General features: G+C 56.6%; 2 protein-coding genes and 1 long non-coding RNA gene across 10 annotated transcripts in view; 2 read left to right on the top strand and 1 right to left on the bottom strand.

Annotated features, from left to right (window-relative positions):
* The window catches only part of PLEKHM1 (pleckstrin homology and RUN domain containing M1), a 172,605-nt gene extending 152,274 nt beyond the window's left edge, over positions 1-20,331 (top strand). For 2 of the 6 annotated variants that reach the window (XM_042917407.1, XM_042917408.1), the window contains exons 6-12: positions 1,420-1,690; positions 4,422-5,342; positions 7,643-7,788; positions 11,423-11,616; positions 16,730-16,793; positions 17,279-17,436; positions 17,744-18,174. In XM_042917407.1, the coding sequence (XP_042773341.1) occupies positions 1,420-1,690; positions 4,422-5,342; positions 7,643-7,788; positions 11,423-11,616; positions 16,730-16,793; positions 17,279-17,436; positions 17,744-18,125 (2,136 nt within the window). In that variant the 3' untranslated portion in view covers positions 18,126-18,174. Of the gene's footprint in view, positions 1-1,419; positions 1,691-4,421; positions 5,343-7,642; positions 7,789-11,422; positions 11,617-16,729; positions 16,794-17,249; positions 17,437-17,743; positions 18,175-18,286 lie in introns of those variants that run through there. The other 4 variants (XM_042917410.1, XM_042917409.1, XM_042917411.1 and 1 more) reach the window with 4 other exon arrangements.
* Positions 20,332-21,624: 1,293 nt separating this feature from the next.
* Positions 21,625-52,044, top strand: ARHGAP27 (Rho GTPase activating protein 27). Of its 3 annotated transcripts, none has more exons than XM_042917417.1 (18): positions 21,625-22,213; positions 23,125-23,261; positions 24,656-25,333; positions 43,930-44,334; positions 44,735-44,917; positions 45,167-45,247; positions 45,320-45,403; positions 45,753-45,820; positions 46,256-46,346; positions 46,812-46,916; positions 49,242-49,340; positions 50,246-50,330; positions 50,490-50,597; positions 50,671-50,769; positions 50,932-51,009; positions 51,123-51,257; positions 51,404-51,509; positions 51,631-52,044. In XM_042917417.1, exons 3-18 carry the CDS (start codon positions 24,674-24,676, stop codon positions 51,806-51,808), a joined length of 2,565 nt encoding a protein of 854 aa, XP_042773351.1. In that variant the 5' UTR covers positions 21,625-22,213; positions 23,125-23,261; positions 24,656-24,673; the 3' UTR covers positions 51,809-52,044. The 3 variants fall into 3 exon arrangements, with proteins under 3 accessions (XP_042773351.1, XP_042773350.1, XP_042773352.1); XM_042917416.1 differs by having other exon boundaries at positions 21,630-22,213; positions 50,246-50,351; XM_042917418.1 differs by lacking the exons at positions 21,625-22,213; positions 23,125-23,261; positions 24,656-25,333 and adding an exon at positions 39,585-40,272 and having other exon boundaries at positions 50,246-50,351.
* Positions 52,045-64,276: 12,232 nt separating this feature from the next.
* The window catches only part of LOC122206717, a 5,199-nt gene continuing 1,145 nt past the window's right edge, over positions 64,277-68,330 (bottom strand). Inside the window, exons 2-4 of the long non-coding RNA XR_006196561.1 lie at positions 66,189-66,320; positions 65,542-65,998; positions 64,277-64,477 (exon numbers count right to left, since the gene is read on the bottom strand). This is a non-coding gene — a long non-coding RNA (uncharacterized LOC122206717). The remainder of the gene's footprint in view (positions 64,478-65,541; positions 65,999-66,188; positions 66,321-68,330) is intronic.

The following is a 68,330-nucleotide window of genomic DNA, read 5'->3' as shown; positions in this document are numbered from 1 at the left end:
TAGACCCCTTCCTCACACCATACACAAGAATTAACTCAAAATCATTGGGAGACTTAGGGGAGCCTGGGTGGGGTGGCTCAGTCGGTGAAGCCTCCGACTTCGGTTCAGATCATGGTTCGTGAATTTGAGCCCCACGTCGGGCTCTGTGCTGACAGCTCAGAGCCCGGAGCCTGCTTCGGATTCTGTGTCTCCCTCTCTCTCTCTCTCTCTGCCCCCCCCCCCACTCGCTCGCTGTCTCTCTCAAAAATAAATAAACATTAAAAAAATTTTTTTAATAGGCAAAGAATTCGAATAGACATTTCTCCAAAGAAGATCTACTGATGTCCACTGAGCACATGAAAAGATGCTTGGTGTCATTGTCCTTAGACACTGGGGAAATTGCACACCTAAACCACAAGACGGTACTTCACACACGTGAGGATGGCTATAATCAAACAGATAATAAAAACGTCGGAAAGGATGTGGAGAAATTGGAATCCCCATATGTGGTGGGAATGTAAAATGGTGTAGTCACTTAGGGAAAGAGTTTGGAAATTCCTCAGAAAGTTAGGCATAGTTACCAATGGCCCATCAGTTGCACTCACAGACGTGTACCCAAGGGAACGGAAAACATACATCCACACAGAAATGGTTACGTGAATGTTCATGGCAGCATTATTCATAATTGCCCCAAAGCAGAAACAACCCAGATGCCCATCAGCTGATGAGCGGACAGACCAAATATGCTACATCCATACCTTGCAATACTAGTTAGTAATAAATACTGATGCCTGCTACAACATGGATGGACCTAGAAAACCTGATGTTCAGAGAGAAGGCAGACACAAAGACCACATTTATAAGATTCCTTTTATATTGGGGCACCTTGGTGGCTCAGTTTAGCGTTCAACTCTTGATTTTGGCTCCGGTCATGATCCCAGGTTCGTGAGATTGAGCCCCACGTCAGGCTCCACACTGAGTGTCGAGCCTGCTTAGGATTCTGTCTCTCTCTTTCTCTGCCTGTCTGTCCCCCTCCCCTGCTCATGCTGTCTCCCCCACACACACCCCGAAATAAATAAATATACATACAAATGAATAAAAAGACAAACCATAAATGAAGATTCTGTTTATGTAAACAGAATGGACAGATCTCTAGAAACAGAAAGTACATTAGTGGTGGCCTAGAACTGGAGCGGTTGAGGGGAAATGGGAACTGACCGCTCCCGAGCACGGGGTTTCTTTCTGGAGGAATGAAAATGTCCTGAACTTCGTGGTGCTGGTTGCACAACTCCGTGAATACACTGAAACTATTCAGTCGTGCGCTCTAAATGGGTTCCTTTGATGATCGGTGAATTGTGTCTTCATCAAGATGTCTGTAAAACAAAACAAACACACAAAAACCTTCAAACACCACCTATGTCTTCCCTCCCTTCCCACTAGAAGAGCAGGAGCTGGATTTCAGAGGATGACTTCTACCGGCCTCCCCAGGAGCCGCCCGCAGAGAGCCCTTCAGAACCCTCCGTGGCTTCTTCCGGAGGGACTCCGGAGTCCCAGTCTGGGGTCCTCCGGCATTTTTCTCAGGGGCCAAGGAAAAGCCACTCCACGGGGGCCTTAGACCAAGCCTGCGTGCCTTCCCCAGGAGGCCGGCCAAGCAGGGCAGCGGCGGCCCAGGAGCACCAGAACTTCAGGGTGGTGCACCGCAGGCAGATGGGTAGGTGACCGCAGGGTTCCAGTGACCTTGCCGCGGGGACAGTGCCTTTCGGAGAGCAGTGCCAGAGCCCTCTTTTCCATTACCGGTTGGGTAGTGTGTTCTCACGAGCAAAACCTCTTCCCAAAATGTAATCAGGAACACCCTTGCTGACTAATTCAGGGAAGCATTTCAGGAAAAGTGCTATATTTTCTCATAAGAGCTCCACAGTATCATGCCCCCAAACCTGTTTCATATATTGAAATACTGAAACTTTCCCCCCGAAGTCATGTGATTATGCACGACTCTGGGTTCTGCCTGTAGCTCAGAGCAAACCCTGCCTCCGGAAGGCATTTCAGTGCCCCTTCCCAAGACCTCTGTCTTCGATGGTTTGTTTAACAGCTCTGGTGGGGGTGTATCAGCTCTGCCATCTGTTAGCTGTCCTCTGTGCGCTGTTTACAATGAGGCCAGCTCGAGTTCCACACCCTGTGCAATTCTAAAAAGCATTCGGTAACCATAACCGAATTTCTCTACAACCCCCACAAACAGAAAAGTCTGCCCTGGAGCCGGTCTCTTTCTCACTTCATTTTCTGTTTGCCGTGACCCAGCAGACGATTCCGGCCAGGTGCCTAGCTTAGGAGAGCCCTGGTCTCCACACTGGCTTCTTTTAGATTTTTCTTGTAGTCCATATAACCATGCCAGAGAAAGTGTGCCTCATGCCTAGGCCGTCAGGTTCCCTGAAGGGTAGGAAGACCCTATACAATTATTTGAAATCTCCAAGGCTAGTTCAGGCTGCGGGAGAGAGAACTGTGTGTCCTTTGGACCCCCCAGTTGCTGACAGAGCCCTAGGAAACAGGGAGCATAGAGGGGTGTGTGGTGTCCAGGCACACGCTCATTCAGCGGGTATTTATTAAGTATCTGTGCTGTGCCAGGCTGTTCTGGGTGCTGGGGACACAGCAGGAAGCAAAGCAACGTCCCTGTCTTCACAGACTTCTTATATCCTAGTGCAAGAGGCAGGGAAGAAGGGAATTAACAAGTAAATGTATTGTATGGACTGGTGATAATAATTGCTATGGAGAACTTGGGGAGTGCCACGGGGGGGGAGCATACTATTTCATATGGGTGGCCAAGGAAGCCCTCACAGATAAGGTGACATTTGAGGAGATGTGCAGGGAGAGAGGCAGGAAGGCAAGGGCCGACCTGTGTGGCTCAAGCAGGGGAACAGATGCAAAGATCCTGCCATGGGCACGTGCCCAGGAAACCAAGGAGATGGGAAGGGGGTGGTTAGAGATGAGGGCGGAGTGACGGAGGGCCTCGCGGGCCACAGAAGGGACGTTAGCTTTCCCTCCGAGGGAGATGGCAGTCATTACAGGGTTTGGGGCAAAGGGACGTGATCTGACTTCCTTTAAATGGGGAGTCATCCTGTCTCGTATGTTGAAGGACCTCAGGGGAGAGAGACCAGTCAGGCTCTTGCCATAAGCCAGGCCAGGGGTGACAGCCGTCGGAGCCCGTGTGGTAGTGGTCGAGGTGGTGAGAAGCAGAGGGTTCCGGATGTGCCAGCAGGATTCGCTGATGGGCTGCGTGTGTATGTGTGTGACAGAAAGGAAAGGTTTTTAGCCCAAGCAGCTCGAAGGATGCAGTTTGCCATTTATGAGATGAGGGATGTTGGGAGGAAAGCTGGTTTGCAGTGGGAGGGGCAGGAATTGATTTTCGGGCATGTCAATTTTGAGATGCCTATTAGATATCAGCCGTACATGGCGCAGGCGGAGATCTGAACCTGAAGTTCAAGGGCGAGGTTCAGGCTGGAGATAAACGCTGGGGAGTTGTTGGCATAAAGCCCTGAGCGTAGGCACGATCAGGTAGGAGGCGGGTGTCAATGGAGAAGGGGACCCAGGACTGAGCTCTGGGGTGCTCCAATGTTGACATGTCAGGGAGAGGCGGAGGAGTGAGCCCGGGGGACAGAAGAGTGGCCCGTCGTGGCAGAGGAGTACCCAGAGTGGCACCTCAGCAGCCGTGTGAGGGAAGTGTCTCATGAGGGAAGGAGGGTCTCAGCTGTGTCCTGAGATACTGATGGGTCAGGCCAGATTGGCACCAAGGATTAGCCTTGGGATTTGGTGACAAGGAGGGCATGGGGCTTCCCAAGTGCCGTTTCAGTGGAAGGAGGGGACAAAAACCTGACTGGAGCAGATTCAAGATGGAACGGGAGCAGGGGAACCAGAGACAGTTGTGACACCTCCTCGAGGTTTTCTGTAAAGGGGACAGAGGAACAGGGTGGTAATTAGAGATGTGAGTGCCATCAAGAAAGCTATTTTTAAAGATGGCAGAAATAACAGTGTGTTTGTGTGCTGGTGGGAACGAGCCAGGAGGGAAGGGAGAAAGCAGTGACACGGTGGGGGGGGGGGGGGGGGGGGGCTGCTGGAGAGACGTCCCTGTCCTTGAGTGGGCGGTGGGGAGGGGTCCCCTGTGCAGACGGGGGAGTTGGCCTCAGACTGAGCCGGAAGTTCATCCCCGGTGACAAGGGGGAAGTCTGAGTGTGGGTACAGATGCCATAGTGAGGGCTCTGTGGAGGTAATTTTTTTTAGTCCTTTTTTTTTTTTCTCAGTAAAATTCAGGAACAAGGTCAACAGCTGAGGGTGCGGATGGGATGAAGGCACTCCTAAAGCGTTCTTGCGGCAGCCCCTGTCCCCACCCGCTGCAGGGCCTCGGGAGGTAGAGGCTTGGCCCTGCCGTCTAAAGTGCCTCTTTCTGCCCCCAGGACTGTCCAACCCATTCCGGGGTCTCATGAAGCTGGGCACCGTGGAGCGGCGGGGGGCGATGGGCATCTGGAAGGAACTCTTCTGCGAGCTCTCCCCTCTGGAGTTCCGCCTCTACCTGAACACCGAGGAACGCACCTGCGTGGAGAACTGCTCCCTGCTGCGCTGCGAGGCCGTGGGGCCAGCCCACGGCGACGGCCGCTTCGAGCTGGTCTTCTCTGGCAGGAAGCTGGCCCTGCGGGCCTCCTCCCAGGACGAAGCCGAGGACTGGCTGGACCGGGTGCGGGAGGCCCTACAGAAGTGCCGGCCCCAGCAGGAGGATGAGTGGGTGACCATCCAGTACCCGGAGCAGCCCGAGGACCCCCCAGACGCCCCCCAGGGTGGCCTCCCCTCCCACCCGGACCCACCCACTGAGCCCGAGACTCTCCAGGGCACGCAGTTCTGTTGGTCCTCTGCCCAAGTTCCCGAGCCAGACGCTATTAAAGAATCCCTTCTGTACCTGTACACGGACAGGACCTGGATGCCCTATATTTTTTCCCTATCCTTGGAGTCTCTGAAATGCTTCCGAGTGAGAAACAACGAGAAAATGTTAAGTGACAGCCACGGAGTTGAGACCATCCGAGATATCCTGCCAGACACGAGCCTCGGGGGCCCATCCTTCTTCAAAATCATCACGGCCAAGGCCGTCCTGAAGCTGCAGGCCGGGAATGCTGAGGAGGCCGCCCTGTGGAGGGATCTGGTACGCAAGGTCCTGGCGTCCTACTTGGAGACGGCCGAGGAGGCGGTGACACTGGGCGGGAGTCTGGACGAAAACTGTCAGGAGGTGCTGAAGTTCGCCACGCGGGAGAACGGCTTCCTGCTGCGGTACCTCGTGGCCATCCCCACGGAGAAAGGCCTCGACTCCCAGGGCTGCTTCTGTGCAGGTGCCCCCTTGCTGTCCCGCCACCCCCAGCCTGCCCGCCTCACTCTGCCTCGGGTGGGGCTCCCGATTTAGGCTCTCTGCCCTTTCCTGGCTCTCCACGAGCGCCCCCATGCCACCCCGGGGATGTTGCAGCAGACGTAGCCTCTGCTCCTCCCCAGCACCCACCGAGGCCAGCAGCCCTGCCGAGGGTTGGGACCTGTGGGTGCACAGCTCTGCCGGGTGCTGCTCTCTCTGCTCAGGGAGCTCCATCCAGGGAGCTGTGCTCTCCGCCCCCTTCATTATTATATCACCCTATCATTGGATTCTTTTGGAGCAGGGGCACGGCACCCTTCCAGATACTTCTGCATGCTTTCGCAAGTGCACACAGTCTTTTTCACTTAACAAAAATGGGCCCATCCTACTGAATGCTGTGCAATAGAACATTCTCCGGTGGTGAAAATATCCTAGATCTGTGCTGTCTAATATGGTAACTACAAGCCACCTGTGGCCCCTGAGTACTTCAAATGTGGCTAGTGTGACTAAGGAACCAAATTTTCAGTTTAACTTAAAGGTATTTAAATTGAAATGGGCGCCTGTGGCTTGTGGCCACCGTACGGGCCAGCACAGCTGTATATATTGTTCTGCAACTTGGTTTTGTTCTACCGAGGAGTGTATTGTGGATATTATTCTACGTCAGTCCATCTGCCGTATCATTACTGTCCTCAAGTCCGATTCTTCTGTGTGGGACCACCGGGCCAGCTGCTTTATTTGGATTATTTAATTTAGTCCTAACAATAACCTGTCCTGTGGTGGAGCCAGATGATGACCTTGACGGTCCTAGAGCCTCGCTCTGGCCGTGTCCCCGCAGGGCCTCTCCACCCCATTGCTTTTCAAGGCTGTGAGATATTCCATGGCTCCCGTTCCATTTTTAGCTCTTCTCCCGGACCCAGACCCCTGTTTCCATCACCTTCGGTTCTCCAGGGGGCTGTGAGGATCTTGCCCTGCCGCAGGGTGCCCTAGCAGGAGACGCGGTGCAGGTGGTTTGAGGACCATCCTGTTGGCTGGAGCCTGTGGGACCGGAGGGGAGAGTCTGCTTCGGGCATCCGGAAGGAAGTGGTCTGCGGTTTTCTTCCTGCAGAAGACATTTTCAAGTCCCTGCTCGCTCCCTCCTCACACCCGCCAACCCCTAACACTCACGCTCTGCACTTTCCGCCTGTGGGTGTTGGGCTCGGGGAGGAGGCCAGGCCCCCCAGGGCTGGTGAGGAGGGTCCCCCAGTGGGTGTGAATGCTGGCAGGGGGCGGCTCTCACTGTGCCTCTCACCTGCCAGCCCTCAGGCCGAGACTGAATCTGGGGGCTTGGGCTTCCTTCCTGCTGCAGGCGTGGCTTTGTGGCCGGGTGGATGCCCACCGCCGGCATCTGGCTGTATTGCATGGTTCACGGGGCACTTTCAAAGCCTCATCTCATTTAAACTTGGTCATCACCCCCACAGGAGAGCAAGGAGCAGCTGAATTTTATAGATACTGAAATGGAACCTCGTAAAACCTCGGCGAAGGTTAGGATGAGGCAGCTATTAGGCAGAAGAGCCAGCCCTTCTAGTCCCAAGGCCAGAGGGCCTCTTTCCCCTGGCCCTGTGGGAGGCAGGCATGTGCTCAGGATCTGAGCCCCACTCTGACTCTCACTGCCCGCCGCTGTGGAGGGACCTCCAGCAGAGGAGCTGAAGCCGGACCCTGCACCACTGTCTTGAGATGTCCGGCCTCTCTGACTCCAAGCTGGCCCAGGCAGCGTCCAGACGGTCCTGCCTCCGGTTGGCCTCCCCACCTACTCTCTGCCTGTCGGCTGGCCCCATGTCCCCAGCTCCTACCCTGCTTGCTGAGGCGCTGACTTGGTTGCTTCCGTTTCTGGGCCCCAGTGGAGGGGTGGGCCTACGGGAGGTTGGCATTGGTGAGCAAGCAGTGGGAACATTGAACACAGGCAGCTAGGTAGAAGAGGATGTGGGCTCTAACACCAACCCAACCCAAATCCGATTACCGGCTCTGCCACTTAATCGTCCTGTGACTGGGCAGGTCTCCTGACCTCTCTGTGCACCGACTGCTTCGGCTGCAAAATGACAGCAATAATTGTTAACAGTGTTTTGTCGTAAAGACTAAGTAATGGGGTTGTTTCTCAGCGGTGGGCATGTGAGTGACGGTTGTTTGATCTTTGTGTCCTCCTTTTATGTCTGCCCCTTCCTTAAATAGCAGGTCCTTCTGCCTAGGAGCTTCTGCGTTGTCCCCAGACTCTGGCCCCGCCACTGCTCACTCTCCTGCCGTCCCTCTCCCCAGGCTGCTCCCGGCAGATTGGCTTCTCGTTTGTACGACCCAAGCTTTGTGCCTTCTCTGGCCTCTATTACTGCGACATCTGCCACCAAGACGATGCCTCGGTGATTCCGGCCAGGATCATCCACAACTGGGACCTCACCAAGCGCCCGGTAAGCCTTGGGCCCAACCAGTCGTGGCCACACAGGGCTGAGGAGTGACAAAGGAATGGTCGCTCCCCTTTGTTGCTGCTCTTTGTGTGGAGGAGTTTGGCTCTAGGGAATTTAGGGTCACTGGTTCAGGCCCCATGATGGTGGGAGGGCCAACCAAGAAAAAACTGTGCTGCTGGTCTGTAGCCCCTGGGCAGAACTCTGTCAGTGCCTGCCTCGTTCCTCAGGTGGAGGCCTGAGGGTGGTTCTCTGCAGCTCCCATGGCCACGGACAAAAGTGTTTAAGGCACCAGCAACTAGAGAGAGAGAAAGAGAGGGAGAGGAAGAATAGATAAGGAAAGATAGTTAGGATAGATTATATTTCTAGATGGATGGGGGATGGGTGGGTAGATAGTTGTGAATAGATAGATGGGTGGATGGGTTGGTGGGCTGGCCAACTGGCTGTACTTCCCCTTGGGGCAGTCAGCCTTTTCTGTATATTTGTTTACATACATTTGTAAAGTCGGGATCATTCTGGACTCATACTGATTTATAGCAGGCTCTGTCCACTTGGTACCATTTAGTATGATTTAATCTTGAGTACTTTTTTATGTTCACCAAATGCTTTTGAATAAGATGTATTCTAAGATCTTTCTTTTCCTCTTCTCCACCTGAGCTTACCCACTTACCTAGCTATGTTACCATTAGCAAATTATTTAACTTCGGTTTCCTCATCTATAAAGAAGGATTAATAAGTATCTGCCTCAGAGGACATTACAGGAGATGGCACCCGCCAGTCTCTTAGAGCCTCACATCAGTGCCCTTTCTTTCTCCTGAGGCCTGCCACACCTTCAGCCCCTCATTCACTTGGTCAGAGCTTGCCTGGAGGAGCACAAACTTGGCTTTCTCCCAAAGGCACAGATTTCTGCTTAAGACAGACACAGAAGCACAAAGAAGAAGCTATTTGTTTCTCAAGACCCAGGCCTATTGGCCATGCAGTCTTGATGTGTGGATGTGTCGTCAGAGCACAGGGAACATGACTCAGATTCCGTGCCACCCCAGCCTCCACCTTGCTGGGGACCGGAACCCCAAGGACATTAGCTTCACTTTGGCTTTTTGTTGGTTACCTTGTCCTCACTCCTGCCGTCAGTGGTAAGTATTTAACTAACTGCATATAGAATATTAAACCTCAGAACCGCCACAGATGCAAATAATTCTTTGGCCATAAAACACACTTGCTATTTACAACATCCGGACAACTTTTTTTTTTTATTTTTTATTTTTTGCATTTATTTATTTTTGAGAGAAAGAGAGAGAGAGAGAGAGAGAGCACGAGTTGGGGAGAAGCAGAGAGAGGGGAAGACACAGAATCCGAAGCAGGCTCTAGACTCTGAGCTGTCAGCACAGAGCCCGACATGGGGCTCAAACCCGTGAACCATAAGATCATGACCTGAGCCGAAGTCAGACGCTTAACCCACTGAGCCACCCAGGCGCCCCAACATCCGGACACTTGTTAAGCCATCTTCCCATTCATTGCTGTAATCCTTGTGCCACTTCCTTTTCCCAGCTAGAAAATTACGGTACTTTTCTCGGCATAGCTGAGATCAGGAAATACCCAGCGCTCATTCTTGCTCTCTCAAAGATCCCTGGCCTACGCAAGAATGGGAAAATTCGAAATACAAAGTGGCTGGCTCACGGGTTAAGGGCCTTATTGTTCGCTGTTACCACCGGCTGACCCACTTGTACGAGGCCTGGCTGGCACTTGGCAGGACGTCAGCCCGGGACTGGGGCTGCTCTCTTGACTGTCTCCGGCAAGCCCACAGGACAAGAGCAGTCCCTGGGGAGCAGGAAGCTCCTGCCCGTCCGTCCGTCCGTCCGTCCGTCCGCAGCACTTGGCAGCTTTCAGCACACATTCCTGTGTATTATTTCATCTGAGCCTCGCCCAAGGCCTAAAGCTGTCGTGGGAAGGGCTGGGCCAGGACAGAGAAGAGCAGTCTGAGCAGCCACCAGGGCTTTGCTGCTGGGCTGCTTGTTGGCTCGGGGGCTGTCACCTCAGGGCCCTAGGAAGTGGGAAGAGGAGTTGTCTATTGCTGCGGGAGGCAAGAGATAGCAGTGGGGCTGGGTGACGGGGCCAGAGGCTCCCAAGCCCCCAGTGTGACAGTCTCCTGAGGGCCCTGGTACATTCCTAACGCTTCGGGGGACAGCTGGGCTGCGCAGGCACTCAGGGTCTGAAGGCAGCTCCCATTACTGAGGATATGCTAGGTGCCAGGAGCTTACATTATTATTGTTTTAATTTTTTAACATTTTTTAAGTTTATCTCTTTATTTTTGAGAGAGAGAGAGAGAGAACACACACAAAGGGGGGAGGGACTGGGAGAGAGGGAGACACAGAATCTGAAACAGACTCCAGGCTCCGAGCTGTCAGCACAAAGCCCAACGCAGGGCTCGAACTCACGAACCTGGAGAGCATGACCTGAGCCGAAGTCGGACGCTTAACCGACTGAGCCACCCAGGCGCCCCTGCATTATTATTATTATTATTTTAACCTAAACTCAAAATAATTCCGTAAGAGATGCTTTTCTTTTCCCCACTTTATAGACAAGGAAACTGAGTCACAGAGGTCCTGAATAAGTGTCACAAGGTCCTACTGGTAGGCAGTGGTAGAGCCAGGATTCGAATTCGATTCTGACTTGAAAGCCCGACTCCTAACCACTGCATGGTAGTTGATGGTGGAGACCATCTCAGGTCCTCCGGCCTTCTTATTACACCAAGGAGGAGACTGAAGGGGAGAGAAGCTTCTTGTTAATGAGGCAGCCAAGTGGTGCAGAGACAACACCTCAGTTTAGACCTGGGCTCTGCTTTCTGCAGGTAGATTGGATAAGCCACTTTAGCTTCTCTGAGCCTCCATTTACTCATCTGTAAAATGGGGGTGGTGACACCTCCCCCATTGAATTGTCATCAGCCTGAAGAAAGGATATGGTTGAGATCCGCAGCCCACCATCGGGCAAATAGTAGGCGCTCAGTAACCGGCTTTGGCATTAGGGTCAGGGCCGAGGGTAGAACCTGTAACACCCTGTCAGTGGGAGAGGCTGGGATTGATCGCTCCCCTCCACACGGGGACTTGGGGGAGCCCTGGCTGGTGCTGCTGGCCAGAGCTTGGGGCGGGGGCGCTCGGGAAACCTTGTTAAGCTGTGTCTGATCTGTAGTTTCCTGTGGCTGGAGCCTGACTCAGACAGTCACCTGGTTCCTGAGTCGGCGCTGGGGCAGTGCCTGTTTCTGTTAGGCAGGAAAATGGGGGCTGGGAAGACAGGAAATAGTGGGAAGGATCTGTAGGCCCAGGGGGAGAGGGGCATTGACCCAATGTGGCCGGGGAGGGACCGCAGCTGGTGCCTGGGAGGGAGAGTAGGTTTGGGAGTTAGGGCAACTGGGTTCAGATCTTGACTTTTATGAGCTGTGGACCTAGGCCCGGTCACTTCATCTCTGGTCCTCCGTTTCCTCATCTCTATAATGAAGATGGCACCGCTTCCCTTGGACGGTGGTGGCAGGGTGGGTGAGTGGGTGGGCAATACTGTGCCTGTCGCAGAGATGCTCACCGAACAGCCATTCTGTCCCCCCCCCCCCCCCCCACCCGCCGCCATCTGCCGTCTGGTGGTGTCCCAGATCTGCCGGCAGGCTCTGAAGTTCCTGACGCAGATCCGGGCCCAGCCCCTCATCAACCTGCAGCTGGTGAATGCGTCGCTGTACGAGCATGTGGAGCAGATGCGCCTCGTCCGGAGGAGACGGGAGCAGCTGAAGCTTCTGGGGGATTACCTGGGCCTGTGCCGAAGTGGGGCCCTGAAGGAGCTGAGCAAGAGGTGAGCATCCCGGACACACACACACACACACACACACACACACACACACATGCAGCTAGTGCCCGCCCAAGACGCCCCCTTAGGAAAAATGCCAGGGCCGAGCAGAAATCACCTTCCCACTAGGTTGGGGAAATTGCCGCAAGCTTTGGGAGTGGTTTTTATTTGTTCATGTATTCATTCATTTACTCATTCATCTAACAGTTATTTACTGAGAACATACCAAGTGCTCAGCACTGAGCCAGCTTTGTGAGCTCCACACTGAGCAAGGTAGACCCGGGTCCTACCCTCTCACGGGGAAGGCAGATGAGTAAGCCTAGAGCTACAACAGCCTAGAGGGAGCTAGAAGGGAGGCAGGACGCCTGGAAGTACAGAGGTGAGCCCTCTAATCCGGAGTGGAGGAGGGCAGAGCCGGGAAGACTTCCTGGAGGAATGTACATATAAGATGAGCCTTGGAGAATGAGTCAGAGTTAGAAAGGGGAAGACTCAGGAAAGAGTGTTACAGATGGAAGGAACGGTGCGCTCAGGCCCTGAATGAAGGCCCCATACGAGGGAAGAACAGACAAAGCTCCGGGGCATGCAAGGAGGGAAGGGGGCATGTTGTGAGAAGGCTGGGCAGTGTTGTCCTGGCACCCCCCCCCCCCAGTCTCCCATTCGTGGCTGTTCTGCTGCCGTCCGGCATGGCATCCCTCCCAGAATCCTCAGAAGAGGGCAAGGTTAGGGTGGGACCCTCAGGATGCCCTTGAAGAAGCTTCTGGGCCCCCAGCACTCGGGGGCCTGCTTAGGATTGAGAGGTGATGCTGTGCTTGAGTATGAGCTTGGGGCCTTCCTGTGCCCATCGTGAACGCCTCCTAGCCCAGGCTGCGGCCTTCTTGGGGCTGTGCTGGTGGGGGAGCTGGTGCCTACTGTCCAGTTGGGCTTTGTTGCTGGGTTTCTGGGGACTTGGGAGTCACAAGTTTCTGGGCTCACAGTCCCCCTCCTCCCCGCCCCCAGCCACAGTTCCGCACTGGGCTGGCCCAGAGACCACCTCTCTGATAGGTTGCAGCTCCTTGGTCCTGGCTACTGATCTCCCAGGGCCAATCCTGCCTGGCTGCTTGGAGCCTGGGCAGTGCCAGTACAGACCTCTGGGGATCTCAAGGAGCGAGCTGCTGCAGGGGAGAGGCTGGCTCCTCATAGGCTCCCAGAGCAGCCAGCTGAGCCCTGGTCTCCACAGGACCAGAAAGCCCCCTGGGTGCCACCATGAGGGACCCTAGCAGGCTGCCTCCCCGGGAGGCCTTGCTTGTCTCAATCATCAGCTGGGTGCCTGGGTCTTCACTCACTGCCCTCCTTTCTGAGATTCTAGGCCTCAGGGCTCCAGAGAACCTGCCCTCCAGACCCCCTGACCAGGGTGGTGAAATCTCCCTGTCGTCACCCTCCCCAGTCAAGGGGATCTTCCACAGACCTGAGCAGACCAGGTGCCTACAGGGTGCGTCCCAGTCACTGGCCTCGCCTGTCTGCACCCTGCTCAGATTGTTTGGTCATCGGCCTTACTGACCTGTCTGGGCTGACCTGCTGGGCGGCCTGCCTCTTTCTCTCTGGCCTTGTTGTTCCCATCCTTGGGTAGCAGCACCGCATACCTACTGTGCAGCCTACCAGCCTTCAAGAGAGCAAGGCCACACCAATAGAAGCAACGTGGGGCAGGGGAAAGAGCTCAGGAGCAGACTCTGCCCGGCCTCAGACTTGCTGTATGACTCAGAGAGGTTGCTTCACTTCTCTGAGCCTCATCCTTCTTGTTTATAAAATGGGCCAGTAATCCCTGTGCTCATGCGACCTTCTGGAGTTGTGGTGAGGGCCCCGTGAGCGACTCAGAGTCTGGGGAAGGGCACAGGCAGACAGACGGCCCGGGGTCAGCATGGCTTGTGCTGTGAGGGAAAGCGCCTGGCCCCAGCCTTGTGAAAGCCAAAGGGCCAAGAAAGTTCCCAGAGAGGGGATGGCATCTGAGCTGAGGATTTGTAGTGTTCTGCTCTTTAAAAAAAAAAAAAAAAAAAAAAAATATATATATATATATATATATATATATATGTGTGTGTGTGTGTGTGTGTGTGTGTGTGTATATTATATATAATATATATATATATATTATATAATATATATATATATAATATATATATGTATATATTTCTTTACAAAGTTGGTCAGTACTCAAACAGTATAAAAGAATTAAGCAGGAAGTTGGGATCACTCCTCCAATCCCACCGCAGTCAGTACCGTTAGGCTCTGCTTCCAGAGCTCTGTCCTTACACGCAGGAAAAGAGTTGCCTCAACGCAAACAGCATGTACATAGTGAACTGGGATTTTGCAAAAGAACCAAGGAGAAGAAAGGGGGAGGGATGGCCTAGGTTTCCTGGCTTAAGGGGGCCTGTGATGTGGAGAAGGGCGGGAGTGTGGCTCACTGGGACCCGTGAGGGGCTCCGTGCAGCTGGATTGCAGGTGCAGGGGCCAGACCCCGAAGGTCCTGGGCACCACACCAGATTTGGATTTATCTGCTCTGGGGTTTAGAAAAGGCCAGCTTGGCAGCAGTGGGGCGCAGGGGCTGGCGCAGTAATTAGCCCAGGGAGGTGTGGAGGCCTGGCCTGGGTCCGCCAGAGTGGAGGCTGAGGACCCGAATGGTTGAGAAGGAAGGGCAGGTCTCGAGTGTGAGTAAAGTCAGGGAAGAGTTCCCCTTCGCTAGCGGCAGCCCTCCGGCTGGGCTGGGCGCTCTGAGAGAAAGGCATCCTCCGATGGGGGATGGGCCTGGACGCATCTCCAGGGGCCAGAGAAGCCCCAGGGCACCTTCCCCGCCCTTGGGAAGGAGCCATCACAGAAACGCCCTGGAGGGGTGGGGAGAGGAGGTTCCTGAGTTCAGAGGAGTCCCCCAGCCTGGGCCTGGAACCCAGCTGTGCCAGCCTTCCCCGCGCCCTTTCCTACCCCATCACTGCTTGCAGGAGTGAAGGGGCAACCTTGCCTCTGTCTTCCAGTGTCCTCCGGAGAGCCCTGTGGATCTCTCTGACCCCTTCCCAGGCAGTCCTCCTCACACCGGAAGAGGACAGAGAGGGGTCTCCTGATTGTGGCGTGGAAAACAGAGGCCCAGAGTGGCTCTGGGGTGTGGATTTCTCTCCTGACGGCCAGGATGAGCAGTGGCGTCTCACCCCCGGGCCAGCGCTTTGTCCCCTCTGGCTCGGGACTGAGCGTTGTGGAGAAATCACTTGCAAGCCTCACGGAGAGTGTGACGGGCCCAGGGCACAGTGGCTTGCAAGGAAGGCCTTGGGCCTGGCTGGTCCCTGGGGCTTCCATGATGGTGGACAGAGGGCAGATAACAGAGATGACTCTCCATCCAGATCAGCCCCACCCTTCCTGCTAGCTCAGGGATAGTCTGCACGCCCCCCCGCCCCCGCCCCCTGCATTTTCCTGGTGATGAATGGCAGCTTGCTGTTCCCAGAAAACTGGAAGTTTACTGGAGAAACCAGCTTGGTGAACGGAGCAGGTGGCCGGCAGTGTCCCCACCCCTGTGGCTGCTTGATGGGACTTGTCATCTCTGCCCCACATGGGGTTCCCCCAGACCACACCTGAGGCCATAGTGTGGAACATGGCAAAGCCCCCACTCCAGACGCCCCAGGGCCTGGCACCCTCCCGCCCCCAGATGTCCTGGGCATCCTGGGGCAAGTTTGTAAGCTTTCCTTAGGCTTGGAGCATTTTCCCCAACCCCAGTACCCACACAGGCGCACACGGCAAAGCCAGGCGGGGGTTGTCCAGGGGGGTTTCTGCAGGTGTTTCCTATCCTTCCCTCAGGATGTAACCCCTAGGATCTCTGCCATTGGTAGGTGGAAAGTAGACCTGTCCTTGTCCTCTGTCTCCCCCACACCCCACCCCACCGTGAAATGGGACCCTGCTGTACTTAGGCCACGTCTCAGTGCCTCTCACGCAGCACTGAAACCGGATGCTTGACTGCCTGTCCCTCAGCTAGACCAGGGGCCACAGGAGGGCACGGACCACGTCCTATGCATTTCTGTCCTCAGCACTGTCCCTGCTTTGTAATGGTGGCAATCATGACCACAGCTGACACCCACAGGCCTTCGCCGGGTGGGTAAGGATGTGAGCTCGGGAGCCAGGCTGCTGCGTTCAAGCTCCAGCTTTGCCACACACAAGCTGCGTGACCACAGGCATGTTGTTTAACCTCTCTGTGCCTCCATTTCGTCGTCTTCTCAAAGTGGGGATTCGGGTAGTAGCAACCTCACAGGATTACTGTGAGGCTAAAACAGGTTAATGGACATAAGACGTGGTAGCTTTCCTCCTCCTCCTCCTCCTCCTCCTCCTCCTCCTCCTCCTCATTAGTGACATTTTTTAATCCCTTCAAATTGTTTTGAAAAACATTTTTGCTTTATTGAAGTGTAAGTGACAAAATTATAAGATGTTTATTTTTTTTTTAACGTTTATTTATTTTGGAGACAGAGACAGAGCATGAGAGGGGGAGGGGCAGAGAGAGAGGGAGACACAGAATCTGAAGCTCCAGGCTCTGAGCTGTCAGCACAGAGCCCGACACGGGGCTCGCACCCACGGACCCCGAGATCATGACCTGAGCCGAAGTCGGGCGCTTAACCGACTGAGCCACCCAGGCGCCCCTATAAGATGTTTAAAGCGTACGTCACGATGCTGTGATACATGTATACGTTGCGACAGGACTCCTCCCCTCCGGGGAGGGATCCATCAGCTCATCCATCGGCTCGCTACATGTATACACGTGCACGTTTGGCGAGAGCATTTAAGTTGTACCGTCTTCGCAAATTTCAGTTACACAACACAGTGTTATCAACTGTGGCTGAGAATTACTCAGCGTTCACTGTGCCAAATGCTTTACATAAAGGAATCCTCAGAACAGCTCCACTGCTCAGGTGAGGAAACTTGAGGCTCGGCGAGGTTAAGTGATCTGCCCAAGGTCACCTGGAAGACCAAGTCCCCAACCCAGGCGGCCGACTGTGCTCTTAGGCACCGCCCTGGCCAGGTGTTCACACCCGGTGAGCAGCTGAAGGAATGAAAACAAACACGGGTTGGCCCGGATCATGGAAACCCTTATAAGGAACCTCTTATGTTTTCTTTGAAGGCTCGGCCACAGGAATTACCTCTTGGAGTCTCCCCACAAGTACAGTGTCGCTGACCTCCAGCAGGTGAGAACGCCCTTCCCGGCCCCCAGACCCCTCTAGAGAGCCCTCATTCATGGGAAATCAGCAAGGAGGACGGGGGAGGGAGGCTGCAGCTTTTCGGTACCTCAGGCTCCGTGTCTTGCTTGTCCCACGCTCCCGGGGCGATGACTGAGCGCCAGCCCCCCGCTGTAAGCAGGCACTCCAGCAAAGCCCAGGTCACAGGGGTGACAGCTGGGGACATTCCTTTCCTCGAGGGAGGGTACTGCGGATTGGGGTCTCGTCTGTCAAGCCCGTTATCCCCAGCGACCTCTGCGTACGGGGCTGCTGGACACCTGCGTTGCTCGGCCTGATTCAGGGAGGCTCTTCGGGCCAAGTGCGAAGAAACCTCCCTTGGGGTCGGAAATCTTCAGGCAGGGGGCCAGGAGCAGCAGCGGGCCACCTTTTACACATGGCCTCAGTCTCAGCACAGCTGCCCGAAAGGCCTGGCGGCCTGACCTTGCCCTCCACAGATCGCGGACGGGGCGTACGAAGGGTTCCTCGATGCCCTGATCGGATTCGCCTCCCAGCACGTCTACCACTGCGACCTGTGCACCCAGCGTGGCTTCATCTGCCAGATCTGCCACCACCACGACATCATCTTCCCCTTCGAGTTTGACACCACCGTCAGGTATGCGGGACACCCAGCCGCCCCCCCCCCCCCCCCCAGTCCCCCAGCTGGCCCCAGCGTGCCAGAGAGGCAGGCCCGGCACCATTGTGCAGCAGCACACTGAACGCCCCCCGGCTGTGCCAGTGCCACGGGGCGGTGAGGTTGTCTAGAACAGCCGACGCCCTGGGCAGTCACAGCCAGCCCCAGTCCAGCTCCGGGGACAAGAGAGCCCTCACGGGGCCCTACCCTAGACCAGGGAAGCTGTCTTCCTAGAGAAGAGGTGACTTGCTGCCTCTTTGAGTGAGGGTCTCGGTGTTGTCATCTACAGACGGACCGAGGAGGGACTGAATGAGTCACTGCCCTGGAGTGGTGGCACAGGCCGGGCACAAAGTGGGCGCCTGGCGGCTGGTGCCTGCCTGGCTCTCTGCTGCGGTAATCATCGTTCCTATCCCGTTACCGCTCCTGATCAGAGGCCTCTAAGTGGGAAGAGTCACCCACCAAACCTCCATTCCGGCCCACACGGGAGTGGAAAACTGAACGGGTGGGAGCATCCATTTTCAGTAGGCGTCTCCTGGCCCAGATTCAACCCCTGGGCTCAGCTTTTTAAACCGCAGAGTGTTTTCGACGTGGGCAAGAAATCATCCCCTAAGTCTCTAGCGGCCTCTCTGGAACGTGAATTAGAATCGAGAGCGTCCGCGCCTGTGGTGTGACGCGGGGGTGAGCACTGTCTCCAGGCAGCGATCTGGCAGGGGGGACTCGGCGCGGCGCGTCTTGGGGTCCCGAGCGGAACCGCACCCCGCCACGGGTGCTGGTCGGGATGCCGGCCGCCCCCCGGCCCCCTGGCACCAGCAGCGCTCGCGGCTCTCCCCAGGTGCGGCGAGTGCAAGACCGTCTTCCACCAGAGCTGCCAGGCCGTGGTGAAGGGGGGCTGTCCCCGCTGTGCCCGCCGGCGCAAGTACCAAGAACGGAGCGCTCTCCTCTAAGCCGCTGTGCTGTCCCCGGCCGGAGACTGCGGGGCAGCGGCTCGCGGCCAGCCCAGCCGCCTGTGGCATCAGCCTGCATACTCTCGAGGTGTCACAGCCGTGTCCCCTGTCGGGAGGACCCAGATGCGACCGGAGCACGAGCCTACCAGACGAAGCCCTCGAGGATGTCCCCCAGTCCCTCTACCACCCGTCTGCTCCACGAGGTGGGGACGCCATCAGATGCCCCCCCCCGTCCCAGGGGAAGCGGGGAGGGGAGCTTTGCACTAACCAGGCCCCAGCTCACCTCACAGACACGGCACCTCCATCAGGGCTCTTCAAACACTGTGGAAACCACACTTGGGCACGTGCTCAATTCCACATTCCGGATTCAAAAAAGGTCTAGTTTTTTAAGGTGGGTTTTTTCCCTTCATATTTCAATAGAAAATATTTTTTTATTCTTGACCCTACACAAGTCACCCGAGAAATCCAGACATTCTCATGCGGAGCAAACACGTGGGAACATTTGGCCTGCGGGCCAAAGGCGGGTGGCTGGGCGGGCAGGCCGCCGCTGGGCCAGAGCCTGTCGGCTCTACGGGTGCCTTTCCTTCACCCGCGCCCGACACTGCTGCCCACGGCTCGAATACGACGTGCCAAACCGCCCAGGGGCTGTCGGGGTCGGTCCCGATGACCACCCTCTTCCTCTCCCTCGCCTCTTTTCGCCCTGCCCTGCCCTCCTCTCCTGAAAAGCCCGTCACCTCTCTCCGCGCCAGAGCCCCCTGGCTCCGCCATAGCCCGGGCTCTCGGTCCCCGCGGGAGAAGGGAGTGACTCGGAACCAGCACTGTGAGCACTTTGAGCCCTCGCTTGGTCCAGGGCCAGGTCATCATCTTGCCCACCCCTCAGCCCCGTGCCCTCCTCACCTACTGCGGACCCAAAGCCAGACGGGCGGGCTGATGCAGACACACTCTCAGGGGGACACCCCCCGCCCCCCACCGCCTGACTGACCCCTGCTGGGACAGAGGAAGGCGGGGCCCACAGAGAGGACAGTGAGCCCAGGCCAGCCTTGGGCACCGTGGAGCGGTGACCACTGTCCTCCCAGGAAGAGTGCCAGCCGTGCTGCGGCGATGTGTGGGGGCGGCCGCCTCGTGGGAGGGATGCCTAGCCTCAGTTTACAAAGCCATGAATTCACAAAGCTTTGCTGGACTGGCCCGGAGGGGGCGCCGCCAGAGACTAGAGAATTTCCCCGGAGCACGATTGCCTTTTGAAGGGGTGTGGGGCAGAGTGCGAGCCTGGAATGGTTTTCAAAGTGATGTTTAGACCCTGTGGTTTGGGAGCGATTCCCCTGCTGCCTTCCCCCATCTCTCCTGGACCCATCGTCCCCCTGGCCCCCAGGCCTGGGCCCTCTGGCCGTCCTGTCAGCTCTCGGCTTGGATTGGGGGCCTCAGGTGGAGACTGCCTTTCACTGTCAAGAGATGAATCTACTCCCACCTCTCCCCTGGGGTGATTCGGCTGCTGAGTCACCTGCCCAGCCCTGTGGAGCTGGATAAGTTGTGCAATAGGAGAGAGGAGGTGGTAGGCAGGTGGGGGAGGGGGCTGCCACACAGCCTGTCTGTCCCCTGTCACGGAAACAGTACGCACCTATGCCCGGCACACCAAAGCCTCCTAAATGGGGAAGCGGATCCCTATCCTCAGCCCGCACCCCCACAGCCAGCATTAATGCCCCACCGCAGACCCAGCGCGGCCGGCCAGAGCCGCAGATGCCCCAGATCCCCCAAGTGGCCCAGAGCCGGCCTGGGACGGCAGGTGGTGCCGCCCAGGCCGGGCCTCATCTCAGGCCCGTGAGAACAGTGTGCGCACCAGAAGGTGCCCTAGGAGGCAACAGGAGTGAGGCCCCAGAGGAGCTCGCTTAGGCTGTGTGGGGCCTGTGCCCCACCCCCCACCTCCTCCCCCTCCACCCCCCCCCCCACCCCCCCCCCAGGGACTAGCAGCATTAACTACAACTCACCCTCTCCCCAGTACCAGAAAGCTGCTGATGCTTCCGGATGAGTTGACTCTTACCCTCTCACCTCCAATGGAAAGCTGATGTGAACCTCAGTGGTGCCCACACTATTTTTAAAACGCCATTTTATGCAATAAACTGTTTTATAGTGAGGCGCGCTGGCCCCGAACGGCGCTTTGCAATGTACTGAAGGAACTGCTGCTGTGTGATTTTTGAATGATTTTGCAGTAAAGACCTGATCTTTCTCACCTCTGGTCTCGCTTCTGAATCCCGACGCTGCCAGTGGTTGGGAGGAAACCACCAGCCATCCTGCCGTCTGATGCCCCCGCCCCCACCGACTCTCATTAGTCCCTGGGCACACAGGAGGCCTGGAGAGGGGTGGCCGGCGGTAAACATTGTGCACCAGAAGTGGGCATGCAGGGGAGGAGGGGTGACCGTGTTCAGTCTGTCCCCCTCCCACTAGGAGTCAGAGTCTGTGGCAGGGAGAGGGGGATAGCATCTCAGGGCCTTTGGGTAGATTTACCCACCTACACCGATGGCTGAAATGCCACCACAACGACTTCTTCCCTGTGCCTGTCCACCGATCCCCGACACTGGAACGTGAGAAATCTCGGGACCGTGTCCCACTGGGTTATCCAAAGCCAGAGAAGGGGCTCAGGGAGGGAAGGCTGAGGAGGGCCAGAATCAGGGCTCATGGCTTTTAGGGCTCCAAGGGGACTTTACTTGGCTGCTCCCTTCCTCTGAAGTTCCAGGAAAAGCCCACCACTGCCCATCGTAAGGACAGAAGAAGGAAACACGCGTTCCAGGGAAATCAGGTTGCAGGAAAGTGGGACTGAAACACATTTGGCCCTAAGGTTTCTGGTCCTTGAAGACACCTTTCAGCCCGTGAGAGAGCATCTTCTGTGTATCCTCTGAGCCCCAGCTTCCCTCCAGGGCCTCAAGCCCCTCCAGGGTTGTAGGGGGCAGGCTCTGAAAACACAAAAGGAACTGGGTTCGAGCGCTGGGGACCAAGGCCAGGGGCATGTGGCCTGGGTGCTACCCTGCCTTTGGTCTCAGTGCCTCCACCCTCAGCAAGGTGCCTCTGAGGACGTTTGTGTCTCCCTTCCCCCTCTGCCTAAAGAAGAATGGGGGCTTTGGAGACCTCAATCACACCCCAAAGAGGAGGACAGCTCATCTGATAATAAAAATAACGTCAATAGCTCTGTGCATCCTTCCGATACTACTGTGAGACTACTACTGAATTGTATGTACTTCGTACGTCTCATTCAATCTTCCTAAAGATCCTGTGAAGTAGGTGTTGTCCCAAGTTCATGGGAAAGAAAAGATGCTGAGGTGAGCGAGTCCACTTCCAGGACACCCTAATGGACAGCTTGGAGGGTGGCCCTCTTCCAGTGGAGGATCCAGGAGGCAGGGGGATGGAACCACGCAGCGGGAGGGAAATCTGGCCCCTCCAGAAGGAGTTGAGGAAGCTCCCGCCCTCCCCCCGTCATGCCACCCTCCTGGCCCTGCAGCTTCCACGTCGTTGGAGATAGCCAGGTGTGGCCCGGGATCCCAGGGGGTGCAGGGGGGAGGGTGGCGTCTGAGCTCCTAGGGCGCTGGCCCGGCCCAGAGGGGACAGGAAGCCGGGACACCGGGGATTGTCTCTAGCAGCCGCAGCCCAACCTCAGCCCGGGAGGAAGTTCTGCCCGGCGCTCTCGGCTGGTGCCTCCCTCGCTGTATTGTTGAACAGGAAACCGGGCTGCGCGGGAGCTGGGCGGTGGAGGAGGGAGCGCCGGCCGCCGAAAGCACGCGTGCCTGCCGGGACAAGTGGAGGCGAAGCCGGTGATCGGACGCCCCAAGGTGCCAGGGCCGGGCCGGGCGGGGGTTGCTGAGCCGGGGTTGGGGGAGCGCGGTGCGGCAGGTGGCGGGTCCTCACCCGGGAGCGCCGCGCGCGCCTGCTCCCCTTTCACCGGGCGCTGGGGAGGGAGCCGCGCGGGCCCGGGAGCAGGGCCGCGCGGGGCGGATGTCCCCCGCGCAGAGCGGAGATCCGAAGGGCTGCCCTCCGTCTGGGGACAGGCGGGGCCCGAGTCCAGGCCCCGGCGCCGCTGTGGCTCGCGTCGCCCGGGCAGTGCACGAAAAGCACCTCCTGGCGACGGGTCAGTCCTGAAGTTCCAGGGATCCTACCGGCTCCTCTGGCTCCCCCAGAGTTGGGGAAGGAGAGGAGACTCGGGTCCCCTCCCCACCCAGCCCGAGCCCCTGCGCTCCGGTGGGGATCTCTGCGGTGGGAACTCCAGGCCCGGCCGAGCTGCGCCCGGAAAGGGCCCGGGGAGGGCGGAGGTGGGTCCGAAGCGAGTGGTGCGTGCAGTCGGGCTGGAAAGGGCTTGTAGTGGTGATTCGGGGTGCATACGGCTTCGGTTGTAACCCTGGGCGAGACAACGAACCGGGGTCGAGCTGTCCCAGAGCAGCGCGCCCGCGGGACGCAGAGGCTGGAGGACAACAAATCCCACTCCCACGGCGGGAGGCTCAGGGGTGGGACCCTACCCACCTTGGGCTCCGCTGACGACCCCGCAGGGCCCCTTCAGTCGCAGCCCCTACAGCGCCCTCCCTCCCTTCGCCTTCTCTTGCTGTGCGTCCCACTCCCGGTGTCCCCCACCCGCCCAGACACACTCATTCAGGCTCCTCCTGGCCCCTCCGAGATACGGCTGCGGCTGCGTTGGGGATTGGGGGCAGCCCTCCTGAGCATCCCTCTCCTTCTTTGCTCCCCCTGCCAGCTTCTGATCCCGGAGGTCGCTCCTGCTTAGCCCTTGGAAGCCCCGCCCTTGGAAAGAGATGGCAGGGGCCTGATCTGCATCCATCCGCGGACTCCGCGGGTCCTGCCCATGGGCCCGCAGAGACCTGCCCTGCCAACGTGAGTGAGAGGCGGGGGTCCAGGGGAAGGTGACGGGAAGGGGTGTCCTCCCTGGGGGTTGTTGGCTTAGCTACAGGCAGTTCACTGTAACTTCAGGGCCCAAGAGTGCAACCCTTTCCCCAACACGGGGAGCTGGAGAAAGTAGTGAAGACCGCTCTGTGCCCCTGGCCAGACCCTGCACCCCCACCCCCCCACCCCCGTCAGACCCTGTTCCTTGGGTTCCTCAGCCTCAGCAAGCCACCGAGCTCCCCAGCTGCTGGTCCCAGGACACCTCTATGGGGCGGGAGATGGGATCAGTGCAAAGGCTTGGAGGGACCAGCCACTTATGGAAGAGGGTACCGACTCATCTCTTTGATGGAGAGACAGGCGGATTTACAGTTAGGCTCGGACTCCCAACACCACATCAAGCGCCAAGCTAAGCTGGCGTGGAGGGCGGTGGGTTGTGGCAATCACTCCGGGAGAGCTTTGGGGAGGACGCCGCAGGGGTAGTCACTGTCACAAAGTGCATTCTCTAGGGGCCACTCTCCTGGGGCAATGTGGAGATCACAGGGCTGGTGGGTAGGCCGCGAGGGCCGAGCCTCACTCGGGAGGTGGAGGTGGGAGCTGGAGAACAGGGGGCGGTGCAGGACGGTCTGGGCGGGCCAGGCGCCGGGTTCACGTCCGCAGCCAAGCCGCTGGGGAAGGAAAGAGAAACCGAGAGAACCGGTTCTCCGGCCTTGGCAGTCCGGTCCCTTAGCCAAGGCCCTTGGACTACGCGAGGCAGGGGCATTCCCCGGGATAGAGCGGTGCCGGGGTGGTTCCCAGAGCCCCGCGCCTCAACCCTGATTCCGCGGGCCGGGGGCGCGGGAGCCTGGAGGGAAGAGGCTCCAGGCACGCGGATTTCCTGAAGGCTGGAGACGTCTGGGGCGGGACAGGCAGGGCAGGGGGCGGGGCGAGGGGAGTGGCGGCGGGGGTGGGTGGGTAGAGAACGGGCTGTTCTTCCCACTTCACAGACCTGTAAACCGAGGCCCAGTCAACTTTTAGGCAAATGTGGTGACTTTATCGCGGTCAATCACCCCAGCTCTTTGGGTCAAGGCTTCCTTGGCTGTAAAGCTGGACCAATATTACCCACAATTTCTCCACCAAGGGATCGAACCGGGATCAAATCTCGTAATCAATGCCACGGGATGAAGGCATTGTCAGAATGAAGGTATTGTCATAATTCCATGAGTGAGTGTAAGAATGAGAACCTTGGAGATTACTTTATCCAAGTCCCCCATTTTTGAGCTAGGAAATTAACGCACACAAGGAATGCAGCACTGGGACTCGAACCCAGGTCTTCTGTCTCTCTGGTGCGGTGCGCTTCCCGGCTCGGTGGCCCTGACCTCCGCGCCCCTCCTCCTTGTCACTCACAGGGAAACGCCAGGGCCGCGATGGCGGCGGACGTCGAGGGGGACGTGTACGTGCTGGTGGAGCATCCCTTCGAGTACACGGGCAAGGACGGGCGCCGCGTGGCCATCCAGCCCAACGAGCGCTACAGGCTGCTGCGCCGAAGCACGGAGCACTGGTGGCACGTGCGGCGCGAGCCCGGCGGCCTCCCCTTCTACCTGCCCGCGCAGTACGTGCGCGAGCTGCCGGCGCTCGGGGACCCGGCCGCCACCCCCACGCCACCCGCGCTCCGCCCGGGGCCCGTCGCCCCGGAACCGCTCGCCTACGACTACCGCTTCGTGAGCGCGCCGGTGTCCGCGGGCCCCGACGGCACGCCCGCCGAGCCCCGGGGCCGCGTGGGCTCCCTGTGCGGCCCCGCGCGGCGCGGCGCCGCCACCCAGCGCAGCAGCCTGGCGCCGGGCCTGCCCACCTGCTTGTACACGCGGCCCGCAGCGCCGGTGCGGCCCGCCCAGTCCCTGGACGACCTGGCGCGCGCCGCCGTCGCGCCCCCTGCCGGCCTCCTCGGGAGCGCGGGCAGCTTCAAGGCCTGCAGCGTGGCGGGCTCCTGGGTGTGCCCGCGACCCCTGGCACGCAGCGACTCCGAGAACGTCTACGAGGTCGTCCAGGACGTGCGCGGCCCGCCACGGGAGGAGCACCCGCAGCAGGTACGGGGAGCGGGGTGGCGGGCCGGGGTGCTGCGCCGCTCCGGGCCCGGACTCGAGGAGACCCCCTCGGCTTAGCGTCCGGCTCGACGGGGCGGCAGTCACCGCCGAGCCTCACTTTTCAAAACCACGGAAAGAGAAGGGTGCAGGCTCCCGGTCACTTATGGGCAATTCCGAAATGCCAAAGCTCCCTGGAGTCCAAAGGTTTCCCGTAACTCAGTTGGTGGTAAAAAATTTGATTTGAACCGATGTCAAGCTGTGGGTGGTCTTCATTTATTACATTTAGTTTTACTACGCAAGTGCAGATGAACCGGATTACAGTGTACTGCTGCAAGCCTTGCTGGCAGGTGTGTGCGCCGTATTACCTTTCTAAAATCCACAACATTCCGAAACGCGCCCGGATATGGAGTTGTGGACCTGCAGGCCACTCCACCTGCCTCTTCTTCCTCAGAGGAGCTTAGGGGTCAGATGAGATAGTGGATGTGGAAGTCAGGGATCTGCTTCCTTTTTTGGCTTCTTCCGATATTTCAGTTCCCCCTTTAAAAAAAAAAAAAAAAAAAGACAATTTTTGATTTGTTTGTTTCAGGAAGTGGTCCAGTGATAGTGTGTTTTTTTTCGTTTCAGAACCCAGTTGTTAATTTAGGAAATCGAAAATAGAGCACTTTTTTTTTTTTTTTTTTATTTTTGGGACAGAGAGAGACAGAGTATGAACGGGGGAGGGGCAGAGAGAGAGGGAGACACAGAATCGGAAACAGGCTCCAGGCTCCGAGCCATCAGCCCAGAGCCTGACGCGGGGCTCGAACTCACGGACCGCGAGATCGTGACCTGGCTGAAGTCGGACGCTCAACCGACTGCGCCACCCAGGCGCCCCAAGAGCACGTTTTAAAAACACTTTTACATCCTCAGAATCCTTCGGATGACCCTGACATTTTCAACTTTAGGAACTTTTTGGGTCGGTGGTTGGGGAGATGTGGAGGGAGGATGCACAGACCCCCTTTTTGACATCTGCCTTTTGACAGCTGGGTAATTATGGGCAGTTCATTTCCTCTCAGAGGGTCTCGATTTGTCCTTTGGCCCAAAGAGGGGTGGAAAGTGGGGATGGATGATCCCTAAACCTTGTAAGTCTCTGATTTCTTTCTTTGTACTTGATGTAATGTATTTGTTGTCAACATTGATGCCTGGCTCATGCCAGGACTGAGTGTGGGATGCCCAGAGGAAGGAAGCACCTTCCCGGGCTGGGAACTCCTGGGTCTCCCCTCCGCCCATCTGGTTACAGTGCAAAGAGCTCAGGATTTGAAGCTTAGAGAGACTGGAATTTGACCCTGCTGGGTCACCTGCCAGCTGCAGAGGAGTCACTTAACTCCCCAGCCCCAGTGTCCTCGTGTGTAAACGCAGGACAAAACCTAAGGATTAGTGTTGTGAGCCTTCAACGTGGTGAAGCATGGAAACGCTTGGCACGTAGTAGGCGCTCCACCGAGGCTGGCCGGGGTCGCATTCGGTATCCTGGTCTGCGCCAGCTTTGCTCCCGTTTCTGCAAGGAGCAGCCCTCCCCCTTGTGGTCATGACGGGGAATAGCAACCGGCGCGTGGGGACGAGGATGGGGACTCCGCCCAGAAGGAACCAGAGGGGTAGGGGGGTGGGAAATAATGTGTCCGGCCGTCTCTGCTGGCCAGTTGGCCCCCTTCTCTGGGACAGATGGCTGGATACCAGTGCTCTTTACCCCGGCGTCCCTCCGCTTCCCGGACAGGCTCTCGGAGGTGCATTCCAGGACCTTTCCACATCCCCTGTCCAGCTTGCCCCTCTTTCTTTCCGCACAGTATAGTGGTGTGTCGGCGGCGGGGGACACAGATGATGGAGAGAGGGTTGGTGCTCGCACAGGGAAGAACTGGGGCGTCTGCCAGAGACCCGGGTATTGGTGGAAATGCTCTGCCCGGTCCCACTTCTGGCCCTAATGAATGCACTGTATGGCCTCAACAAGAGGCTTAGTACCTCTGGTCTGGTTTCCTCCCCGTGTAATGGGTATGATCTCACACTTCCTGTGACCCTGCTTTATTCCAGTGTCAGCTGTGGGCCTCCCTGACACCCCAGCCCCTACACACTCCTGGCGTGGGGAGCTGCCTGTCTCCTGGGAAAGAAACCCCATTCTGTGTTTAGTTACTCAAGGGAGCATTTAGAGAAGGAATTTCCTGAATGGTGAGCCTGCCTGTTTCTTCTTGGAGGAGGCAGGAGAGGCAGCTCCTACCTTTCCCCTTCATTCACTCATTAACTAAGCATGAGGTGACCTTGCACTTGCCGGGCATCTGGTGAGGCAGAGTCCCAGGCCTGCAGGGCCACCATCTGGGTCAGGAGCCTGGCAAGAGGGGACAGATGCCTCAGGCCAGCATGGCCCAGGCCATCTGAGATAAAAAGGACACCCAGTGTGCTGCGGTGCACAGGCATGGGTGCAGGTGTGAGATGGGGCACCCCTGGGGCCTTACAGCCCCCACCCTGCGCTGCTGGGGCTCTGGTGGGGAGTGGGTGGCGCCTGGGGGGCGGGGCCTCATGGCCCTCGCCAGGAATTCAGACGTCACCGTGCAGCTACCTACCGGGAGACTCTCAGCAGAGAAGGGAGTGGGGTTCAGAAAGGACCCCCTTGGCTGGAACTTTAAGAGTGGCAGAGGACTTTCATGGTCTCCCAGGCATGCGGTGATGACAGGAGAGGTTCAGGAAGTAGATTTCGAGGGAGCTAGTGGCTGATGGGCTGAGGAGGGCGGGAGAGAAGTCAGGCTGAGTCCCAGCCTCCCAGTGTGCGCAGACAGTGGTCTGTTTATGGCGGGGACACTGGGAAGGCGTGGGAGGAGTCCTGGAGCTGCCCAGCATGTGGTGTGGCGATGTGGGGGGCGAGGGAGCATGTGGACCGGGGGGCCACAGCCCTGGGCCCACCACATTTGGGTGACTAGGGGAGGGAAGAGGAGGAAGTGGAAAACACAGTCAGGGAACAAGGAGGAGAAGCAGGAGAGTGCTGGTCCAGACACCGAGAGGTGTCCAGAAGGAAGGGGAAGTTAGATAAAGGCCATCGAACATTTATCGGAAGTGGTGACCTCAAGGTCAGCAGCCCCTTTATCAGGAGCTGGCCAAGGGGTTACCAAAAGCAGAAGGCAGAGGTCTGAGGGTGCAGGGCCGAGTGGAGACCGCTCAGAAGCATGGCAGGGAAGGGAGAGGCGCCGTGTGGCCAGAGGCATGTGGAGGTCGAGAGGGGGGAGGCTCCCCAAATCTGAGTGAGTGGGCAGCAGCCAGAGGAGCTGGTTGACGAGACGGGATCCCAGGACACAGGTGTGAGGGTGATGCCCAGGGCAGACGGGGAGGGACCCACTCCCTCCGAGGCAAGGGCCAAGGATGTGAGGATGGAGGGGACACAGGGTCAGGCTCATCGGGGACCGGGGAGCCTTGGACAAGGGGAGAGGGTGGCGTGGGTGTGGGACAATTGGCAGAGGCGGGGACCCTCAGAAGAGAGAAGCCTCTACGCCCACCGTGTGGCGTTTCACGGCCTTGTCATCCACCACGCGCCGGTGGATGGTCAAAGTGCGCTGGTCAAAGCTCTGGACACTGGGGACACAAAGCATGGTGGCGCATGACGTGATCCTGCGCCACAGGGGCTAGTGGTCCCGTGGGCTCTCACTCAAAGGCTCCCACTCCCAGCAGCTCTGAAGGCAGGCCTGCATGCAAGGGCGCCCCCCTGTGCCAGAGTGCAGAGGTTCAGAGAAGTTGAGTGGCTGGCTGAAAGTCACCCAGGCGGGAGGTGGCTGAGCCGGAGTCAGTTCCCGTACCTCCTGACGCTGAACCCCACCCTGGTTACCAGGCTCAGTCTCAGGCAGGTGGCCTGCAGGCCGTAGCCAGCCTGTTCCCCTCTACTCTACTCCCTCCCTCGCTGAGGAGGGGCTTTGGAGCCTGGGGAAGCCAGGTGAGGAGGGGCCTCTGAGACTCCTCCCCTGCTGAGTCCATTTCTGGGTGCAGTCACCATCCCCGGTCACCATCCCCGCCCCCCCCCCCCCCCCCCCCCCCCCCCCGGGGCCTCAGGCCAGCCCTCTGGACTGGAGCCCGCCCCTGCTGCCCAGGCATTGGCCACTGGGAGGAAAGAGTTACAGCCGGGGCCTCTGCAAGCGGCCCGGCCGGTGCCCCACCTGAGCAGGCGGCCTGGACTGGAAGGAGCCCTGGGGCCTTGGCTCCCTGTCCTCTGCAGAGAACTGTGAGTGACCGTTCATCGTTGCACAGGGGGCGGGGGCGGGCCGTGGCAGTTGCCCACTTTCTCCCCTTCTTCCCTGACCTCCCCCCTCCCCGGTCTTCTCCTGTACCCCTGCTGAAACTCACCTGCCCGATGACTCGCCCGGAGGCGCCCCTGCCTCCTCTCCGGATCCCAGGCCTGGCACCCACTCCATGGGATAGACTCTGAGGGCAGCCCCGGGGCAGCTGTGACTGAGGCCTCGGACAAACCCACCTGGGTCCCCTTTGGGTGGGGACCAGCCAGGGGCCCTCTAGAAAGGGGGGTGCTGGTAAGAGCAGGGGAGCTGAGGCCAAGGGGAGGGTCTCCGGAGTCCTTCCTCCTCCCAGCCACTGTCTTTCTCACCTCCCCAGGCGGCCCAGCTGGTTTCTTCATCCCTGGGCTGACCTTTCCTCCCCATGACTCACCTTCAGCCCCAGGCGGACCCTGGAACCCCACTGCCCAGCTTCTGACCTGACCCATGAAAGAGCAGCTCCGTGGGTAGCCCCCCTCCCATCCTCACCCCACATTCCTGGCCACCAGGACTCCTCCCCAGCCACCCACCGCTCCCAAGGCAACCTCCCACCCTACAGGCCCCGTGTCAGCCCCTGGGTGATCTCCCCTGAGCCTGGGCCCCATTCCTCACCTCTCAGTCTCTGGTTCCCCTCAGCACCCCTGGTCTCCTGAGACAGGCCCACCTGCCTCCCCACTTCCTTCCTGAGCCCCAGCAGCCGGCCTCTTTCTCCGTCTATTTTCTCCACCCTTCCTGGAGCTGTGTTCAGTAGTGGGAAGGACCAGGTGGTTGGTTATGAATGCCAACCCCGATGGCTGCTCAGTGCCCCGTTCCCGGCAGGGGAGAGCCCATCAAGCCCGGGCTCAGCTGATCAGAACGTGGTCGGGGTTCCAGACTAGAGTGTCAGGGGACAGTTGATGTTTGTTGGCGTTGAGGGAATTAGGGCTGCCAGGACGGGGTCCGAGGGACATAGGGGTTCTTGCAAGGATTGTCCCTCGCTCTTGCCAAATTGAGGAAGGTCTGTGGTGCGCGGGGATTTCCAGAGCACCTGCTTAGGCACAGTGAGGCCTGCAGGGCCCTTGTGTCCAGGCTCTGGACTCCTATAGGTGCCGCCCTGCGTCCTCTCTTTCCCCTGGGTGGAGATCCACCATGAGGCATCAGGTGAGCAGGGCAGGGGTCTCCGTCCAGGCTTCCGTGTCTGTCCTGGGGGCTGGGCCGGTTTGGCCTGAGAGAGGAAGCCGGAAGAACCAAGAAAGGTGCCAGAAGGGGGCCTGCCTCCAGATCTCCCCCAGCCTCCTTCCTGCCTCATCTCCACAACTGGAGCACTCCTGGAATTGTCTGAATTTATAAATTACTATCCCCCCCACCACCATAGAAATAGTTTAATATCCCTACAAATATTTGGCTAATGGGGGGGTGGTGGAATTTCAATCTAATGACTGTTAGCATTTTGGTTTCTTTCCATCCATTCTGCTTTGCTCTGTGTCTGAGAGTTTTACAGACCCAGGGCCTCACGGTGCGCTGACAGTGAGACGGTAACTTTTCACTCGCCGTGTCATTGATTCAGTAAATGGCAGGTGCTGGACTGGGCAGTGAGAGGCAAAGAAAAACAAGGCGTGGTCCCTGCCCTCAGGTAGTTTACTGTCTGGGAGGAGACCTTGGCAAGCGAACTGACAGTTACGATGTGGTGTGGATGCCGTGTGGAGCCCTCCTCCCCAGAGCCTCGCTAGCCAGAGGGAAATTTCTCTAGGATTGCCTCCTGGCCAAGGAAGGGAGACGGCAGGTGAATCCTAAAGGTTTCCACAAGTCAGCCTCTCCCGTGAAACCCTCTGCACCCGGCGCTTTGTCAGTGGCAGACTTTTTTTCTCATCAACCGTGATTTGGTCTTTTCAAGTTTTCCACCAGTTCTCGCTAATTTGGGCCATTTTATATTTTACTGGGAAAGCATTCGTTTTTTACTGGGTTTGAAAAATCTCCACTTTTAATTTTATTTAAGGGTTTCTTTGTGACCAAGTCAATGACTTTTCTAAGAGTTTCATAGACCTGGAAAAATCGTATATTTTTTATTTAAGGGACGTAAGGTCCCCTATGTATCAAACCAAGCTGATTGATTATATTAGTCAAACTTGCATTTCCTTTGTATACTTCTTTTTGTTTATTCTTTTACTCCAGTTCCATTAGAGATTTATTAAATCTCCCACTCAAATTTTCTCTATAAAGTTCTTCTTGTATTTTTAGTAGGCTTGGTTTTTTATATTGAACTACAACACTGTTGGGAGCGCCCAGATTTTGACGGTTCTGTCATCACAGATTGTCCCTTTGTGTCGTTACCTGGTGCCCCTCTTTATCCCGCTTAGTGCTTTCAACCTGAAACCCCACCTTTCTTTTATGAATATGGCCACTCTTTCTATTTTATTCTATTTTCTTTTTTGCCCGTGTGATATCTCTCGGTATCCCTTTATTTTCAACATTATCCTTTTTTTTTTTTTTAAGGTTTTCTTTTTAAGTAATCTCTACCCCCAACGTGGGGCTCAAACTCACAATCCTGAGATCAAGAGTCACGTGCTCTGGTGACTGAGCCAGCCAGGTGCCCCTCAACATTATCACGTTTTTAAGTGGATTTTTCTATATATCCTGTCACTGTATTTTGAAACCCAAGCTGACTCTGTCTTTTGATGGGATAATGCAACCTTTCCACGTTTTGTCTGACAATGGGTACAAAGTACTTGATGGTTTATTTTAGGGAGAGGGGCAGAGAGAGGAGACACAGAATCCGAAGCAGCGGGCTCCAGGCTCCGAGCTGTCAGCACAGCGCCCGACGCGGGGCTCGAACTCACAAGCCGTGAGATCATGACCTGAGCGGAATTCGTAACAGACTGAGCCACCCAGGCCCCCTTCCCTGGGGTTCCTAACCAAACACTCCTTGGGTGTGCAGAGTGGGGATTCTTTTTCTCAGCACTCCCTTCTGGAACCCTGTCCATTTGCAGATAGCCTCGGGTCTGTTTTCAGCTTAGAGAAATCTATTTGTTGTAGGATTATCGTTTCCTTGACTTTTTCTTTTATTTGCAAGTTAGCTGTCTTGACTGGAACCTCCTGTTTTGTAGCTTTGCCTTCTTCATTTCTGTCTCTGTGTACGTTTGCCGCGAGCAATTTCTCCTGCTTTATCTTCCAGGTCACTACTTTGAGTCTGGAGGGTGACTATCCTCGCCTCCAATGAATAGTCCAGGGATATATTTTAAGTTCTAAAGTAGTCTTTTTTTCCTTTTGGGCTTTACTTGAATCTTCTTAAGAGTTCTATTTTGTTGTTGTCTAATTTGTCACTGTGTTTTCCAGCCCTTCTACCTTGCCGATAGCCTTGTTTTGTTTTTTTTTTTTTTAAATCCGATAATATACTTTCATGGTTTTTAAAAATCAAAACGTTAAAAAGTATATAGTAAGGGGCGCCTGGGTGGCTCAATCTGTTAGGCATCCAACTCTTGATTTCGGCTCAGGTCATATCTCACAGTTGGTGAGTTCGAGCCCCACCTCGGGCTCTGTGCTGACAGCACTGAACCTGTTTGGGGTTCTCTCTCTCCTCTCTCTGCCCCTCCTCTGCTCTCTCCCTCTCTCTCTCTCACCCCTGCTTCCATACCCTGTTCACCATCAGCTCAGAAGTCACCACGCTCATTAATCCTTTCTCTATTCTTTCACTGGTTCTTCAGACAAATACAAACTTGTAAGAATATGCATTTGATTACTTGATTTTCTGCCTCTCTCACATAAAGGTTGCATGCAATACGCACAATCCTATAACTTGCTTATTTTTTGCCTTTTTGATTTGACACTGTATCTTGGAGATTGTGCACAGAGAGGGTCAGTCTCCTTCCTTCCAGCGGGGCAGGTTTTCCACCTTAGGGATGTATCACAATATATTTAACCAGTATACTGTTGACGGGCACTTGCATGGTTTCCCATCTTTTGCAACTGTGTGAACGACGCTAGAAGAAATAATCTTTCACACACATGCTGGTAAATTGAGGCTAAATCCCAGAAGTAGGATTGCTGGGTCGAAGGGTAAACAGGGGGTAGTTGTTACATTTTGCCAAGTTGCCGTCCCCACCTGTGGGGCTCATACATTCCCACCAGCACAAATGCGAGGGTCTGATTCCCCACGGCCTTGCCAACCAAGTCGCATCAAAATTTTGTTTTCTGCCAGTCTGATAGCAAAATGTAGGATCTTAAGATAGCTTAAATTTGCATTTCTCTTTGCAGTGAGGGTGAGCATCTTTACATAGATTTAAGGACTGTTTGTTTTTCTTTCTCTGTGAACCGTCTGTTCGTATCCTGTGCTCCTTTTTCTACTGAGTTGTTGGTCTTTTCCTTATTGGTTTCTAGGAGGTTTTGCTACACTAGGGAACACAGCTCTTTATCTCTTACCTGAGTTGTAATCTCCCTAAGGTTGTCTTTTGACTTTGCTAATGTTGTTTTTTGGCCACACAAATTACTTAAAGTACATTGATTTATTTTTCTAATTTTTTTAATGTTTATTTATTTTTGAGAGCAACAGAGACAGAATGCGAGTGGGTTGGGGCAGAGAGAGAGAGAGAGCGAGGCACAGAATCCGAAGCAGGCTCCAGGCTCCGAGCTGTCAGCACAGAGCCTGACGCGGGGCTCGAACCCACGAACCGTGAGATCATGACCTGGGCCAAAGTCGGACGCTCAACCGACTGAGCCACCCAGGCGCCCCACTTAAAGTACATATATGTGGTCAAATGTATAAATCATGTGCTTTATGGCTTTTAGATTTTGAGTCTCTATTACAAAGGTCTTTTTTTTAAAAAAAAAAAAAAAAAGAGAGGACCGGCGGGGGGAGGGCGGGGGGTGGGGGACAGAGAAAGAATCCCAAGCAGGCTCCGCGCTGTCAGCACAGAGCCTGATGCAAGGCTCAAACCCACTAACCGTGAGATCATGACCTGAGCTGAAACCAAGAGTCAGATGCTTAAGCGACCGAGCCAACCAGACGCCTTTACAAAAGTCTTTTTTAAATATAGAATGTTGCTCGTGTTTTCCTGTTTGAGTATTTTTATGGTTTCACTTTTAAAAAAAATAATTTTTTAATGTTTTATTTTATTTTTGAGAGACAGAGAGAGACAGCGTGAGTGGGGGAGGAGCAGAGAGAGAGGGAGCCACAGAACCCGAAGCAGGCTCCAGGCTCCGAGATGTCCGCACAGAGCCCGTCGCAGGGCTTGAACCCACAAACTGTGAGATCGTGACCTGAGCCGAAGTCCGAATCCTAACCCACTGAGCCACCCAGGCGCCCCAGTGGTTTCACTTGTTACATCTAAATCTTGGATCCTCCGGGGGTATATTTGAGCGGACAGAGTAAGATGTAGACCCACCTTTAATTATCTCCTTCTGGGTGGCCATCCAGTTGTCCTGTCACTTCTGACTGACAAGTGACAAGTTCCTCTTCCCACCATGACTTGTGATCGGTCTCTAGCACGTCCCGTCCCGTCCGGACCCGCTATATTAAGGCGGTGGGTTGGGTTGTGTTTGCTCTGCCTCTCTCCAGCCTCTGGCTTGTCAGAGGAGTGGGGTTTATGGGTCTTTGCTCGCAGTGCTGGGGTGGAGCCCTTGGAGCTTGGAGCGGAGGAGTGATGGTCTCTGGGGGCTGGGCAGGCCCCTGCTAAGACACCATCAGGAGCTCTCCCTGCTCCCTCCCTGCCTTCCCGGCCTCCCCAACCTTGTGGGCAGAGAGTGCCTAGCTTACCTGTTTGGCTCCCTGTCAGCTCCTGGGGGTCACCTTGCCTTCCCTCTGGGGGCCCATGGTGGGCCTGGTCTGCCCCGGGGTCTCCTGGGTTCCCGGGCCAGCCAGCCCTGCCCACCAGCTGGCACAGCCCCTTCATAGAGCGTAGCAGTGGGGGGAGAAAGGGGAGAAGCAGGACATGTTTAAGCTGCCGTATTTCCAGAATTCCTGGCACCGGAGCTGCATCATAAAGGGAGAGAAATTACAACCGAGGGTAGGGGGAGAGTTGGAAGGGCCAGTCCTTCTGGGTAAGAAACAGGGAACACCTCATAAAGTTGTAACACTGAGAACGCACAATAGCAAAAAAGGTTGAGGGAGATGCTTTTCCCCTTTTCCTTATGAAGATTTTCAAATAGGCAAAGAAGCATAAAGAATATTAAAACGAATGTAATTATACCCATTACTAGATTTGACGATTGCTGCTTGCCAAGTTTGTTCTTTTGTGTGTGTGTGTGCCAAGAAATAATAAATTCCAGACTTTATCGCATCTCATCCCTAAAAAATTCAGCATCTATTTCTTAAAAATGTTTTTCTCCACAATCACAATACCATTACCATTGTTATATCTGACAAAATTAACATTAGTTCCTTACATATCATCTAAGACCCAGGCCATACTCACAGCTCCTTCATTGTCCTAAAACAAATCTCTCACAGCCAGTTTTAAAAAAAAAAATTTTTTTTTAATGTTTATTTATTTCTGAGACAGAGAGAGACAGAGCATGAGTAGGGGAGGGGCAGAGAGAGGGAGACACAGAATCCGAAGCAGGCTCCAGGCTCCTAGCTGTCAGCACAGAGCCCGATGCGGGGCTCGAACTCACAGACTGCGAGATCATGACCTGAGCCGAAGCCGGATGCTCAACCGACTGAGCCACCCAGGCGCCCCACAGCCAGTTTGAACCAGGATCGGCTCAAGGGCCATGCGTTCCATTTGACTGTCCCGTCCCCCTCTTCCTGCCCTGACACAGAGACTAGACCAATTCCCCGCAGGACATCTACTCTAGATCTGAATGTTTGCTTCCTCCCGGTGGTGTTCCTCGAATCCCTGTGCTACCGGAGGACTGGTAGGTGTGAAAGGCTTAGCAGGTCAGGTCACCGGGCTCGGTGACTCCAGGTCTCTGCTTGAGCAACCAAGATGATGCCAAGATGGGAAGAAGGAGGAGGAAGAAGGTGAACTTGGTTTGGGACGTGTGGCTTTTGAGGCATACCGAGGACACCCAGGGGGGCAGTTGGGTCTGCGCTCCTGGAGGCGGGTTGCGGGTTGTTAACTTAACCGAGCTGGTTGGGCTTCCCCGGGGACAGTAGAGTGAGAAGGAAAGGTGAGAGCAGGCATCAGGGAAATGGGCGGAGGAAGAGGAGCCTGGGCCGCAGGCTGAGGAGGCAGACGAGGAGGGAGAGGGTTGTAAGGACTAAGTCCCGGAGGGGAGTCAGGCCCAAGAAGGACCACCTTTGTCATTGGGGAGGTAATAGGAGACCTGAGCAGTGGACTGGACGTCGGAGTGCGTGGACAGCGGGATGGCAGGTGCACACACGTGGGCAAGAAGCAGGTTCTGGAAACGAGGCAGGGAGAGCTGGGTCCAGGGGCGCGCTGTTTCTTTTTAAGATGGAGAGGCCTTGAGTTTGTTGAAAGGCCAAAGGGCCAAAGGCAGTCAGGTGGGAGGAGTTGGAGATCTGAGGAGAGGCAGCTTCTGAGCAAGTGAGAGACAATGGGGTCCCCTGGGCCTAGGTTGGGGAGGTCGGCGTGGACGGGGAACCCTGGTCCCTCCACTGGGGAAGTGAGGAGGAATCGTGGGTGCAGGTGCAGATCCGTCTGAGGGGACGGGGCCCTGGCACATTTTCCTCCCGTGGCTCACGATGACAGCTTTTGCTGGCCGGCAGGTTCCTCGACGGACCGTTTCTGACTCCTCCTGGCCCAGCAGCAGGAGACCTTCTGGGTGTCTGGAGGCCTCACCCAGAGCACAGGGCGTGTGAAGCGGCAAAGGGGCTCCACCCCAGGCCCCACCTGCCCTGGAGGAGCGAGCCAAACGCACGGCCCCATGAGGTCGCCAAGAGGCTGCGGGCAGAGTCCAGAGCTCAGGGCACTCAGTCGAAACCCAGAGCCAGAAAAGCAGGGGTTCAGCCCCGCTTTCTCCCCCACGTCCCCACTGGGTGTAGAAACCTCAGGGGACCTGCCTGGCCCTTTCACAGAACCCAACCCTGTGAGCAGGGAAGGGGGGGTTGAGGGGGGTGTGGAGAATGACAGCCCATTCTACGGGTAAAGAAACAGAGGCCCAGAGTTTCAGGGGGCTGCCCAGAGAGAAGCTAAGGCACAACCTATACAAGAAGCCATGTCTCTGGAATCCTGCTCTGTTCTTTTTTCCTTTGAATCAAATGATGCTTCCGGTCCAAACCCCAGAGAAGACCCTCACCTCGGCCTGTTGTGTTTGGACTTTCAGGCTACAGGGCAAGCAATAAGATTACACTACACTGAGCCTCACGTGGGCCTTAGCCCGCGTCCAGGCCCCAGCCCAAGCCAGTTACACCAGACCCTGGGGCGGGGTGGGGGGAGCAGCTCTAGGCATGGTTCCCCACTATTCTGAGGCTTGAGGAGCCTGCGGGGTGACCCCCAGCTTTCCCACTGCACACGGCTGGATGAGTCACTCAGGGCTAGGGGTGGGTACGGTGAGGCCCGGACTCTGTCCTGGAGAGGGCGTGCTCAGGGGAGGGACACCAGGACAGTTCTGTGCACTTGGCTAAGCTCACTGCCTCACTGAGGCAAAGATCACGGTTTATTCCCAACTCTCCCTCCACCCGGGTGGCATGGAGTCAGCAAAGGAGATCCCGTCCCCTCCGCAGCCACCTGAGCCAGACCCCAGGCTCCAGTCACTGGTTTGCAGGCATTTCTTTTGCCTCTGGCCCCAGAGAACGGATAGGATTTTCTGGCTGCACTTGCTTGTGCCCCAACACTGGTGAGGGTTTTGCAGAGAAGGCGGGGGTGAGGACAGAGGGCTGGAGAGACGGGGGCGAGGCGAAGCTGGCTTGTTCTGTCCCCTCCTCCACCATGTGCCCCTGGAGGCCAGGCGAGGTGTGAGGGTGTGGTTGAGGGAGGAGGACCCCACTGGGGAGCTGCTGTGGTCGCATCTCGCCTGGGGAAGCCCATGCCCGAGGCCTGAGGCGCCAACCTCCCTGACCCTGACCGAGAAGAACAGGCCAGAGCCGTGTGGGTTTTGCTCAGTCCCTATGGTGTGAGGCCAGAGCCCTCTGGGAGACGCCAGACATGGCGGCCAGGCTTCTTTCCGGGGAAGGTCAGCAGGTGGGCAGCCTTTTCTATGGTCCCAGTCTCCCACGCTGTCACTCTTGGTTCCCGCCCCAGGGAGACCTTGCCTGCTAACCCTACAGCAGGGCAGCACTGAGGGCCCGGGTTCCCACACCTGCCTCCTCTCTCCCCTTTCCTGCCCCAGCTCCTCCCTGCTGCCGGCTCGGAGTTTCTGGCCGCTCTGGAATGTACACAGGCCGTTCCCATCTCCTGGGCCTGGCTCCGTCCCTCTTGGTGACTTGTCCTGTGTGTGTGTGTGGCCCATGTCCCTCAGGGTGGGGTCAGTGGGATGGGTCATGTGTGTGACAAGTGGGAGGACTCCAGGCCTCTCTGCCTCCGGTGTTCCAGGCTTCTGAGCCCCACAAGGGACGGTAGGGGAGTGATACTAGAGCTTTGAGGGCAGAGTAGGGCCTAGGTCCCTGGCTTGCTGTGGCTGTGGTCCGTCCAAATGTCCCACACCCCAAGCCTACACCACGCCTGGCTCCACTTGGACGTCCCTGTCCTGAGCCCGCGGTAGGTGCAGGGAAGGAGTGGCCTGGGGGACACGGGCAGGGGAGAAAAGAGGGCCAGGGCTGGGGGCAGGAGGGTTACTGAAATGGGAGAGCAGAAGGTGAGGGGTCTGGCGTCCGGGATAGAAGGTGGGGGTCAGAGCCTGATCTGGGAGCTGGGCGGCCACGGGGGAGACCCTCGGGTGTCAGAGCCGCTCTGAGAGTGTCAGGAAGACAAGGAGGTCCTTGGCCTGGAGGGGGTCGGCAGCTTCTCACCAGGGACAGGCTGCGCCCGTGGTGCAGGACTGCGGTTTGGACGCCCAGTGGGAGGGTGAAGAGAGGAGAGGCCCGGGGAAGCTGTTGGTGTAGGGCTGTGGGGGGGCTACGTGCGCCTCGGTGGCCCAGGCTGGAGGAGATGGTCAAGGCGAGTAGACTGTGGTGTGGTCAAAATCCCTCCCGTTCCCTGTGTGGCTGGAAGACTCCAGACACTGGCTCTCGCTCTGATACCACATCTGCCCAGACCCCTTCCTCTTTGAGACAGACGTCCCCCGCTCACCCCGCGACACACACACAAGCTTCCTCTTCCCCATCACATCCTCCCCGGGCCTGCGGGGAGCTGATGGCCACTCCGCGTCCTGTCCATGCCAGCCCAGGCACCAGCACCCAACCGCCCCCTCTGCCTGCTCCCAGCCGCACAGCCTGCCCCTCCCCCACCTGTGGTCCCGGTGCCACCCTGCCCCAAGGCTGTGTCTGGCCTGGGACTCAGAACTTGCCAGTCATCAGAGCATAGCGCAGGAAGGCCGGTGTGTCCCTGGACGCATAAAAATACCCCAGACCTGAGTGAGACACCACCCCCTTTCCCCCACCCCACCCTTTCTCAGGCAGCCTCTGTCTCAGGCTAGCACTTCCGCAGCCCTGACAGGAAATGGGCTGGAGGCTCAGCCTCCCGCCATCTCAAAGCAACTTCTTGTTTCCCCCTTGCCCCGTGCCAGCCCTGGGGTTGTGCCCCTTGGCTCCACCCCTGAAGCCTTCCCAGGGCTCTGTCCCAGCAGCTCAGTGGGGACAGGATGGTGGACATGATTGCCAAGCTGACCAGGAGGCAGAGTCGGGCCCTGCGGGGACAGGTAGGGGACCCTGGCATCTGGGGGCAAGCTTGGCCTCTGATGGGGAGGGCTGAGGGCCTCTGGCCTGTTAGGAGCGGGGTGAGCTGGGTTTTGGGGCAGGACATCTCCCAGATTTAGGGGGACTCCTCCCTTCTTGCCTCTTTCCTTTTCCAAGGCCTTGCCGGTCTGAGAGGGGCTGTGGAGGGGCGCTGAGACACGGTGATCGGTCATGGGTGATCGGTGATCGGTGATCGGTGGAAGAGGGAAGAGGGGCAGGCCTGCCACCTGTTTGCGGGGAGGGGAGGGAACTGGAAACGGGGTGCTGGGGGGCCGGGCAGCTGGGTGTGGTGAGAGCCAGGGCGCCTCTCAGCTCTGTCCTCGGGCCTGAGGTGGGAGATCACTTCCCCTTTCCTACTTGGAAAACGTACGTGTCTCTGTCATGATTGGGGTCTGGGCCTCAAGAGCTGTTGGTGCCCTAGTCAGGGTCTGTTGATGGGCTGCGACGGGGTGTCGTCTGGGCCTCCAGGAGCTGTGGGCAGGGGGCGCCGGGCCCTGCTCTAACCTGGGCGAGCCTCCCCTTGAAGGCAGAGGGCACGGAGGGACTGGCCCCACCTGGCTTCCAGTCTGATCCTGGCTGTGGCTCTGCCAGGAGAGGAAAACGCCTCTATCTTAGCACTGTGAGGGTTCTGCAGAGAGTTCTAGAGCTTGAAGGGGCCTCAGGGCTGCAGTACCCCTAACTGCTCACCTCCAGTGAAGGCCCCTTACTACCCCCTGAGCAGCCCCAATCCTTAGAATGTGCTTCCTTCCAAGGAACCCTGCCCTCTGCTCCCACTAGGCCTCTGATCTGCGGTCCGGAGCCCCACAAGGTGATTCTGTATCTTCCCTTCCTTGTGACAGCCCTATCGTGCTGGGGGCCTACACATCTACCCCTGTATCTCCTCTACCTGCTAGGGCTGTTCCTCGTGCAAGATCCCCATCAACCTGACCAGCCTGGGACTCCCCGAGGACACACAGCCAAGTCTAGCAGCCTGCCAGTGGAAATCCCCAGTCCAAAGAGCCTGGCTCCTTCCTTAGCTCACCCACCCCCCGTATGACCCTCCAGCCTCAGTGGGTCCAGCTGGGGTGGGTAGGAGGTGCGTCTAGTCCTCCCAAGGAGTCTCCTGGCTCCTGTGCCGAACGCTCATTCCCAGAAAGTCCCTGCTCAAAGCTAACTCCCGTCTCTCCTGCAGTGTCGGATACGTGTGTTTGTTGTCTGCTGTGAAATGTAGCATGGAATTGACCCGGGTACTCTAGCAGTAAATATCCTTGGTGGATCGGCTGTGTGCTTCAGGGCAGCGGGCCGCCTGCTAGAGGGTGACTGAGGAGGGTTACATCATCCTGGGTCCTGCTCTCAAAAACCTCCTGCCTTTTGGGGTCAGAGGAGGTAGGCAGATGGGTGGACGATGAACTGGCCAGCAGAGCAGAACGCCACCAGGCCGTAAATGGAGCCCGGCTCTCCAGGATGTTTGGAGCTGGGGACCAGCAGAGGAGCAGGATTTGGGTAGGCAGGGAATGTTCTAGGCTGGGGGACCGACTGGAGCGAAAGTACAGTGATAGGAAGATGCCTTTTGTATGTGGGGGGAGGGCCAGTGGGCAGGTGTGGGTGGAATCCAGGTTGCCCAGGAGGGCTGCAGTGGGCACAGCGAAAGGAGAAGTGGGGTGGAGGGTCCCGTCTCAGCCACACAAGGGCTTCTGGGGTGAGGGAGAGGAGTGAGGAACTGATGTATCCAACTCTTCCTCCTCCCTCCGTGCCTGGGACCTGCCACCGGGTGCTCTCAGACGGCAACACTGTCTCCTGTGTTAGCAGTAATCATCCCTGACGTGCTGTGCATTTCACTCAGAACCCTGCTCGGCTCCCTCCCCACTCCCCGGCCATTTACCCGAGCTGCTCAATAGGGATTTGGGTCCATTTGTTCACTGCTGCATTCCCAGTGCCTAGGACAGGGCCGCACGGAACAGGTGAACCTTCGTGGGACAAATGAATGGATTTTTAGGCACCTACCTAAGGCCTGGGGAGAGGCCACCTTGACAGGACTTGCTTCCCCTCTTGGGGAGTTTATAGTTCAGTGAAGGCATCACAGCAACAGAGGAACTTCTGTGATTAGAAAAGGAGCGGGGGGTGGGGGTGGGGGGGGTGGTTATTATACAAAATTTTGAGAAAAGCTTAAAGAAGAAAAGAGAAAAGTTTAAAGAAACAAATAAAAACAAACCCAATCCCTATAATTACACTGCCCAGAGATAACCTCTGTGAGCATTTTGGAGGGTTTCTGAAAACACATAACTGGAACTATCTGCTGTTTACCGTGTTGAAATCTGCATTTCCCTCATAGCATTACATGTTCTTAGAAAACAGTATTAATCTTGTGCTACTCTGCGGCCTGGGGTTTAATAATGTCGCTATCTATCTCTCCGGTGGGCTGAGGGTGCTAGGCTGTGGTGAGCACATGAGAGGAAGCTCAGGAAGGGCCTTGAACCTGACACCTGAGCTGAGTCCTGAGTCCGCCAAGTGAGAAAGGGGCAGGGATGGGCCTAGGCAGGCTGTGATAAAAGACACAGGAGAGAGGGCGGGACCTCCAGCAACTGCATGTTAGGGCTACTGGAGCGTAAAGTTCAAGGCAAAGGGCCAGGAATGGCAGGAAATCAGACGGAAGGCAGGCAGGTGTGACAGACTTTGCCCTGCAGGTGGCAGAGAGCGGTAAGGGTGTTAAGCATGCCCTGACTTACATTCTGTGTGAAGGGAGCTTCCAGCCCACCTCACTTTTCTTTGGAGGGGGAAGAGGGCCTCACCTTTCGTTGCTCCTCCTTCCTCCCTCCCATCTGGCTCTCCCCTCTCTTTCCCTTCTCTGCAACTGGTTCCGAGGACTGCAAAACCCACATTCAGGAAGTTCCAGTCTCAGATCCAGAGGCAGTACTGATTCCAGTCCCGGATCTTTCTGGGCCAGGAAGGAAGAAGGGGTGGGGGCTGTAGAATGCAGCAGGGCCCTGCCCCTGTGTGACCTGAATGGGAGAGGAAAAGGAATGGGTCTGAGGCCATGTCTCTATTCCTGCCCAACCGGTTGATTCGCGCTCCCCTCCCCCCCCCCCACCCCCGTCTAGTGCACACTGAGTGCACAGCCGGGAGAACTCAGTTATCGATATTTTATTATTGTTAATAAATAATGTAACTGCCCTAGGCCTCTGGGACACCTCATACTTTACAATGCATACTTTACAATGCACTTTCAAGAATATTTCCTCATTCTTGGGGCGCCTGGCTGGCTCAGTCGGTTAAGCGTCCGACTTCGGCTCAGGTCATGATCACAGGTTCATGAGTTTGAGCCCGGCATCGGACTCTGTGCTGACAGCTTGGAGCCTGGAGCCTGCTTCGGATTCTGTGTCTCCCTCTCTCTCTGTTCCTCCCCCCCACTCATGCTCTCTCTCCTTCAAAAATAAATAAAAACATAAAAAAAAAAAAAGAATATTTCCTCATTCTCTCTTCACTACAATTTCCGGACCGGGCAGCCGGCGGAACAGACGCGGCGGGGTGGGGAGGGGGTGTGCTCTGACTTGCCAAAGGTCACCCAGATGGCAAGTGGCCGAATCGGGACTGTCTGACTCCGGAGATGCCCTGAAGGTCACGTCCCCTCCCTCCTCCCACAGGTGGACGACCCCTCGGAGCCCGTGTACGCGAACGTAGAGCGGCAGCCTCCGGCCACTTCGCCCGGCGCCACCGCGGCCCCCCGCCCCCAGGCGTGGGAGACGCACACGGACGCGGGCACCGGGCGCCCCTACTACTACAACCCGGACACGGGCGTGACCACCTGGGAGTCGCCCTTCGAGGCTGCTGAGGGCGCCTCCAGCCCGGCCACCTCCCCGACCTCGGTGGGCAGCCGCGAGAGCCTCGAGACAGACTGGGGCCAGTACTGGGATGAGGAGAGCCGCAGGGTGTTCTTCTACAACCCGCTGACGGGCGAGGCCGTCTGGGAGGACGAGCCCGACGACGAGCCCGAGGACGACCTGGAGATGCAGCCGGGACTGAGCCCGCTCAGCCCCAGGGACCAGAGGGTGAGGGGGCGGAGCCTGGCCCGGGTGGGCGGGGTCTCTTTGGGCCTGTGTCCCCGCCTCTTGCTGCCCGCAGCCCCCGAGAACGAGGGAGGGGGCGGGGCCTGGCCGGTGGTGGGCGGGGTCTCTTTGGGCCTCTGCCCCCCGCCCCTTGCTGCCCACGACCCCCGAGATTGAGGGAGGGGGCGGGGCCTGGCCGGGGTGGGCGGGTGGCTTTAAGGGACTCCTGGATAAGGGAGGGGGCGGGGCCAAGGCGGAGTAGCTCTGAGGGTCTCAGACCCCACCTCCTGCTCCCCGCAGCCCCCAGACTGCTGGTGAGGGGACGTGGCCTGGCCTGAGGGGGCGGGGCCAGGGGTCTGTACTGGCTCTGAGACCCTCTGACTCCGTTTTCTGTACCCTGCAGCCCCCTACCCCTGAGACGGACTACCCCGAGTCGCTGACCAGTTACCCCGAGGAGGACTATTCCCCCGTGGGCTCTTTCAGTGAGCCACGGTCCGCCTCTCCCTTGGCCACGCCCCCCGGCTGGTCTTGCCACGTGAGCCCCGAGGGGCAGACGCTCTACACCAACCACTTCACCCAGGAGCAGGTAGGGGCAGCGGGCAGATGGGCGCAGACAGCCCCTGGGTCACTTCTTCAGCTCTTCCTCACCAGGAGCTCCCCTTAACACCATGAACTGCAGCTCCTGAGCAAGCTCCAAGACCTCCACACCCCCCCACCCCCCGCCCCACCCCCGTCTTCTGCACCTGACCCTCCGGACTCCTGGGGCTATATTGGGAAACTTTTCCTCCTCTCCCATTAGCCGGGCTTGGAGCCCTGACCATCCCTCTTCCCACAGTGGATGAGGCTGGAGGACGAACACGGGAAGCCCTACTTCTACAACCCAGATGACGACTCGGTTCAGTGGGAGCTGCCCCAGGTAACTAACTGGGAAAGCGAGAGTCCTGGGGAGAAGGGAGGGCATTATACCTGACACTGTCTTTCTCCCCAGGTTCCTGTCCCTGCCCCTCGAAGCATCTGCAAATCCAGCCAGGATAGTGAGACCCCAGCCCAGGCCAGCCCCCCTGAGGAGAAGGTAAAGGAAAGAGCATGTAGGCCCTAGCAGAAGAAATCGGGGCTTCCTAGTGGTCATGGGGCCTGGAACGGGGTCCGGCATGTCACCTCCATAGGCCCCAGCACTAGCCTGAGCTGAATGAACCTGGATCTGGGTCATCCTGGGCCCAGGTTTGGGTGAGGTTGGGAGCCGGGAGGAAATCTCTCCTGCTGGGGTGGGAGCAGGCACCCCACCAGCAGCAGCAGCAGAAAGGGGTCAGTGATGACTCAGCCCCGCCTGGAAGGAGTTGCTGGCTGTTGGGGAGACTAGCCCCTGCCTGCCCTGTGGCTCAGCCCCTTAACCCCCTCCTCTTTCCCCTTGTCTTTCTAAGATCAAGACCCTGGACAAGGCCGGTGTGCTGCATCGCACCAAGACAGTGGACAAAGGAAAGCGGCTCCGGTGAGAGCCTGTCTGCGTTCAGACTAGGGCAGGGCAGGCCTTAATTAAGATGACATTTACTGAGCACATCCCATATCGAGGCTTTTATTTTTTTTTTTTTAAGTTTATTTATATAAGCAATCTCTACAGCAAATGTGGGGCTCGAACTCACAGCCCCGAGATGAAGAGTCAGTTCCATACGGCAGGCTCTTGTTAATCTTCATAGCAACGTTCTAAGAGGTCCCGTGAGGACACACTGAGGCACTGAGAGATAGTGACTTCTCCGGGGTCCCTTGGCCACCACGTGTTAGAACTGGGAGTCCAGCCCTCACAGTTGGGTACCCCAAGCTGAGCTGTGTTCTTAAGCTCTGCGCCCCGCTCCTGTGGGTGGAAGGGGGCCTCAGCCCAGGGCCCAGTGCAAGCTTGGCCACCCCCCACTTCCCCACCCCCACCTAGGAAGAAGCACTGGAGCGCCTCCTGGACGGTGCTGGAGGGTGGCATCCTGACGTTCTTCAAGGACTCCAAGGCCTCAGCTGCAGGCGGCCTGGTAAGGCCCAGGCCCCGGAACAGGGACCATCCCATCTGCTTCTGATTCCTGCGGCTCTTTACCTGATCTGGCTTGTCTAAGGCTAGGTCTGAGACGGTAGAATATGAGTGCCAACGGAGCTCGGCCTTGGCAGGGGGTGACGACAGCAGATTCAGCCCACGACAAGTGCTTCCAGCCACCCTGGGCATGGGGAGCAGTCCTTGAGGGTGGCCTCCCCAGCCTGGTGGGCAGGCAGACTGGGGACTGGGCACACCTGCTCCTGGGGATGAAAGCTGTGCTCCTTTCTCCTCTCCTCCTGGGTGAGCAGGCAGCAAAGGACCAGCCAGTCCAGGATCTCTAGGTTCTAGGAACCCCTGGGCCCGCTTTCCCCATCCTGTCCCTGGAGCCAGGAGCCCTGGCAGGCCTGTCTGAGCTGAGGGCTCCTGGTAACTGTGCTCCCCCCAATCCTTCTCCCCTCTCCCACAGAGGCAGCCTCTCAAGCTCTCCACCCCTGAGTACACAGTGGATCTGAGGGGGGCCTCTCTCTCCTGGGCCCCCAAAGACAAATCTAGCAGGAAGAATGTGCTGGAGGTGAGTGATAGGGGTTGGGAGAAGGAGAAGGGGCTTACTGATGGCTTGAGACCCTCATTAGGCAAGCCTCAAGAAGGGGGACCTGGGGAGAGTGGGACTGGAATTCTCAGGGCTCAAAGCCAAAGTTGCCCCCACCCCGGGCATCCGCCCACAGCGTTTCTGGCATCACGGATTCTGCAGTTCCCTCTCCAGGAACTGGGTTCAAGTTCTTGGCTCTAGAGGGTGTTGAGAAGCAGGGGTCTCTGCGGAATGAAACTCATGCCTAGAAAGGCGGCCCTCATCCCAGACAGGAGACTCCCTGTCCCCCACTACTCACTTAGACAGGCTGGAAACCTGCTCTGGCTGATCAGAGCCCAGCTTCCAGCTGAACTGGGTCCTCAGTGAATACGCTGGGTCCCCAGTTTCCCAGGCTCCCCTAGCAGGAAGACAGAGGCCACGTGGGGCCCAGGCAAGGACCCTTATGGTACCACACATTCCACTGCCCACATGTGGTCTTGCTTTGAAACTGCCTTTACCCTCACCTCCGTCCCCAAAAGTTCTGAGGCAGCTCACAACAAGAACACATGTGGTGAGCTGGTAAAATCCACTGAGAAGCCAGCACCAGCCACAACAAGTCAGAGGAAGGGGTCAGTGTGGAGAGGCATCAGGAGGCAGCTGATGTACAGGTGCTAGGTTGTTGCTAAAAAAAAAAAAAAAAATTACATAGTTCTTATTGATGAGGGAGGGGGGCTTTCCCCAACTTTGAGGGAAATCAAAGCTCTTTCTTAACCCTTAGCTCTTTTTTTTTTTATATTTTATTTAATTTTCAAGAGAGAGAGTGGGGGAGAGGCGGGGGGCGGGGGCGCGGACAGAAGATCTGAAGTGGGCCCTGAGCTGACAGGGTGATAGCAACAAGCCCGATGCAGGGCTCGAATCATGAACCGCGAGATCATGACCTGAGCTGAAGTTGGACATGCAACTGACTGAGCCACCCAGGCGCCCCAGCTCTTTTTTTTTTTTTAATTTAATTTATTTATTTGGAGAGAGAGAGAGAGCGTGCACATGTGTGTGAGTGGGGAAGAGGCAGAGGGAAAGGGAGAGGGAGAGAGAGAATCACAGGCTCCGAGCTGTCAGCACAGAGCTCCGACGCGGGGCTTGAACTCACAAACTGTGAGATCGTGACCTGAGCAGAGATCAAGAGTCAGACACTTAACCAACTGAGCCACCCAGGCGCTCCCCCTAACCCTTAGCTCCCGAAGCAATTTTTAGTGTGCAGCTCCATTCTAGTTTAGCTGCTTCAGGTAACATGAGAAAAGCCACGAGCATAACCTTACCATTCAGCTCAGAAAATGCAGTTCTGCAAGGCACTTGAGCATGTAGTTTTCACCAAGCTTCGCGCAGTTCTAGAACCAGTTTTATCCACAGAGCAGGCTTGGAAAACCAGTTTGATCTCATGAGCTACTCTGCTCAGTCAGTCCGTCTGGAACCTTCTCCAGGCTTAGCAGCATCAAGTGCTGTGACCAATTAGCAATGTCTGTCCCGGGTGCCAGACCGGAGAACGTCACTTTGCTGTGCATGTCCCTTCCCTGACCTAAAGGGACGTCCTTCAACCAGTGCTCTATAAATGTCATCCCTCTGACTTGGCTTTTGATGAAAGCTTCTGAATAAATGCTTCTGAGCTGTCTTTTCTGGCAAGAACTGGAAGGCAGATGGTACTTGTGGAAGTTATTCAAGCTGTTGGAAAGGCTGACAGTCTTGAACGGAAGCGGAGGAGCCCCCTGCTTCTGCTTCTTGGCCGCAGGTGGCCATCCTCCCTCCATTCAGGGGTGGCCTGCAGGCTCCTCTAGGATTTTTCTCAAGAGACAGCCCCAGATTCTATATCATGGCCAAGGTAGATGAGCCGGGCAAATTTTCACAGCCAGTCTTCCTTGTCACTCCAGAGCCACAGGAAACTTCAGTAATAGTCCTCCAAAAACAGCTAGTTTGGGGCAGCTCAGCTTGCCTGTGCATTCAACAGGATGAACGTTTTTTGAAATCTGTTGCTACGTATACGTACAATATAGCCTTTCCTTCTGTATGAAACTTTCAGATATGAATGGATGTTGTTTTGAGAGGCCCCTGGTCTGCCCATCTGTAACAGATATGCTGTCACTTACTGCATAAGGCATTCCAAAGTGGAATGCCTCGGCCCCCGGGGTGAGGCCCTTGCTCTATTATGCCTTCAGTTCCTGGGGACAGGGACAGATCATGTCCACCATTTCTCTGCCGCCCCCTCCCCCCGCTAAGGCCTTGCTCCGGGGTAGGCCCAGGGAACCAGAGATGACTGAGTGACTTGTGTCTCTCCAGCTACGGAGCCGAGATGGCTCAGAGTACCTGATCCAGCACGACTCAGAGGCCATTATCAGCACCTGGCACAAGGCCATCGGTGAGGGCATCCAGGAGCTGGTAAGCAGAGCCCGGGGGCCTCTGGGGCTGGTGGGTCGGCCGTTACACAGAGCAGCTGGGACCACTGTGGGTCGGGCATCTGAGGATAAATGTCCCTCCCTGCAGATGGGCCGCCGAAGAAATAGTCTCTCATAAGTAGGCAAATCCAGCCTGTGGGGTTGCAGGGGTTGGCCCTGCAGGAGGGTTCTCCTAGGGGTGGAGACAGAGCCTAGAGGAATGTCCTGTTTCAAGGGAGGCTGGAAGAAAAGTAAGTACCCAAGAAAGAGCCTCTGTACTAGAACGACAGGCTAAAACCACAAGATAAAATTTTAAGCTATTAAAATTTTAAAGTTAAAGAAGAGTCGACTATTTTTTTAGGTTCAAAAAATTAATTACATAGAGTCAGGACAGACCTCCTCTGACAGCTATTCACCTGGGAACAACCTGGGGCCTTTTGACCCTCGTTTCCCTAGGAGCCAGCAGGGGGTACAGAATTTGGCTGTATTACTAGAGGTAGGAATCCAGATCTAGGGCGGTGATGCTGGTGCAGTTGTGGGCAGTGCTGAGGCCTCAGCTGGAACTGCAAGTTCAGAACCAGGAGCCACATACTGAGGAATGCTAACCTAGTGGAGTGTGCACAGAGGAGCTAGGAAAATACGGGAAAGGGGGGCCAGGATAAGAAAGAGTGGGAGAGAACAGGATAACTGTCTCCAACAGCTGAAGGGCTTCCAAGCAGCCAAGGGAGGTGAAGTTTCTGAGATTCCCCTGGTGGAAGGAGGTCAGGGGAGGTTAACCGGGGAAGGGAACAGTGCACTCTGCCTGGGAGTCACCAGGGCCGCTGGGAGGGGCGTCGGGGTCCCCGCCCCAGCCCAGATGGACCTCCCGCTGGCACCGGGCTCTGCCACTCTGAGGCCCCGTGATTCCAGTCCGCAGACCTGCCCCCGGAGGAGGAAAGCGAGAGCAGCAACGCGGACTTCGGGTCCAGGGAGCGCCTGGGAAGCTGGCTGGAGGGTGAGGCGCGGCCCACTGCAGGTGAGCGCGGGGGGGGGGGGGGGGGGGGGGGGCGGAGGGCGTCTCCTGGGGGCGGGGGGGGGGGGGGGGAACAGGGGACGACCCACCCGGCCAGTCCCGGCGCCACCGAGCGACTCGGCCCCGCATGCCCGTGCCCAGGCGCAGCCACCGCGGAGAGCGACCTGAGCAAGGTCCGGCACAAGCTCCGCAAGTTCCTGCTGAGGCGGCCCACGCTGCAGTCGCTGCGGGAGAAGGGCTACATCAAAGGTACGGGAGGGAGCCGGCGAGCGCGGCGCCGGCGGCTGGGGGGCCGGGCAGCGCTGACGGGCCTCTCCCCCAGACCAGGTGTTCGGCTGCGCGCTGGCCGCGCTGTGTGAACGCGAGAGGAGCTCGGTGCCGCGCTTCGTACAGCAGTGCATCCGCACCGTCGAGGCCCGGGGTACGCGCGGCGCCCGGAGGCCTCCCTCCGGGGCCGCTTGGCGGAGAGCCCTGGGCGGGCGCAGGGCGGCGGAGGGAGGACGGGAGCCCCTGGGTAGGAGCCATAGCGGGAGCTTTAGACCCATCCCGCCAAACCCGAGGTCAGCGCCTCCGTCTGCCCCAGGGCTGGACATCGACGGCCTGTACCGCATCAGTGGAAACCTGGCCACCATCCAGAAGCTGCGCTATAAGGTGGACCACGGTGAGGCCCGTCCTCCGTCCCCGACCCCAGGGCCTGAAGGCGCAAAGGGGTGCTAACCGCCTCTTCCTCCCCCCCCCACCCCCAACCTTCCTTCCCCCATCGCCGTGTGGCAGATGAGCGCCTGGACCTGGAGGACGGGCGCTGGGAGGACGTCCACGTGATCACCGGCGCCCTGAAGCTCTTCTTTCGAGAGCTGCCGGAGCCCCTCTTTCCCTTCTCGCACTTCCGCCAGTTCATCGAGGCCATCAGTGAGCGCCTGGGGGAGGTGGGGGGGACGGGGTTGGGGTGGGGCCGGCCTGCCTCGGGCACCCCCTTGGCTGGACCCCGCCCCCACTCTCCCCACTGGGACTCAGCCCCTCCGTTCCCCTGGCCGAGCCGACCCTCCCTTCCCTAGAGCTGCCGGACCAGGCCCAGCGCAGCCGCCGTGTGCGGGACCTGGTGCGCTCGCTGCCCGCCCCCAACCACGACACGCTGCGACTGCTCTTTCAGCACCTGTGCCGGTGAGCCGGCCAGCCGCGCGGAAATGGGGAGGCAGGTGCTGGCGGACCACCCCCCCCCCCCGCGCCCCCTCCAGCTCTGGGCCCTGATGGCCTCCCTCCCCACCCCACTCCCCCACTGCAGGGTGATCGAGCACGGCGATCAGAACCGCATGTCCGTGCAGAGCGTGGCCATAGTGTTCGGGCCCACACTGCTGCGGCCCGAGACTGAGGAAACCAGCATGCCCATGACCATGGTGTTCCAGAGTCAGGTGGTGGAGCTCATCCTGCAGCGGTGTTCAGACATCTTCCGGCCGCACTGACAGCCGACCCCACCCTCACCCCCGACGCTGGCGCTGCGGACCTGGGACTGGGGACCGCGACAGTGGTCCCACCACAGAAGCTGGACGGTTGGAGGCCGCTTGGCCAAACTCTTATCTGTGAGACCCTCCGCCTCCCATCGGTCCGCAGGCGGATGTGAAATCTGCGCCACTGGGTGCAGTATGGTGACCCCTGGTGGGCAGTTTGCAAAATGTGATTCCCCGCCCCCCCCCCCCCCCCCCCCCCCCCCCACCGCCCTGGCCTGTCTTGTTTGGGGCTTCTTTGGGTTCGGTTCTTTATTACATAGACACCTACTGTGTGTGTGTGTGTGTGTGTGTGTGTGTGTGTGTAAGAGAGAGAGAGAGAGAATTGTGGGGGTGAGTTTGATTTCCCAGATGGGCCATGCCCTGGGGGAGGACTTGGGGTGAGGGGCTTCTCAGCTTTTTCAGGCCTGCACCTGGTCAGGCCTTCAAGGACGCCCTCCCTGTGGGGCCCCAGCCCTGTGTGGGTCATGAAGCAACAACATACACCTTCCTTCCTTCCCCGCTGCCCTGCCTTGCCTCAGGCGCAGCTCCTGCCTGACTCTCAGTGGCTGACTGTGGGCCATTTTCATCTGCTTTCCTGATCCAGGCTTCTGCCCTCCCTGATCCACTCGTGTTCTGAGCAAGGGTTCTCCATATTCGCTAAGCGCATACCCTGCGCTGGCCACCTGCCATGCACCGTTTCCACACACAGTCCTGTTTTACAAATGAAGAAACCGAGGCAGAGGCAAAGTGACTTGTTCAGGGTCCCGTGGGGGTGATGGGTCGGGCTGCCCAGCTCAGGCTCCTCTCGCAGCACAGCACAGCCTCCTAGGAGGCCCTTTCCTCCAAACTATCCCTCTCCTCCAAACCCCATCGTGGGCTTACGGGGAAAGCAAAAGAAATGAAGGTAGGTTGTGTCTGGGCCTTGGGAGACCCTCAGGGCAGAGGGGAAACCCGCCCCAGCTGGGGGAGGGGGAATTAGCACTGGCAAGGGGTCCCCAGCCCCTCTCAGTGCCCTGGCCGCCCGGCACGCCTGCCTGGCGCCCACCTGGTCATAAAGAGCTGGGAGAGGCCTGCAGGGTTGGGGGAAGGGGGGTACAGCCTCTGGAAAGGGAGCGTGAGCCCCAGGGGCAGCAATGCCCTCTCCCTCCTCATACACAAACCACCTCAGTTTGTGGGTCTCGCCCCACCCTCCACCCCCCTCCCCAGCTACGGTTCATTTCTTCGACAAACAATAGGAACAGATATTTATTGACATTTGCGCCACGCCAAGCATTTCACCCGGATCGTCTCAGTTTCTCACAGCCAATATTTATTGTCTGCTCCTCCGCGCCGGGCACTGTGTGCTGGGGCGGGGGGTGCCACCCACGCCACCGCTCTGGTGGAGCACCTGGCCCGGTGGCCGACCCAAGCCCACCTCACATGCCAGCAGGGCCGGGACAAGAGTACAAACGGAGGCCTCACCCCATGCATCGAAATATTGTAAAGTTACAAATCAAGATATAACTGTTAAATAAAAATATGTTCTATTCTCCTACTTTGGTAAATACACGTTCATAATGACCTAATGACCAGGTTCCAATGTAAACTTCTGTGACTCTTCTGAGTTCTGTGCCCGGGTGTGTTGGCACGAGAAGAGCTGGCTCCTGCTGTCCTGTGGCCACCCGCATGGTCCACCCTTAAGGGAATGGGCCTGGGGCCACTTGGGCAGGGAATTCTGGGCTCTTGCATATCGGGAGCAGGGTCCAAAGGGAAGGGCCTGGGCTCCAAGGGGTCCCACAGATTCCTCATCCTGTGGGGAGAGAGAAAGGGGGTCAAGAGTAGAACCTTCTAAAGCAGAGGATCCACAGCAGGGCAAGGATTCCTCTCACCCAGGCCTAAGGACAGAACTAAACAGAGGTTAAACAACTGATTACGTGGTTACATTACTGTGTACAAAAGCTAAGAAAAAATGCAGGGTGCCCTAAAGGCGTGTCACTCGGGAGTGGCTGTCCCTCAGGAGCCTGAGATGCTTCTGTAGAAGCCCCATTTGAGCTAAGCACTAAAGAATCAAGAGACGTCTGGGGCGCCTGGGTGGCTCAGTCGGTTAAGCGTCCGACTTCAGCTCAGGTCACGATCTCGCGGTCCGTGAGTTCGAGCCCCACGTCGGGCTCTGGGCTGATGGCTCAGAGCCTGGAGCCTGCTTCCGATTCTGTGTCTCCCTCTCTCTCTGCCCCTCCCCCATTCATGTTCTGTCTCTCTCTGTCTCAAAAATAAATAAAATGTTAAAAAAAAAAAAAAAGAATCAAGAGACGTCAACAAGATGAGGACTTTAGGGAAGGGTGTCCAGCCAGAGGAACAGCATGTGCAAAGGCTCTGAGGCAAGAAGGCTTGTGGAGAGAACAAAATCTGAAAAGACGGGGGTGCCTGGGTGGCTCAGTCAGTTAAGCGTCTTGACTTCAGCTCAGGTCAGAATCTCCCGGTTGGAGGGTTTGAGCCCCACGTCAGGCTCTGTGCTGACAGCACGGATCCTACTTGGGATTCTCTCTCTCTCCCTTTCTCTCTGCCCCCCCCCCCAAATAAATAAACTTTTAAAAAATCTGAAAAGACCATTGTGACTAGAGCCCATACAACCAGTGAGCATGTGTGAGAGGTGACGCAGGAAAGGCGGGCAGGAGACAGGGTGTGCCTGTGAAAAGAGCAGGGGCGGGGGGGGGGGGAAGGGGCTGTGGCAGGAGGACCCTTGGGCAGGGAGGTCTTGGGGAGCATCCGCTCCCCTGACCATCCTCACCCCACCCCAGGCTCCTGACCCTGTCGACGCCTTGGTGAGCAGACAAGGTAGCAGCAGGCAGAGAATTTCCAGAATCAGTCACCGGGAGGAGCTTCAGAAATCACCCACTGCCAGTGAGGAAACTCCTAGAGAGACGATGTCCTAACTCACCTGAGGTCACATGGCAGCTTGGTGACAGAGCCCTGCCCGGAGCTTCAACACCTGCCATAAATCCTCAACACCCCGCACAGGGCACGGGAGCACGGCAGGTGCTCCCGGAATATATTTGGAACGAATTGGATTGTGTCTGGAGACACAAAGAAAGATACATAAAAATAGTAGCTGCCCTCTTGAAGCACCAGCTGGTTGGGAGACAGACCTAAAAATAAGGGACAGTAGCACCGCTGATAAGAGCTGTCACTGAGGGCTCCCTCCCCAGCCTGCCCCCTCTGAGCAGATGCTCCAGATCCTGCTATAGCCGGGCATCTGCCCCTGAAGCTGCCCCAGAAAAAAACCAGTGCCCGCCTGGTTGCCAAGCCCGGTGGACAATGCCCAGTCCTCATGCAAGTGGACACGTGAAGTGCCTGTTGTCCCCCCACGAAGCACGCTGCTCCTCTGCCTGCCGCCTCGTGGGTCTCTGCCCACTCTGGAAACAGCGATGCCCCCTTGGCGGGGGGGGGGGGGGGTGCCGTCAGCCCATTGCTCTCTCCGCTCCACCCTCCCTAAGGGCCCTCATCCATTCCTTTCTGGGGACTCAGTCACCAGGCCCGCACGTGGGTCACCCAAAAATCTCTCACCAGCCTGGACCCCTCTCCCCTGAGTTCCAAGTGCAAACGGCCGCCCGCGTGGATGGCTCCCACACACCCTGAGAGCCACCTGCCTGCTGCAAAACTCTGAAAGCAGCCCTTCTCCCTGCTTCTGGGCCTCGCCCTCCACTTACCAGTCCCCTTCCCCTCCCCGCTGGTCCTTGTCTTCTACCTCCTGACTGCCTCCTGTCCCCCTCCCCCTCAGTCTCTCATCCGGGTGACCCAGCCAATTGCCCTGCCTTCCTCCCCTTCACCTGCCTCTTCCTCCTCCTCTTTTCAGCTCCCCCGTCCCCCCAGCTCTCAGCACATGGGCTCCGGGCATTTGCAATTGTGCTTCCCCACTAGGCTGCTGGCCAGCATGTGTTTACCTGTCCCCTCACGGCCACATAAATACCATTGGATGGACATTCCTTTTTTTTTTTTTTTAATATTTTATTTACTTTTGAGAGAGAGAGTGAGAGAGCATGCGAGCGGGGGAAGGGCAGAGAGAGAGGGGGACGGAGGCTCCGAGGCAGGCTCTGCGCTGACAGCAGAGAGCCCGATTTGGGGGCTCGAACTCGAACGGTGAGATCATGACCTGAGCCGAAGTCTGGCGCTTAACCGACTGCGCCGCCCCGGGCGCCCCTACATTTCTTTATGCGTTCACTAATCGGTGAACATCTGGGTGGTTTCCACTTTGGGGCTATCGTGGATGATGCTGCCGTGAGCCCTCGTGTCCAGGGTTTTACGTGGACACGCCGTCTCAGCGTGGGCTGCCGTAACAAAATGCCACAGACTGGGTGGCCCGGACAACAGAAACTGTTTCTCACAGCTCTGGGGCTGGAAGTCTCCGATCAGGCTGCCTTCTTGGCTTGCAAGACGGCTGCCTTCTTGCCGTGTGCTCACGGGGCAGAGAAAGAGAGAGAGAGAGATCATCTCTTCCTTACCTTACAGGGACACGAATCCCATCGTGGGGGCCCCCTGTCCTCCTGGGCCCTACCTCCAAGTATCACCACATTGGGAGTTAGGGCTTTGGCCTATGAATTGCAGGGGTGGGGGGTGGGGGTGGTGAACACAATCATTCAGACCAACCACAGACGTCTTAATTCCCTGGGGTACCCACCCAGGCGTGGACTTGCTGGGTCAGATGGTCACTCTACGTTTCACTTTTGGAGGAACCAAAACTACGGTTTTCTACGGTGGCTGAATCATTTTACACTCTCCCCAGCAACGTGTGAGGGTTTCTGTTCTCTCCCACCTTCCGCAACCACTGCTCCACAGACTACTTCTCCTCAAACCTCTGGCCCTCCCCGCCTCCTCTCGCTCTCGCTCTCCCTCTGGCTCTCTCGCTCTCGCTCTCTCTCCCTCTCCAGATGGCCTCACCTCTACCTCACAGAAATGATGGAAACCCTCAACATCCCACCAGCAAAGCTTACATACAGCTGGCTCACCGCATCCTCCCTCCCTCGCCTCCCGGCCCCGGGGAACCTCAGAGCAGACGTCACTCCAGGGCACAGCTAATCTCCTCCCTTTTCCAGAAGGTAGCCACTATCACTGGCCACCTCTCCCTCCCCCTCATTGAACTGCTGTCTCAGGTGGGTCTCCCCAGGAAATGGAAAGAAGGAAGCTCACTGGGGAGCCACACCCGGTGGGGGGAGGGGGTGGGGGATGAAGGCCTCAGGATCAGGCTGAGGGGAAACTGAGCTGGGATACAGGCCCCTCCCAGCCTCCGCCGACCCCGAGGGCAGCTCTGGAGCTGGGACAGCCTCAGTGTTGTCCCACGTCGTGGCAAGGGGGCCAGACCTTTATTAACCACCTCGTCGTCCAGTCGCTGGCTGAGGCCCGTCTTGGGAGGGGGGAGGGGGGAAGGCCCATGAATTTAGGCAAAGAGACTCTTCAGCCCAAGGCATGTCCTAGAGAGCGGCTCAGACGGGACCTGTCGGCAATCAACCCCGCCACCCCTGGGGAACTAGGCCCCCCGGGGCATCCACTGCAACATCCAGCCAGCTCTTTCCTCCCTCCATTTGCTGCCTTTGTTCATGCTTTGACCCCCACACACCATCAGACTCCCGAATTTCCCCCCTAAACTTCCCAACGATCCCACCTCGATAACTGCTGGACGTTGGGGGTCCTCGTATCAGTCGTTCCCTTGGGAGCACCGATCTCTGCTGACCACCCCCTCCTTGGAAACATTCTCTTGCTCTCGGCTTGCACACCGCCACCTCCCCCTGGGCCTTCCCACTCCGGCCACAGCACCTCATTCCCTTCCGCCCAGCTGGAAAGGTCAGCGTCCTCGGACCCAGCGCCTCCTCTCCCTCTGTACTCGCTCCCTGAGTGACGCGACCCACACCCACGGCATCGGGGGCCTTGCTCATCCATAGCCCCAGGCCTGACTGCTCCCAGAAGCTCCAGACCCCTGTGTCTCCCTAACAACCTGACATCTGCCTGCGCCCGTCCTCAGACTAGATTCATGACCTTCCCCAAACCCAGCCCTCGCCCAGTGAAATGGCTGCATGACCCTCCAAGCTGGGCAAGTCAGAAACCTGGGGGTATGGCCTTCTCGCTCTTTCTCCCCCTCTCTCCACCCTCCACACCTGATCTATGTCCCCGTTTTGTCAGTTGTACCTCTCACATCCACCCACTTCTCTCCAACGAGCGTCCCACCTAGTCTCAGGGGCTCACATCTCCTGCCCGGACCACTGCAGCAGCCTCCCAGCAACGCCCCCCCTTCCCACATCCTCTTTCCCCCGCCCCACCCACGCTCATTTAAAATGACAAACCTGAGGAGCGCCTGGGTGGCTCAGTCAGTTAAGTGTCCGACTTCAGCTCAGGTCATGATCTCAAGGTTCATGGGTTCGAGCCCCGTGTTGGGTTCTGTGCTGACAGCTCGGAGCCTGGAGCCCGCTTCAGATTCTGTGTCTCCCTCCCTCTCTCTCTGCCCCTCCCCTGCTCACACTGTCTCTCTCTTTCTCTCTCTCTCTCAAATATAAGTGAACATTAAAAAAAAATTAAAATTAGGGGCGCCTGGGTGGCTCAATTGGTTAAGCGTCCGACTTCAACTCAGGTCACTATCTCGCGGTCCGTGAGTTCGAGCCCCGCCTCGGGCTCTGGGCTGATGGCTCGGAGCCTGGAGCCTGCTTCCGATTCTGTGTCTCCCTCTCTCTCTGCCCCTCCCCTGTTCATGCTCTGTCTCTCTCTGTCACAAAAATAAATAAATGTTAAAAAAAAATTAAAATTACAAACCTAATAGGGGCGCCTGGATGGCTCAGTTGGTTAAGCACCTACTCTTGACCGCGGCTCAGGTCATGATCTCATGATTCATGGGATCGAGCCCTGCGTGGGGCCTCTTCACCGAAAGTGCGGAGCCTGCTTGGGATACTCTCTCTCCCTCTCTCTCTCTGCACCTTCCCTGCTTGCTCTCTCTCAAAATAAATAAACTTAAAAAAAATAACAACCTGATTAACCTGATGATATCATCATCCTGCTTAAAAACATTTCTGCTCATTTTAGGAAAAGACCACAAACTTTAACATGGCCTCCAGGGCTCTGCCTGGTTTGTCCCCTGCGGGCTCCTTAGCTTCTCCTCGTGGGGCAGTATAGCTCAATGGTTCAGAGCACGAGCTCTGGATTTGTCTGGAATCCCCTTTATCTGGATTCAAACCTAAGCTCCACAATATCCCTGCTAGATGCTTCTGAGAAATTGACTCAGCCCTCTGTATCTTCTCATCTAGAAAGTGGGGATGCTGATAGCAGTACCAATCTCCTAGGGTAATTGTGAAGATTACATGAGATACTACTTTTGAGGTTCTGAGAACAGAGTCTGGCCGGAGTAAACACTCAGTAAAAAACTTGCTGGGCCTGTGCCTTACTTGCTTTCCTGCTTTCTGCACTACAACTACACCTTTCCCAAAGGTTTCATGATCTTTCCTGCCCCAGGGCCTTTGCATGTGCTGTACCCGCTCTTCAGTTCTCTTTTTCCCTTTGCCTTCGTCATCTTTTTGCATTCTGCTCAGGTAACCTTTCCTTAGGCATCTCCTCCTAATACCCAGCTAGGTCAGCTTTCTTTGTTATACGTCGAGACCCACGTGTTTCTCTTATCTCAGCTTGTCATTTTATGATACATACCATGATTATTTATTGCTGTCTGCCCTCTGTGGTCCTATAAACCTCGGTATCGTCTTTGTAAGCTCACCTTTGTAAGCCTAGCCCCAGCAGAGTGCCTGGGACGTGACAAGTGTTCAATAAATACTTGTTGATGAGGCAATACATAAAAAAGCAGACAGCCAGAGTTCAAATCCCAGCTCTGTCACTTTCTACCAAGTAATCTGAGGCCAGCGGTTCACCTCAGTGTGCTTATCTGTAAGGTTAGGACATGCTCACCTCGGAGACTTCTTATGATTATAAAGTGAGAGGGGTGCAATGTACATGGCCCAGAAGCTGGTACAGGAACATTTGGGAGGCCTTGCTATCTTCTTCATTCCTCAGGCCTGAGAATAGTCCTGGGTCCTGGGGTAAGAGAGCCTCAGCAGCAGGCCCAGGGGCAGCCAGAGGCAGAAGTGGCCTGAGGTCCCTCCACGTGCAGCCAGAATACCAGGCGGGCAGGACGGCACAAGGGACTGTGACCCTTTTGTTTCCGAGAGCTCCAGAGCAGTGTTTTTTCATGACTTGAGCCTGAGTCCCAGCAGTGCTACGGGAAGGCTCCATCTGGGAGCCAGAGCATCAGAAGAAGAGCGCCCCCTTCAGGCTGGTACAGGAGGGGACCCATTGACGGAATCCGGTAGAATCAGGGCTGGGAGGTCCCGTCCCGGCACCTTCCGGGAGGGGATATTCTTTCGCTGTCGCCAGCCTCCGAGGAGGGGTTGATTTATTCAAAGAGTTGAAAGACTTCCCTTCATGGACTCCATCCCCCACAGGCCACTGGGTTGCGCCCTGAGTAAATGGGCAGGTGGATGATAAGGCCAGGTGGGCTTTTTCTTCTTCTCATAAACTTTTTCGTTTCAAAGAATGATGACTCACCAGAAGTTACACAAATAGTACAGAGAGGTCCTGTGTGCCCATCACTTTGCTTCCCCCCCCCCCCCCCCCACCGTGGTAGTGGCAACTTTGGTAACTGCAATGTGCTCTGAAAACCAGGAACGTGATCAGCACCATGGGACGAACTAGACTCACTCCATTTCCTCCTTTCTTAATGTGCACTCCTTTTTCGTCCGTCTTTGTGTATAATCCCATGACATTTCTTATCACATGTATAGATTCGTATAGCCGCCACCACAGTCAAAAAACCGAATTGTTCCCGGGCGCCTGGGTAGCTCAGTCGGTTAAGCGTCCGACTTCGGTTCAGGTCATGATCTCGCCATTTGTGGGTTCGAGCCCTGCATCAGGGTCTGCGTTGACGGGGTGGAGCCTGCTTGGGATTCTCTCTCTGCCCTTCCCCTGCTTGCACTCTCTCTCTTTCTGAAAAATAAATAAATTAATTAAAAAAAAAAAAAGATATCAGGGGCCCCTGGGTGGCTCAGTCGGTTGGGTGTCTGACTTCGGCTCAGGTCATGATCTCAGGGTTTGTGGGTTCGAGCCCCATGTCTGGCTCTGTGCTGACAGCTCAGAACCTGGAGCCTGCTTTGGACTCTGTGTCTCCCTCTCTCTCTCTCTGCCCCTTCCCCACTCACACTGTCTCTCTCTCTCTCTCTCTCTCTCTCTCTCAAAAATAAACATTAAATTAATTAATTAATTAATTAAAAGATACCGAATTGTTCCATCACCTTAAAAGAAATCCTTCATGCTGCCTCTTTACAGCCACACCCTGCCTCCCCTTCCCTCATGCCTGGCAACCTTGTCAGCTGTCCATCTCTCTAATTATGTCATTTCGAGAAAGTTCTATAGATGGAATCATAAATTATGCACCTTTCGAGATTGGCTTTTTGCGCTCCGTGTAATGCCTTTAAGAGCCATTCAAGTCCTCCTGAGTATCAGTTCACTGCTTGTACTCCACAAATACACTTCTAAAGAGGTTCTCCCAGCTGTGGGCGGATGATGGAGGGAAGAAGGCCAGTTAGGAAGCTGCTGGGGTCCAGGTAAATCTCGCAAGTCAGACTTCCATCCCTGCAAGGGCTCCCCGCCTCTGGAACCAGCCCTAGATGGCTCCAGGCCCCCTGCCTCAGGGTCGGCCACAGGGACGACGTGATGCGGCTTGTGGGAGCGCGGCTGACAATAGGGGGCGCCCGAGGTCTTCTGTCCAAAGGCTGATTCTCCACATTGAGCGCTAGGCCGGGATCCAGGGCACTTTGGGCGGCTGTACGCGCCAACCAAGAGAACTTTAGGGTCTTATCCCCCTCCAGACCCCAGCCCCAAGTTTCAGGGCAGCCTTGAGCCTTAAGACCGGGGAATGAGGCTGATAAAGTATGCGGAGGAGCTGCTGAGGAGAGGCCTGAACCGGAGGAAGTAGGCAGGTGTGGTGCAGGGGGAAGAGGTTCCGGCCCTCCACCTCCCCAGGGGTCCCTCTCAGAGGGGGGCTCTGAGCTCAGACCACCGGGCTGGGCCTTGGCACCTCTGTCGCATCCACCCTGTCCCGCCCAGGACAATTGCTCTCTTGTCCCAGGGAACTCTCCCAGGACCCTGGAACATGTGTAAGCCCTCCCTCCCCATACTCTGTCCCCCTCTTGCACGCCTCCCTGCAAGCCGCCTTCCGCCTTTCGCTGGCCCCCAAAACCCCGGGCTGATTAAGCGCGATGGGCTGTATAGAGCCTGTCTTTGTGAAACGCAAAGCGGGCACTTACTGCGTGAGGCACCTGCCAACCCTGAGGGCCAGGAAGAGAAGCAGCATTCCCAGGGATCTGGCCCCTGTCTGATGGTGGAACAGCGCTGAGTCGCTGGATTATCCTCAAAACCTACGCTGACCCATCACCTTCTGAATTCAAGCCACTTTTCATGATCTTAACCCAGTCCCAGGCTCCCCGTCCTCTGGCTTGCTCCAGCCCTCTCCACACCCCTGCCTAAGCCATTCCCTCTCTGTCATCAGCCCTGCGCCCATTCTCTAGCTCCATGCCCCCTCCTCCAGGAAGTCTTTCCCAGTGCCTAGTGCAGAGTAGGTTCCAAAAGTTATTTCTTTTCTAATTCTTTCCCGCCTTGGCGTCTTTTTCACTTGCTAGTCACTTAACAGGGATCAGGACTCTAGCCTTGCTGCCAGCAGATTTTGAGCTAGAACGTAATGACATTGTCTTATTTTTATTTCACGTATTTTCCAGTCACCTACTACCTATGACATAGGATATGGATTTTTCAGTTATTAGCATAACTGAAAATATTCAGATTCATTTATTACAAGTCATATATCCATCAAAGGACTAATATCCAGAATATATAAAGAACTCTTATCAAAAAGAAAAATCAAGGGCACCTGAGTGGCTCAGTGGGTTAAGCACCCGACTTCAGCTCAGGTCATGATCTCACGGTCCATGAGTTCGAGCCCCACATCAGGCTCTATGCTGACAGCTCAGAGCCTGGAGCCTGCTTTGGATTCCGTGTCTCCCTCTCTCTCTGTTCCTCTCTTGCTTACACTGTCTCTTTCTCTCTCTCTCTCTCTCAAAAATAAATAAGGATTAAAAAATTAAAAAAAAAAAAGAAAAGAAAAATCAATAAGGCGCCTGGGTGGCTCAGCTGGTTGAGCATCCAGCTCTTGATTTCAGCTGGGGTCATGATCCAGGGTTGTGGGATCGAGCCCTGAGTCGGACTCCACACAGAGCATGAAGCCTGCTTGGGATTCTCTCTCTCTCTCTCTCTCTCTCTCTCTCTCTCTCTCTCTCCCCCTTTCCCTCTGCCTCTCCCCTGCTTATGCACACTCTTGCTCTCTCTCTCTCTCAATAAAAATGTATATATAATAAAGTAAAAAAACAATTTTAAGGAAAAAAAGAAAAATGAATAGAAATTAAAAATCAAACAGAAAAATGAGCAAAAGACTTAAATACTTCGTAAAAAGAGGCTATATGTGGCCAATCAACATTTGGAAACTCTCAAGCGCCTTAATCATGAGAGAAACGTGAATGAAAAGTCCACTTTGAGATCCCCGGATGGCCACTAGGACCAAAATGAAAAAGACTTCCAGTATCAAATGTCGGCGAGGATGTGGAAAGATTGGAACTCTGATTCACTGATACTAGGCTGTAAACTGTGACAGCTGCTTTGGGACGTTGGCCATATCTAGTGAAGCAGGACGTACCCAAAGTACTCTCTGACCCAGGAGCTCAGCCGCCAGGTATAACTCCAACAGAAACGAGTGCATGAGTGCACGGGGAGTCGTGCACAAGAATGTTCACAGCAGCTCTATTCATAATGGCCCCAAATTAATACATTCTGGTTAATACATTCTGGTTCATGCATATAATGTAATACTGTATAAAAGCGAGAATGAATACATTGAACTATACAAATGTTGAGCCAAACACACAAGAAGTCTTTTTTTTTAATTTAAAAATATTTTTTAAACATTTTTATTTATTTTTGAGAGACAAAGTGTGAGCGGAGGAGGGGCAGACACACACACACACAACCCAAAGCAGGCTCCAGGCTCTGAGCTGTCAGCACACAGCCTGATGCAGGGCTCGAACCCATCAACTGCGAGATCATGACCTGAGCCAAAGTCGTACGCTTAACCGACTGAGCCACCCAGGTGCCCTGAAAAGAATGGTCTTTACAGTTCCACTTATATGGAGCTCAAAAGCAAACAAAACTAATCTGCTGTTACAACTGGAAGAGTGGTTGCCTGGCGGCAGGCGGGGGGGGGGTGGTGGTTCCGGGGAGGGGTGGGTCGTGCCTGGCTGGAGGCCTGAGGCTGGCTACTGAGAGGCTCGTAACATTCTGGTTTTGACCTAGATGAAAAATTGTCATTTTTCACATGAGTGAAAATTAATTGATCTGTGTCCTTTTCATAGGTACGTTATACACCGAGAAAAAGTACTCAAAATTTTTTAAAGTAAAACATTTAAAGACAGCATTAAGGAAATGAAAGTCTGAGACGTGACGGTTCTCTTGAAGGTGGAGTGCGAGTGGCAGGCGTTCAGGGGACTCAGCCTTCTAGAATCAAGTCCAAATGGCCACCTCTGGCTCCTCGGGTCCTGCGTCCTGTTATGGGGCAATTCAGCACGGCGGATGGAAGCACAGATTTGGGAATCTGATGAACCTGAATTTGAACCTGAGCTCTGCCACTGGCTGTGGGACTTGAGACCAGTTACCTAACCTCTCTGAGCACCAGTTCCTTCGTCTACAAAAATCACTTTGGAGGGTGACGGGTTTGATCAGTGGAATGAAGTGGTCCAGCACAGGGCACACACAGTGGACAGGAGCCACATCCAGCTGCCTGCGGCTCCCCATGCAAGCCCTGCTGTCTCACACCAAGTGTCTGTGCCTGCTGTTCCCTCCCCTGGAATGCCCTTCCGCCTGGAGATCACGCTGCCCATCCTTCAATGCCCAGCTCAGACACCTCCTCCTGTGGGATGCTACCCCCCACATGAGATTAACCCTGCCCCCATCCCAGCCACAAGCATGTAGAGTTTATACAGTCTGCTGCATGGAAAAATGAACAGGTCTTGGAATGATTCTGGTTTCTCTGCTGGTTCCTTCTGCGTGCGCAGAAGAGTATTAGCCACACAGCCCTGCGTTGGGGACCTCATCTACCTCTCTGGCACCACGAGATGTGTTGTGGGTGAGTGGTTATCAGAATGACGTCAGCCTCAAAGGTTAGGGATGTCCCCAAGTCATCCCAGTTCCCGTTACCACCCTATATGGATAGGTCACCCATGACAGTGCCTCCCGCTCCCGCTTAACCTCTTGCTGGCCTAACAGGTTCCCCAAGCCAGGCACTCTCTGTGTGAGGCAGTGACACTTAGTTTCAAACTATTAGGAGTTTTCAGCAGGGCACTGGGGACAGTAGGACAACTTGGTCAGGGGTGACTGCACATGTGACCACGTCCACGGCTTCCTTGGTGGTTTAGTAAATCGGGACATATCTCTCGGCAAGACAAGCGCTACAGAACCCCATTTGAAACCCGCACAGCCGTCCAAGATGCGGCTCACGTGCGGCTTCACCCCACCGCCCTGCACCCCACGCTCTTCCCAAACCTGCGGGCACTCACGCGGTGACGCGGCTCTGCCCATTAGGGCCCTCAGCCGGGAACGCTGCGCCTCACCTTTCCAGCCCGTGGAGTGCGACCCAAAGGTACAGTTCCCACCAAGACCCATGCCGGTCAGGATAAGAGATGGAAAAGACGAGAATCCAGGTTCCCCTGGCTTCGAAGTGGAGACAGATCCCCACGGAAATTCACAGTACACGGTGGGGAGTGCCGTGGGGGCGGGGCACAGGGACCCGAGGGTGGTCAGAGGCACCGGGTTCGGGGAGGAGAAACTGGGGAAGGCTTCCTGGAGGGAGGTTAATGTTTCCATTGCTGATCAGTCCACAGAATGTAAGTGCCACGAAGGCAGGGACCTCAGGCTCGTTCTCAGCTCTTCCCAATGCCTGAGTGTCTGTGAAAGAATCCGGCAAGGGCGGAACAACGTTGTGGGGGGTCGAGCAAGTCAGCCCCTCTGGAGGCATCCTGGGAGGGAGGTACTTTGTGACCCGAGGGCTGGAGGCAGGAACGGCAGGGCCTGGGAGGGAATGTGATACAGCTGGGGTTGGGTCCGGTGAGGGGTGAGGCGGGCAGGGTGATCTCACACCCAGTATCCCCCCTCTTCTTCACAACAGCCCTAGAGGAAGGACCCCCTCCGTCCACGCTCGGATGCATCCACCCCCCCCCATTGCTTCCTTCCTTCCGTCACTGATACGTTTAACACGTACCTATTGAGCGCCTGGCGTGTGCCAGGTGCCAGGGACGTAAGGCAAGCTGGACCGGCCAGGCGCCTCTCGCCAGCGGGTGTGAAAGAATGAACTCCAACACACGCACGAGGTGGCCTTGGATTAGGACAAATTCTGAAAGAGATGATAAACACGGTGACGTGACAGGGGGTGACGCGGCGTGACTGGGGGGGCTGCGCCGGACGTGTGCTCAAGGAAGGGCCCTCCGAGAAGGTGGCATCTGGGAAGTCACCAGCCACGGAAAGAGCAGGGCAGACCGCGCGCACAGCACACGTCCAGGTGCCAGCGGCGGGGACGATGCCTGGGGCATCAGAGAAGCCGAGGAAGGCTCTCAGAACCGGAATGTTCCATGGGGGTAAAACGGAGGCGTGGAAGGGATGAGGTAGAAGAGGAAGCCAGCAGCCAGATCGTGTAGATACCTGGATTCATTCTACAGTGAGATGTGGATGCATTAAAGGGGTTCAAGGAGGGGCGCCTCGGTGGCTCAGTTGTTAAGCATCTGACTTTGGCTCAGGTCATGATCTCACGGTTCATGAGCCCAATTCCCACATCAGGTGAGCCCAAGCCCTGCTTCGGGTGAGCCCTGCTTCTCTCTCTCTCTCTCTCTCCCCCTTTCTCTCTGCCCCTCCTGGGATTCTCTATCTCTCTTTGATCCCCCCTCAAAAAATAAACAAATAAAAATAAAAGGGTTTAAGGAGGAGATATTCTCATTGATGTATTTTAACAAGACCACAGGCTCAAGCTGGAGGCGGCAAAGGTGGGAGACTTTCATCGGCTTAAGATCCACATGGGAGGCAAAACTGTCAGAACCAAGGGCTAGGAGCCTCGGTTTCTCTTCCCAGCCTGTTTCTCCCCATCTTTCCCGTCTCAGAAAACGGGCATCACCACACACCCTACTGCTCCAGCCAGAAATGTCTAAGTCCTCTCTGTATCCTTTCTCTCCCTCTGCCTACGCCCAGCCAGTTCTGTCCATGTCCACACCAGGGAAAGGGAGCAGTTTCCAGGCAAGGCCAAGGTTAAGGCGCGCCCAGGGAAGCGGGCCTGTGGGATGGCCTCAGCAACTTCCCGCTTCTCTGGTGCAGGTGGGGAGAAAGCGGAGAGCTGGCTTCGGCCACGGTGAGGCTCCGCCACGCACACGTGACAAAGGGGGCAGGGAACAAGAGTCCGGATTGTTGCAAAAGAATAACCAAAATGGTAGACCGTGGACTCCAAGGTGTCAAGGAGAGGGGTGACAGCCAGTGAGGGAGCGGGAGGGCTCCTGGGGGTGGGGGTGGGGGTGGGGGGTTATAGAAGGGGCCTGGAAGGATAAGAGGTGTGGCCGGGGTGGAAATCCAGGAATGGCACTGTTAGCAACGAGGCAAGGTGTAGGGTATGACCTTGGGAGTGGGCAGCTGGGCAGAGCGGAGAAAGTGATGTCTGGGGGTGAGGAGGTCAGGGTGTGGACAGGGAGTCGTGTGAGTGCTGGAGTCACTGAGAAGGAGGCTGGGGTGGAAGGCCGGCGGTGAGCACCCCCAGAATGCAGGGGAGTGGCCGGGAGGCCGGGAGTGCTGGCAGGCAGGGGCAGGGGAGATCTAGCAGGTTGGGGTGTATTCAAATGAGCCCAGGGGTTGAAGGAGGAAGGGGGAGAAGGAATGGTTTGTAAGAGGCACAGGGGAAACCAGAAGGATGCCCTTCCCTGCCTCCCAGCCCCAAGGTGCCTCCTCTTGGAGGCTGCTGGGAAGTCTCCACCAGGGCCAGGAGGTGAGGGGACACCCTAGAACCCCAAGGTCCCCAGAAAGGGCTGCAAAGGGGTTACAGAGAGGCCTGAAGAGGGAGGTGAGCCTTGCCGACATGTGGCAGGCTTGCCCGCTGGCAGAGGTAGAAGACGAGCCAGCTGGGCAGCGAGGAGAGGGGAAGAAGAGGATGTGGAGACCGTGGGTTGTCATAGCAGAGGGCACTGTGGAGGGAGGAACGGTCCCAAGGAGGGTCAGAAGTTAACTAGCTGTTAGCAGCGGTTAAAACTAGCTTTTCGGGAACTGCAGAACAATCTCTCCCTGCCCCATCTCTCCTTCTGTCCCCTCCCAGCCAAGCCCGAGGCTGCACAGACCCAGGTGCGGGTACCTGAAGGCCCGAGGGAGGGCAGGC

This window comes from Panthera leo, chromosome E1, assembly GCF_018350215.1.
Source record: "Panthera leo isolate Ple1 chromosome E1, P.leo_Ple1_pat1.1, whole genome shotgun sequence".
NCBI lineage: Eukaryota > Metazoa > Chordata > Mammalia > Carnivora > Felidae > Panthera > Panthera leo.
Note: the sequence above shows the minus strand (reverse complement) of the source record. Positions and strands in the feature narration are given on the sequence as shown.

What these genes read in the sequence shown, in the direction of transcription:
- ARHGAP27 (XM_042917416.1), top strand. Translation starts at nt 24,674, where the DNA reads ATGGCGGCGGACGTCGAGGGGGACGTGTACGTGCTGGTGGAGCATCCC. An exon ending in ACCACTTCACCCAGGAGCAG is followed by an intron (nt 44,918 to 45,166) that starts GTAGGGGCAGCG and finishes CTCTTCCCACAG; the next exon opens with TGGATGAGGCTGGAGGACGA. An exon ending in TTCAGTGGGAGCTGCCCCAG is followed by an intron (nt 45,248 to 45,319) that starts GTAACTAACTGG and finishes CTTTCTCCCCAG; the next exon opens with GTTCCTGTCCCTGCCCCTCG.